The 72,089-nt window shown below is 37.7% G+C and overlaps 3 protein-coding genes and 2 long non-coding RNA genes across 5 annotated transcripts; 4 read left to right on the top strand and 1 right to left on the bottom strand.

Moving 5' to 3' along the window:
* Positions 1-1,541: 1,541 nt before the first annotated feature.
* On the top strand, positions 1,542-3,774 carry LOC107817673 (photosystem II 10 kDa polypeptide, chloroplastic-like). Its single transcript, XM_075219822.1, has 5 exons — positions 1,542-1,769; positions 2,538-2,595; positions 3,219-3,274; positions 3,377-3,429; positions 3,535-3,774. The coding sequence occupies exons 1-3, from the start codon at positions 1,607-1,609 to the stop codon at positions 3,241-3,243; spliced, it is 246 nt and encodes an 81-aa protein (XP_075075923.1). The 5' UTR covers positions 1,542-1,606; the 3' UTR covers positions 3,244-3,274; positions 3,377-3,429; positions 3,535-3,774.
* Positions 3,775-8,101: 4,327 nt separating this feature from the next.
* LOC107817674 (uncharacterized) lies at positions 8,102-12,057 on the top strand. Its single transcript, XR_001655256.2, has 4 exons — positions 8,102-9,032; positions 9,122-9,909; positions 9,984-11,553; positions 11,662-12,057. It is a non-coding gene; the product is annotated as an uncharacterized LOC107817674 (long non-coding RNA).
* Positions 12,058-17,553: 5,496 nt separating this feature from the next.
* LOC107817675 (uncharacterized) lies at positions 17,554-22,362 on the top strand. The gene is made up of 4 exons (XR_001655257.2): positions 17,554-17,925; positions 20,381-20,459; positions 21,647-21,746; positions 21,826-22,362. It is a non-coding gene; the product is annotated as an uncharacterized LOC107817675 (long non-coding RNA).
* A 7,609-nt stretch (positions 22,363-29,971) lies between these two features.
* On the bottom strand, positions 29,972-35,312 carry LOC142162844 (uncharacterized). Its single transcript, XM_075219821.1, has 2 exons — positions 30,331-35,312; positions 29,972-30,231 (listed from the first exon to the last, which is right to left on the bottom strand). The coding sequence occupies exon 1, from the start codon at positions 32,521-32,523 to the stop codon at positions 31,396-31,398; it is 1,128 nt and encodes a 375-aa protein (XP_075075922.1). The 5' UTR covers positions 32,524-35,312; the 3' UTR covers positions 29,972-30,231; positions 30,331-31,395.
* Positions 35,313-39,880: 4,568 nt separating this feature from the next.
* On the top strand, positions 39,881-44,158 carry LOC107830132 (porphobilinogen deaminase, chloroplastic). The gene is made up of 5 exons (XM_016657613.2): positions 39,881-40,168; positions 41,616-42,021; positions 42,568-42,774; positions 42,857-43,034; positions 43,852-44,158. Exons 1-5 carry the CDS (start codon positions 39,960-39,962, stop codon positions 43,962-43,964), a joined length of 1,113 nt encoding a protein of 370 aa, XP_016513099.1. The 5' UTR covers positions 39,881-39,959; the 3' UTR covers positions 43,965-44,158.
* The last annotated feature ends 27,931 nt before the right edge of the window (positions 44,159-72,089 follow it).

Consider the following 72,089-nt stretch of genomic DNA (forward strand, 5'->3'; position numbering starts at 1 on the left):
TGAGCATACGCCCAAGTCCAAAAGCACAATACGAACCTATCAGAGCCATCAAAACACTGTTCTGGAGTCGTTTTCACAAAAATCAAACCTCGGTTTATATTTCCAACTTAAGCTCCTAAAATGAGAATCACTCATCCAAATAAATTCCAAAACAATCAAAAATACACACAAGTCATAATACACAATATGAAGCCACTCAAGAACTCGAACCACTAAACAGAACGCTAAAGCTCACAACGACCGGTCGGATCGTTACAATTATAAATACTATATAACGAACTTACCTAAAGTCTTCGTCTTTGCATGCAGTAAGTTACTTTAAATTTAACTATTGCAGAATGTAGTAATATTGACTTTTCTATTTGAATGATTGTTGTATTTACTTCGACATCAATTGTTATTATACATAATTCATTTTTATTCTATATTCTATATACTTTTTTATTGATCGACGTAGAATTCACGTGCAATGCACGTACTCTTAAATTAGTTAAAAGAAAAGTGTGTGGCATGATAAATTAACTCCGAAAATTCTTAAACGTTTATTTATTATTTTTTTCAATTTGAGTGGACGAATAAAGCGATAATATAGGTCAATCACTTTCTCTACCCCGTTAAAGGGGAGTGCCTAAAGACAGCCAATGAGTTAGTTCCAAGTGGACTACTACTATAGGACGGGTAACTAGCTAGAAGTTTGTAGAAGAAGTTTGACTTTGTCGCTGGGATTCCGGGACCTACATCTCGAGACCATTTCGGCCTATTCATGGCTAATGTTGAATTGTACTTTCCACAACATATTTTCTCACATGGACAACTATATGTTGCACTTTCAAGGGGTATATCAATTTCATAAATAAAGGTTTATTGATTATGACAGAACAAATAACATACACCAAGAAACATTGTCTATAAAGAGATATTAGATATATGATACAACAACATAACATATTATTATTTATAAATATCCATAATTATAAATACTATATAACGAACTTACCTAAATTCTTCGTATTTGCATGCAATAAGTTCTTTTAAATTAACTATTGCATAATGTAGTAATATTGATTTTTCTATTTAATGAATGTTGTATTTACCTAGAAATCAATTGCTACTATACATAATTTATTTTTATTCTATATTCTATATATGTTCTTATTGATAGATGGAAAATTCACATGTAACGCACTACTCTAAAATTAGTAAAAAAAAGTGTAAGGTACAATAATTTAACTCTGAAAATTCTTAAACGTTTATTTTTAAAAATATTCAGTTTGAGTGGACGAAGAAAGAGATAATATAGGTCAATCACTTTCTCTACCCCATTAAAGGGAGGTGCCTAAAGGCAACCAATGAGTGAGTTCCAAGTGGACTACTACTTTAGGACGGGTAACTAGCTAGAAGTTTGTAGAAGATGTTAGAGAGTGCTATACAAATTGCAATTTTGATAATGTTGGTAATATGATATCGACAGGAGAAATGCGACGTGTAAAAGAAGACCAATTTGTGGGGCCTTTCACAAATATTATTAAAAGGATCATGCAGCAAATTGGATGAAACATTTAGTAGCTAAGAGTAGAAACAGCAGAAGAAGAGTAAGTAATTAGTGATGGCAGTTAGTGCGGTGAGGAGTTCATTTAGTCTCAAGCCCTCTCCCTTCACTGTGGAAAAGAGAGCAGCGCGTGGCCTGCCATCACTAGGAAGGTCTTCATCCTCCAGCTTCAGAGTTGAGGCCAGTGGTGGCAAGAAGATCAAGACCGACAAGCCTTATGGTCCGTCTGTCTAACTTCTAGTGTGTTCAGCACGAAAATCATTTTTTACGAAAAATATACTCTTTGTTCCAGTTATGTGAGCTACCTATTTTTTTTGTCTATTTTAAAAAGAATTATTCCTTTTTAAATTTGGTAATAATTTTATTTAAACTTACAATTTTACCCTAATAAGAAACTTTTATAATTACACAAATATTTTGGACCCTTTTTGATTTGTTTAGGATCACAAATTTCAAAAAAAATTCATTTTTTCTTAAATTTTGTGCCCAATCAAACAGGTTCACATAAATTAAAACAGAGATAATACTATTTTAGACGTTTTTGGAAAATATATTTGGTACTAAAATGTCTATATATACTAGTTGGAGTAATTAATGACATTTAGGAAAGTTATTTGCTCTCTTACTCTTACGAGGAAATTAAACACTCGAAAATGACTTTATTGCTGAATTTTCTTTCTTTTTTTATTTTTTATTTTTGCAAAATGAGCTTTGTCATACCAGATACATTCCCAATCAACTACAGTTTTGGTATATTTGGCCCTGCATGTTTCCATTTTCACTCTTCATTTTGTCCAGCGTTTTAGACTTTTAGATTAGGCTGTCCTTTTACAATATATAGATTCTTATTTTTTATTTTCCTTGGTAGAGTCTTTCAGTGTGGTTTTTCCTTTTGATTACTGTGAATACATCTGAAAGAGATACTTAGAATATTATGCAAAAAAATATTTTGCTGATTGATATGACAATTGGTGTGTAAATTAATTAGGAATTAATGGAGGCATGAACTTGGAAGATGGTGTTGATGCCTCGGCCGTAGGGCAAAGGTTTGTTCCTATACTTGACACTCTTTCTCTACATAACATCTCATGCACATTTTATCTTTTAAATTAATAAAAAATCGTGACCACATGGGAAAACGGAGCAAGAATGTTACCTCGGTCAATCCCAATAACTTTGTTTATTTATATTAAGAAACATTAAATATGCGAAAAAGATTTATATTCAAAACACAGTTACTAACCCTTAATGTTACTGCTACCCTAGAATTTAGAACCAATAAAGCATTTAGAACCAATAAAGCTCAAGTCGAGGCGTCTTTGAAAAAGATAGACACTGTTTCTTGGTGATTGCATTTGTTCGATGGCACCTCCCCCTCCCCCTTTTTTTGTTTTCCTCAGTTCCCGGTAGCATTGGCTGACACTTAAATCTAACATGATCATTAGGAAAATCATATCTGAATTTTCAAGAAGATTGTGTAGAAAACTAATTTGTTTATGTAAAGCAATTGTTAGGATTATGTAATTAAAGGAATGGTGTAGAAGTAGAAAAACTTTATGAGATCTTTACGTATTGATGAAAAAACTATTATGGAGTAATAAAGTTACTAAATATGGAGTAATAAAGTTACTATCACATGTAGTCATATTAAAATGGTGGCTATGTGCAGGGAAAGGGTGTTTATCAATTCGTGAACAAATATGGAGCTAATGTTGACGGATACAGGTTGGTGATTCTGATTATATTCCCAATAGTAGATAATGATACCCCATAGATTACTCTAAAAATGAAGCAATAATTCATATAAATACTTTGATTAAAATGCAGTCCTATCTATAACCCAGATGAATGGTCCCCGAGTGGCGATGTCTACGTTGGCGGTATGACTTCAATTATTATTATTAATATTTTTAATTCTAACAATAAAATAACCAAGCTTTCATTTCTTTCCTAAATAATGTAGTCAGTATAATTGAAAATTGCAGGTACCACTGGCTTAGCCATTTGGGCTGTCACGTTGGCTGGCATTCTTGCAGGAGGTGCACTACTTGTATACAACACAAGTGCTTTGGCACAGTAGATCATTATGCCTACATCAATTAAGTTGTGTCCCAGCTTGCATTGTCAAAATATTTTGTAACATAAAGCAATGATGAATGCAGGAATTTGGCTAAGAATATTCAAGATTTAATATATATGTATAAATAATATAGTAGTATTTAACTTGATCTTATCTTATTACTATAGTTTCTGCCTCGGTTACATCCAATATGCATGCATGTTGTTTTGTTTTGATTACTGGATGATGAGATTTAAACTTCTTTTCTTCAGATACTTCTAGTTGCGGAAAAACCAACGGGTCAATTAAATCCAAAATATAAAATAATAACACCATCTTTAACTTATTTGTGGTTGTAAGAATCTTTCCATAAGACCGTTCAGGTTAACTGTTCATACTTCTCATATATATAGGAGTATATAAGTATATCAAAATTTAGACATCAAATTCGCTATGTGCTTCTATCTTCATAAATAGGTAATGAATTACGATATGATCTGTCATAGCCAACAGTTTGACAAAATGTGTTAAGACACACAGGGCGGGGCTAGGATTTGAATATTATGGGTTCGGGACTATAATTCTTTTAAGTTATTGGGTTCTAAAGTAATAATTTATATATATTTATTGAATTTTTTAATAAAAATACAGAGTTTGAATAAAAGCTATTGAATTCGACCGAATCAACAACCAGTGGTTGTGTCCGTTGGTAGAACAAGATGTGCCAAACTCAAATAAATATCTGATCCGATAAATATCTAATGTTTAATTCAGCATTAAAATATTTATTGAAGTTAAAAAGATGAGCACCAAAATAATATAATACTATATATTTGGAAGACATGGAGAAAGGAATAGTAAGGGGAAGATTTTTAGTAAAAGAGAAGGTGGAGAATTTGTTTGGGAAAAAAATATGTAATAGGCTAATCTCACTATACTCTGTTTGACATGACATTTAAATTTGAGGGAGCAAAGAGCTTCTTTTTTAAAAAAAAATACAATTTTCCTAACGTACCCTAAAATTTTTTTACTGTACAAATAGTAACTTAAAAATATTTATGTGTAGTGGTAAATTTTTGTCCTACCCCTGAGGCCAAAAAAAAAAAAAAGAATGGGTTAATATAGCTCTGAGATTCTGATTCTTTGGTTGTTGAATTATTGGAGTAAGAGAGTGTAGCTTTCATATATGCAAAACACACCCCATTTGAAAGATGTCTTCTTGCTCTTTGGGGAGTGAAGGTTGAACATTGCCTTAAATGAGATTGTGATGGATATTTTTTTTTTTTTTGGTTTGTCTAATTATTCGATATTTGAACTTACTGGACCGACTGATACAAATTCATATTACGTAGGATTTAATAAAGGAGAAAATAATCCCTAGTAAGATTTTTTTCCATTCTATAAATTCGAACTCAGAATATTTGATTTAAATGAACAAATAAAAAAATATTTACCACTCTTTAGGCACGTCATGCCTACACTTTGCCTGCTTGTTCTGCATATTTCGCTTTGGTGTTTCTTCTTGTATTTTTCAGATTCTTGTGATTTTTGGTATTTTAAGGCTTTCAAATAGATGAAGAAAACATGTATAGAATACCCACTCTCACCAAAACTCTAATACCAAAAATTATAGACAGAAACACGACCTCCAGCAAAATTGAAGGAAAATCCGTAAGCCCTAAAGAACACCCCATGTAATTAGACTGAAAAGGATAAAGGGATATGTGGATTCTAACTAATAGTTGAAAAATAGCACATAGACAAGCATATGGGTTGTTCGGAAGGGGGTATGAGCCGCAAATAATGAAGGAATTTTTTAGAAGATTGAAATTTGTAAGATGAAGTTAAGGACTTAAAGGCTGCAAGCTCATTCTATTTCAAAAAAATATAATTTATAAACTAATATAGAAATAATTTGGGTGGGACTTATGTTATATCCACCAAAAGTGTAATGATTTTTTTACTCTGCCAATATAGGTTAACCTGCTATACCATCTGCTCTAGTCTTGAGTAGAATCAATGGCATTAAATAAAATTACATATAATTATGTTTAATTGACCTAATTATATAAATATATCTTACATCAATTTAGGAAGATGTCTTGAAAGAACTATAAGTTCTTGGAATTAATGCAGACTAATTAGCCAAATATAGGATACATTAAATTGGAAAAAAAATCCATTTAGATGATACCTATTAGTTAGGAATAGGTTCTAAAGTTAATAAAGAGCTTCTAATATTATTGTTAATTAGGTTTGAACAGATTTTTAAATCTGTTTCATAATAGAATCTGATCTTGTATTAATGGGCAGTAATAACATGAATTGAGCTTAAAAAGAGAAAAAAAAGATTCATACAACTGACTCAACTTGTTTGAACTAAAACATAATTATTGTTTACACCAATTTGGATATCACAAATGGAAATGGTCACATTTACTATTGCAATATTAAAAACAAGTCATAACTACCCTCTATTTTACTTTTTGAATATTTGAATCTCTACCATTATACTTTCAATCATATTTGTCCACACCTATTTAATAGCCCGATCTCAATTTTATAATGACACGTGGCTGGCCAAGGCTCAATTTTAAACAAAAAAATTTTACTGGGCGTCCTATTTGGTCACTTACATTAAACTTGTATCCACTTTTAAAAAAAAATTAACTAGTATCCAAAGTATAGACAACTTCATGTCTTTTCTACCTCCTTTTTCTTCTTCTTCTTCTTCTTCTTGGCTGTGAAAATAAAAGTGACGATGTATTTACATGGTATTTATGAGCAGGTTTTAGTGAGCTGTTGTGGCTCCTTTCTTTGCTATTGCTTAAGATTTCTTCTTTTTCTTCTTAATTGCAAAATAAATTTATTAGATTTATTGTTGTTTTGACAAATTGATGACTGAGGTTTGTTCTTTATTATATTTGGAGGTTATGTTTCAAATTTAAGCTTATCTGGAGTAGATTTAGGCGTTAAATCCTGTGTTGAATTGCTGAAATTTGAAGAACAAGTTTCTGTCTATGGGCAATTTGCACTTCAGACCTATTTGACTTCAAGTACATCTTAAATGTAATTTTTTTCACTTCAGACCTATTTGGCATTAAGTGTATGAAAATATTTGTTACAGTTAAAATCTATTGGGTCTTAAGTGCATCTTAAGTGTAATTTTTACACTTTAGACTTAATTGACCTTAAGTGCATTGCATTTCAGACTAAATTATTTTTTTCAACTTCAAACCCGATAAGTTTGAATTTTATCCTAAAGTAGGTTGACATGTAAATTTTTATGCAAAGTGAGTACAATAGTGATCCAAAAACTGAATATAGATGTAAATCCCCCTTTTAAACATCCTCCCCATTTAATCAAAACCTACCTGACCAATTATCTATGGTCTTCTCCACCACTTTCTTCCTACCCCCTCTCTCTCCCTCACACACACAGCATTACCACTTTTCTACTGCTACCTTCAATTCCAAACAAACCCTCCTCCTATAATAATTCAACTTCACAAAAATTCTCCAGCTCCATTGCCCCTAAAACACCTAGCAACTATTTCTCAAATTACAATAGAATTTTGAAAAATTGTTACACTTGTTTGACCCACAATCTGATTTTGGAAAAAACAATTAAATTTATATGTTTAGGCCTCTAGCAATCGATTTAATCCAAAATTCGAACTTGTAAAGCAACAATTGTAAATAACGAATGAAATAAAGTAAAGGAAAAGATTAAAAGAATTTCTTATTAGAAGCAAGCCTCGATTGGTTGTATCAGCTACAGTGCTAGCAATCTCTACGATGCTGAACAAAACTTGAGAACAAAGTTAAATAAAAAAGATCACTTATAACTTTCTAGTGAATGTTTTTTCTATTTTTCAATTCCACTCTCTCGAGGTGCCGGAGTGGTACTTCTAGTCGTAGGGGAGGCGTTGCCGCTCCGAGCTTTAAGCCAGCACGCCAGAGAATTGGGTAGTGGAGAATGAGATTACTGATAATGGTAACAACCTCAGTGTAATGTCCGATGGCCACAATTTCTAAGCGCGGTTGACAAGGTCTCCGGATATATACGTTCATCTTTTCGAATACTTGACCCTATGATACCAAAGCTTCTGGATCAAAGGGTTGTCGAACCTGGTAGCATCTCTTCATTTATCTCCATTTTCTAGTCTTATTTGCCGCATGGAATTTTCTTAGCATGCCATGTGGAAAAGGTAAATTTTACCAATATAGTCAATCCCCCCCCCCCCACCCACTTATCGGGTGACTCGACGAGAAGTGCTCCATAACTGGTAATCCTTTTATAGGATTCAATCTTGCTTAGAGTCCTTCTTTAACAAGGAATTTCAATTATAGCGTTGCTTTTATGATTGACGTAACTGGTGCACAGTCCATATATAAGGTTCCAGGACACGTGGCTGCCTTTTATTGGTTCTTTCATCTATTATAGATCCCTAGGCAATAATGACTACTTATGACAGAAACCTTTCTCGATTTTGGCGGTTATAAAACGAAGAGTTTCCGCCTATATATACCAAGATGTGGGCCTCCTCATTAGTTTAGAAGTCTTCCGTTTATCATCTTCATTCTTGCTTCAGTAATCCTCTCTTTGATTCTTTCCTTCGTTTCTCAGTTCCTCTTTCACTATCCTCTTGGATTCCCAAGATTTAAACCTTCCCTAGAAGGACAATCTCTCTCTACGCCTATAGCTAAATGTGTTCCTACATGTATGTGTTGCTTCTGTGGGGCGTTAACTTTGTTGCCCTTTCTAAGAGGAAGAAGAAGAAGAAAGCTTCCAAATCTCATAAAGGCGGGAAAGGGAAGCAAAGTTCCGAGCCCTCGGTCCTGGAGGTTCTCCCCAAACACTTGGATTTCGATAGAGACGTTGAAGCATGAGCGTCTGGACAATTTGGGAGTTCTAATGTTGATAAAATAGAGTATGTTGTTCATGAAGAACATCTCCCCTTAATTCTATGTGACTGACGCTGGGGTGACCGTATCACTGTTCACATCCCTCAAGCGAACGAAAAGAATTTTCAGCCACAAGCATGATTTTTCCTTAGTGTATGCTTATCCATTTACCTTTGGATTCGAACCCCCGATTGGTCCCGTGATCCTAGATTATTGTCACCATTTTTATATGTGCTTGGGTCAAGTTGGGCCGAATTTCTAGAGGCTCGTGACCGACTTTCGCTTTTTAGTGAGTGTGGCTGACGTCGACTTCTCTCTTTCGAAATTTTTACAACCTTTTCGCTCCAACTCCATTTAGAGGGAGCATCATCACGATGGTGAGTTGGGGCACATGAACTCTTGTGAACTCAGAGGATGACCATGACAGGGGTTGGTTCGTCCGATATATTGCAGTCCCTACTTGGTAGTTGATTCAACCCGAGGACGGGCTTATTTTGGAGACTTGGAATGACAAACGTAAGTCCTTCCTTTAGATTGGATTATAGTTTTCTTTTCTCTCCTTTTTTAAAGTCATTCTTTTGATTTTCCTTATACCTTCTTTTTAGCCACGCTGGTAGCTCGGAGAGCATCTCAGACATTAAGGAGTGGGTCAAAAATATCATGGCAGCCTCTCCGATAGTGGAGAGGTCACGGAGATTCATATCGCAAGCTTCAGGATGGAGGGATAAGGACCATGTTAAGCACGTTTTACTTTTACGTTCATAGGATTTCGTGCTTTGGCGTCATTTTTTCTTCTTCTTCTTTACGTATCCCTCTAAGGAAGGCTACTCTATAAGTGTTAATCTTTCTCTCCGCTTCCTTTGATTTTCTCAAGGAAAAGGGTCAAGCAGTTGTCTGCCTTAAAAAGAAGGTCAGACTCGCCAGCTCCCATTTTGGTAGGCCTCCTAAAAAAAGAACAAGGTCGGACTTTCATAAAAAGCCTGATGGTGTTCGAGGTATTCTCCGAGTTACCCTTCAAATTGAGCACCCCCAAGATACTACTCCCATAGTGATATAGGACGAGGGTATGGAGCCCCCTTGTTCTGAGCCAGTGAGAAGCGAGATTCTACACATAGATCGGGGGAAAGGAATCACTGAAGATGATCCCACCGGAAGACCGGCTTGCCTACACCTACTAGATCCTTCAGCTCCATGCCCTCTCCTTACCGGTTCTTCGACGAGTGCCGGTATCCGTATGATTTTTATTAAGTTACTGAAAAAGATCAATCTCTTGAACTGTTCTGGTGAAGGGACGATGAGGCTAGAAGGGTTAATAGTTCCCTTAGAAATGCATGAGATATCTTCCCAATCCATAACCATGTTGGCAAACTATGTGCTTCAGTGCACCCTTCAGGTAATGTTTTCAGCCTTGTCTTTTTTCTTCTTCTTTGCTTAACTTGTATGTAAGGTCAAATTGCTTTCGTGCAGACGAACTTGATATCGATTCGGATCAAGGATAGGTTCTCTTTTTATGAAAGAACCATAGAAGGATTGAGAAATAATGTTAAAGATTAGGAAGCTCGTTTTGTAGAGGCACTCTCGGACAAGGAAACCTACTAGCTATTAGCCCGTTTGACCAAGGATGATCTGAAGGAGCTGAAGAGGGAGATCGAGAAGACGGGAACAACACATAGTTGTAGGGTCGAGAATTTGGAGGCATCTATAGCTGAGAAAGAAGAGCAAGCAAACCAGTAAGTCGATGTTGATGCAACACTGACATAAAACCTAGCTCGAGCCAAGTTGCGTGCATTATATCTTGAGCAGACCCATGGGTCATGGAAGGACTCAAACGATACTCAACAGGTCGAGGTGAACAGGCTACCGGGAGAGAAGGATAGCATGGCCTGAGCTTGATAAGTTGAAGCTACAATCAGAGCTGGCGTAAAACATTGGAGGGCGCCCGTGCGGGGATCCTTGATTAGGAAAAAGAAATTAAAATCCAAGGCGAGCTATGGAGGAAGCCAAACTCACTCTTAATATGGACGCACCCGAGGGAGGACTTCCGAAGGATGTAGAATTTGCTGGCTTTTCAGTGGAAGACATCAAAGGAGTACCTCCTAGCTCGAGTCCTGGCCCTTCGAACTCTTGGGGTGGCCCATCATCTTCCTACCCTTCTTCAATTGGGACCGTACCTCAAGATCCACAGTCTCCCTTCCCTCCGGGTGGGGACCATTGATGGTGCCATTTCAATTAGGGCAGTTCAAAATCGAACCAAAACTGTTAACCGAATCGAATCAATGACTTATTGGCTTATTGGTATCGGATTATCGGGGTAATGAATGGTGAATGAATTGAAATTTTATACTTAACAGCTTAACAGTTTGATGACGGATTACTCAATTTTCTTATCAGGTAAACTGTTAACCCGTTAAAAAATTTATATTTACATTTTTACCCTTATTAGTAATTTTTGTATGTACTAGATTGGAAGACAGACTCTTCAAAAATACAATTAGATTAACAAGACAGAGTTTTGAATTTGAATCCGAAATTAGTATGAAAGCATCGACATGTCATCTTACTATGCTTAGAATTTAGACACTGGATGATATTGTTGCCAACATACTACCCGTTGAATTTGAACATTCTTTAAACGAAAACAGTCGTAAATGCGTGCAAAATTGTAACATAGAATAATAGAACTGCCTGATGTTTGTAGCTAATGCCTAACGGCAGTCATTTCTGGCTTTTCATGAATTATGAGTGGACATGAATTGAATTCCTCTCTGGGCCATAGTATTAACTTTGTAGATAACAATGCTGATGATCATCATTGTTCAAAAACTAACCGAGACAGTTTGAACTATGCATTTGGCTGTTTAAATTACAACACGAAAATAATTATCTTATTATCATCACATCTGCACCATAAAATCTCCATTTCCAAATTACAATAAAGGAAGAAGAAACATCTTTTAAATTTTAATATAATCACATCAAAATGTGCTAATATGCAGTAGCTTTTAGAATTACTGTCAAGCTAAAAGTGACAAGTCCCGTGTAACTCTCAACAGTGCTTTTCGAGGCTCCCCCCCTTAGACCGGTCTCCCCTCATTCATGCCTTCCTTCAAGGCCAAATCTACATGCTCTAGTGGATCTAAAGTAGGTTTAATATTTTAATTAAAAGTGTTGGGTGAGTTAATGCATGCTTATGTTAAAGGATTTGTTGATTGTTCAAAAAAAATTATTTGGTTTAGCCGATAAACCATCTGATAATCGTTAATCCGATACCAATCTGCCCATTATCTTATTAGATGGCTAACGGATTACTATATTTATAATTCGATAACCGATAAGCCGAACGGTTAAACGTAATTAAATACCCGATCCACCGATAAGCACCCCTAATTTCAATGGCCGCAGTGTAGAAGTTAAATGCATTTGCCTTTTTGTTTGTGCTATCCTGATTGCTTTTCTTGCCATTTTGTTTTTATCGTTCAAGGATATGCCTCGGTTTGTAATTACCCTTGCTAAGTTTGAATAAAAAGTACTTTGTATTCCTTTCTTTTATTCCTTTAGTAGCAAACTATGGCACATCGAATTTGAACTGGTCTTGATATGCCCCTTCGGACCTCGAAATTTTTTTTGCAATCCTCGAGAGAGCATTTTCGCGAAGAAAAAGACGGTGTTCAAATAGTATCACCATCGTATGGCCATAGGGTCGTGATATACCCTCGATCTACTAGAATAGTACGTGCCTGGGTTTTATTCCCTTCAAGTTAAATTCAATGCTCCTTGGGAAGGGTGAAGCAAAAAGACGTGACATCCCTGTCAGGCGTCCTTTCAAGTACTCGAGCTTGACATTGCTTCCGTTTAATGCAACTGACACGTGGCCACACCCGATTGTAATCGGCGCTTAGGGCTGCGTCGTTTGGACTGCTATAAAAAGAGGAGGAAGCCTTGTTTCTTGTCTTCTCACCCTTCTCAGGCATTTAAGTTTTAAACCTCTCTGAGTTTTAGTTATCTTCCTCACCCTTTTAAGAAAAGACCCTATTTCTCAAAAATCAAGCTTCATATTATCTAATGGATCCCCGGAACCAACACCTCCTAGAGAGGTCACCACCGGCCTCTCCTTAAGATATAGGAGGATGTTCGTACCGCCTGCCGCCGGCAAAAAGGAGAAGGACCACCAACAAGGTGGATTTGGCATCTCAGCCTTAGAGAACAATGTTAGATTACATATATGTGTTCGTAACACGCAGCGAAAGATAATAACAATCCTAGGCAGAACTTTTCGTGTTTAAATTTATTTATATGTCAAAGATCGGATCTAAGACGTACCTGGTGAAGAAAGTCTCGTTTCAAAAATTTTCTTCGATTGTGCGAAGACTCTATGCGTATCCACACCGAGATCGATTCTTTGCTATCAACTCTTTGATCAATTAAAACCTGCGAACAAATTGAATAAATTGTGTGCTGGAATTTTTCTCAAAACTTCCAGCCAACTTCTTGACAAAGAAAGTAATTACTTTGTCAAATATATCTCTTGTTGTCTCACTCCCGAAAAATTAAGTGTCTTAACACTTTATTTTGAATGATATTTATACATATAAGTTGCCAACTTTTTCCTATACGGTTTGGGCAAAAAAACAGACTTCTCTTAACAAGTACAGAATTTTTTTTTCTTTCATTACAATATAGTAGAGGTACAATCACATTCCATATATGCATGATGAGTATGAAAACCAATTTACATAATAATTGGACCTTTTCTTTCTTTACAATTTTGTCTTATATAGTAAAGGTATATGCATGATGAATGTGAAAACCAATTCACATAATAATTGGATCTTTTTCATTCTTTACAATTTTATTTTATATAGTAAAGGTATAAACACTTTCATATATGCATGATGAGTGTGAAAACCAATTCACAATATTAATAGGATTTTTGCCGTAGGATAAACTTCAATTCCAATCAAAAGAATTTTCGGCAGGCGTGGTTAGTCCTTATGGACTTTCAATTGTTAATCCAATTCATAATTGGATTATTATTTTCCTGTAGGAAAACTTAATCCTATTTCAAATGGGTTTCATGAAAGCCACACGTTATTTTCTAATCCAATTATAAATTAGATTATAGAACTAACTAATCATATTATATATGCAACTTAATATTAATATATATATATGATACCATTATTTATTTCAACCAAGATATATTATTTAATTTTCTATTCCAAATAGAAAACTTCAATTTGTTCACAATATTAATTATATCCTTTGTGCTAGCAAAGAATATAATAATATTTCATTTGGACTAATAACTAAATTTATTTGACTAATTAAATTCTTTAATTTAATTACCAAATAATAAAGCAATTAATCCTTTAGTAAAGATCAGAACTCTCGTTAGTGTGTGACCCCATAGGTTCATTACTAAACCGGTAGTAAATTGATCACATCAATATACTAATCAAGGGTGGCGTCTAGCAACACTCCTTAATGACCGGATAGTATGAAGTATACAATTTACTCTCAAGAACCAGTAGAAAAATAATGTAGTAATTCCTTCTGTCGTTATAGCTCTGGATCACCCTAGGATATGGTTCAACTGTCAAATCCAAATAGGCAACCAACTATGTGTTCATGTCAAATATAATCGGCCATTGAATGACCTAAGAAACTAATTTCTTCTTTCATTCAATTGCCCTGGCCAAGATCTTAGTTTGGTCGTTTATAATTCATGACAACATGAAGCTTAAACTCATTACCAAGAGTTGACAAATTCCATCTTGGATCAATCACTAATTCTACAAGTAGTTAACCGTACCCAATATCCTTTCAACTATCGCCCTAGGGCCATAGGTGTCTAGTATCAAAGCATAATAAATAACTTGTCAATTACTATGACGATCTCAGGTCAAAGGAAATTCTTACATCACATTCTTCAAGAGAATATCCTATTGACAGTTTATGGTAATTTAACCATTAGGAATTATCTAATGAGTCGGTTCAATGATCATATCTTTATATGCATCATCTATCTATGTGAATTAGTTAATGAGATCAACTAATCTTTATCCAATAAAGACGATCACATAAATATTGATCTTACCAGATTACCAATGTCCAAATTAATAATCTTACGATTAAGAAAAAATTTAGATTAAATTATAAGAAACTTGACTCTCATTATCATGATCTCCATCACAATGTCAAATCTCAATAATTTAATCAAGGACCTTATCAAGTTAATCAAATAATTAATAATAGCTATGATAAAAGAATATCAAATGTCATATATATTTTATATCAAATAAAAAATATGTTCAAATCATCAATGATATTGGATCTAGGGCATATATACTATATCCCTAACAATCTCCCACTTGCACTAGAGCCAATCGCTCTTGTACTTCATCCCCAATTTCCACTTGTGCTTGTCAAAATCCTTTGCACCAAGAGCTTTAGTGAATGGGTCTGCTGCATTTTCCTTTCCATCAACTTTTTGAATCTCCACGTCTCTACGTTCAATGATCTCTCTTATCAAGTGATACCTTCACAGAACGTGTTTGGACTTTTGGTGCGATCTTGGTTCTTTTGCTTGAGCAATGGCTCCAGTATTGTCACACAATAGTGGAACCGCACCTTCTATTAAAGGAACCACACCAAGTTCAGCTAAGAACTTTTTCATCCATACAGCTTCCTTAGCAGCCTCACTAGCTGCTATATATTCTGCTTCAGTTACTGAATCAGCTACTGTAGCTTGTTTGGAACTTTTCCAACTCACTGCACCACTATTTAAGGTAAATACATAACCAGAAATAGATTTGCTATCATCCCTATCTGAAGAGAAACTTGCATCAGTATAACCTTCAAGTTTCAACTCAGAATCTTCATAAATGAGGAATTGGTCTTTAGTCCTTCTTAAGTACTTAAGAATGGTTTTCACCACTTTCCAATGTTCCTCACCAGGATTTGCCTGATAACGGCTAGTCACTTCAAGTGCATAAGCCACATCAGGATGTGTACATGTCATGGTATACATGATAGCTCCCACTGCACTAGCGTATGGGATCATACTCATGCGTTCTCTCTCTTCAAGTGTTTTAGGACAATCCTCCCTACTGAGAGTAATTCCAGTGCCTATCGGTAGATAGCCTCTTTTGGAATTATCCATATTATACCTCTTTAAGATGGTATCAATGTACAAAGACTGGGAAAGTCCAAGCAGCTTCCTAGATCTATCTCTATAGATCTTTATTCCCAATATATAAGCTGTTTCTCCCAAGTCTTTCATGGAGAACTGTTTAGATAGCCAAATCTTGGTACTTTGCAATGCTGGTATGTCATTCCTTATGAGCAATATATCATCAACATATAACACTAAGAATATAATTGTGCTCTCACTAACCTTTTTGTACACACAAGGTTCTTCTTCGCTTTTAACAAAATTGAACTTTTCAATTGTCTTGTTAAAGCGAATATTCCAACTTTGAGAAGCTTGCTTTAGTCCATAAATGGATCTTTATAGCTTACAAATTTTATTATGATCAGTTGAAGATGTGAAACCTTCAGGTTGTGTCATGTACACATCCTCTTCTAGCTCACCATTAAGGAAAGCTGTTTTCACATCCATTTGTCATATTTCATAATTATAGTATGCTGCTATAGCAAGCAAAATCCGAATAGATTTGAGCATTGCCGCGGGAGAGAAAGTCTCGTCATAGTCGACTCCTTCTTTCTGACGATATCCCTTGGCAACAAGACGGGCTTTGTAGGTCTCCACCTTTCCGTCTGCTCCAATCTTTTTCTTAAAAACCCATTTACAGCCTATAGGTTTTATATCCTTTGAAGGTTCAACTAAAGTCCATACTTTATTTTCCTTCATGGATTCCATTTCAGATTCCATGGCCTTCTGCCACTTCTTATAATCGAAACTTTGTATAGCCTCTTCATATGTCTTAGGGTCATCATCATTATGATCAACCTCATTTGATACATCATCTTGTACCAATAAATTTAATCTAGTTGGTATATGACTTTCTCGTGTAGACCTTCTAAGAGGTATGTGTACAACCTTTTCACCTTGTGTTGGATTTGGTTATTGATCAATTTGGTTTGGAACTGGTTTATTAATTAACCTGTTCTTGAACTTCATTTAGTACTTGAACTTCAACCATTGAATATGACAACTTCAAAACATCCAATAAAGGTTCTTCAACTTGGGTCTCATGATCTTTATATTGTGTTATTCATTAGTTTTTTGAACTTCATCAAGTTCTATTTCTCCATTATAATTTTCTTCTAATAGAAATTCCCTTTCCAAAAAGGTTGCTCCTCTGTCCACAAACACTTTATGGTCAGAAGGGTGATAGAAATAATATCTCATTGTTTCCTTGGGGTACCCAATGAACCTACACTTATCAGATCTTGAGTCAAGTTTATCAGACTGCAATCTCTTAACATAAGCTGGACAACCCCAAACTTTAATATGTTTAAGGTTAGGCTTACATCCTTTCCATTTCTCATATGGTGTTGTAGAGACTGACTTAGTGTGAACTTTATTTAGTAAGTATGTTGCTGCTTCCAAAGCATATGCCCATAAATTTATTGGAAGATCAGTGAACCCCATCATAGATCTCACCATATCTAATAAGGTTCGATTTCTCCTTTCAGACACACCATTATGTTGTGGTGTTACTGGAGGTGTCCACTATGAGAGAATCCCATTCTCACTACAAAAAAAACAGCGTTTAGCGACGGAATTTAGCGACAAGAGATAATCCCTAGCTACATAATGACGGATTAGCAACGCATTTTGTATTTTGTCGCCAAATAAGCTATCAAAAGAATTTGTATCAAATATAGCGACGGATTCGCGACAAAACCTAATATTCATTGCTAAAATTGGCGCTAAATATTACCGCCTTATTTTACCTACAAAATTAACGACGAAAGTGTGGCGACAAAATTTATTACAATCTAGCGACGGCTTTAACGTCAAAAACTCCGTCGCTGCATTCATTTTATTTATCAAGACATTACAAAGGTGATTGCGACAAAATTTTCGTCGCTAGTTTCTTTAAGATAAAGCTTCATTTAGATAATATTAGCGACAAAATTCTGTTCCGTCGCTAGATCTGTTGCTAAAATCTAGTTCCGAAAATTTCATTAGTCATTTTGAGCGACAGAATTCGATCCATCGCTAATTCCGTCGGTAATGTTCTGTCTAAAGATAGGTAACTTGTTAAAAGACAGTCTTTCGAACAATTAGGGCAAACACCCCCTTTCTCTCCTCTCTATGAGACTCCTTCACTACTCTCTAATAATGTGAATTGTTTTCTTCAAATACAAAAAATTGGGCGTGAATCTAGGGTTATTCGAAGTCGTATGTTGCTGCTCCGCAAGATTCTCAGGCGAAAGGGTAAGCTTCTTTGTGATTTCATTCCTGTCTTGTGGATCTGGGCGAGAATCATTGTTCAACTTTTCTAAAACTGAAGTCAGTGAGAGGTTCAATTTTCTGTTAGTAGAAAGTGCTGAATGTTCTTTATTGTTCATTACTTTCTTACTTCTTAAAATTTTCTGAAATGTTGAGTTTGTGGGTTCTGTTGGTTAAATTGTTTGTTCATCTCTGTATTTTGAGCTGAAAATTCTAAATCGTGAGATAATTTTTTGTACCATGTGCCTCTTAACTGAGACTACTTTACTGAGAGTACTTGAAATCTGAAGTATTTTCTAGTGTTCTGATTGTTTATGTCATATTGCCTAAATGAGTGCTTCAATCTCAAATGTTGTCTTGTGACCTGGTATATTATCTTGTGTTGCCTATGTTTTTCTTGACTGAGTTCTTTGAATGTTATAATTTTTATATGATTTGAGGCATTATCTTGGACTCTCTGTGTTTTAAAAAGCTTGTGATAATTGGTTGAGTCTGTTTGGCCAGACTGTTTGGTTGAGTCTGTTTGGCCAGACTGTTTGGTTGAGTCTGTTTGTCTAGACTGTTTGGTTGAGCATTAAGTTGAATATTTTTGTTCAAACCTCTATGGAGGAACTAAGATCAATGGTCATTGACCTTTGCTGTGGATTCAACTTCACTACAAGGGGTACTGCTCGGGCCCTAGAGTGTTGTTGCATGCACCAACACAAGCTCTTGTAATTTCAGTAGTTTTCCTAGTTCTAATATGGGTGATGTTCATAGCATTACTGTTTTTTTATGTGTAGTTTTTCTCTTTACATCTTCTAGCTAGATCCCATGCCAATGAGTTGAGAATCATAGCAGATTCCATTTGCATCCAAATACCTGATCACCATCATGAGTACAAATATTACCAACACTTGTTCACCACCATGTATTGTAGCAAAGCATCTGTCTCCCAACTACCATCTGGTACAGAGTAGCCACTTTTTGTCTTATATGTATAATGTAATTTTCTGGCAAAGGGGGTCGTAAACCTCCTTCCGCCCCTGGCTGTGTTGTACATACACTTGGGACCTTTGCTATTTGAGGTCTAAAACTTACCTTTTTAGTCCTTGATTTTGTCTTGTAGAGGAGAATCAAGAATCTGAGACTGTACATATATGTGGATAATGAGTTCTTCCGATCCTATATATGTAAATGAAATAAAAGTTCAGCTATCAAGAAGGAATCTCTTGTACTTATTTAGAGTTTTGTTTATAAAAAAGCATATGTATAAAGTTTGTTGCTTATCTTATAAGAATCTTATGTTAACTGCATATTTGGTGTCTGGAATCAGTACTGAAGAAATGTGTTTTAAGCATCTTTTTTATTTTATGCTTTATAGATATGGATCTTGAAACAATTTTGACCTTATAATATGCAATTTGATGGAAGTTTGTATTAAAGCAGCTGGTTTAATTTAGTATATCATTTTTCTCTTCTTTTTTTGATATGAAATATCGGACAACTTTGAAATACGTTTCTTGAGTACTTTGGAATATTTACCTAAGACATTCATTGGAATTTTTAAGGAGGTATATTATTAGGCTATTAGCATATACTTTAGAATTTAGCTTTTTTTATTAAGCAGCAACTAAAGGTCCAGAAGACATGTTGATTTGGAACTTTACGAGTTGCAAATCAGCTACATACTCTTAATTAAAGAAAATAATTAGAGAACAAAGTTTTTATAGAATGGTTATTGTCTCTTTATACTTAATTCCTTTCCCTTGAAACAAGTTTGCCTGCCTAATCTCAACTTTTCTGTCCCGTGGGGATCTCTTTTCTTATTTAATATATTTAGACAACTTTTCTATGAAGCAAGAGAGTGCAGAAAAGTTTATAAATTACATTTTAGGGCATTCTAATTGGTATCATTTTTTACTTATGTAATCATCAATATATAGCATTTCATTTGTCTATTTAAGGTTCTTATTTTGGTCAAAGAAAGGAGCTGAGAATTACTAACACCCCAATCTTGGAATGAAAACAATTCTCAGCTTATTCTGATGTCAACTTGTTATTCATTTTAGAAAGCATTCTGATGTCTTATTAAACAAGGAAAGGCTTAGTCATTTAACTGAAGAAATCTTATGGTTAACTTTCTGTTATTTAGATTTCTGTATGTTCTTCATTTTGATTGTTTTTTTAATATTAGTAAAAAAGTGGACATCTGATTCTTTATTTTTCTTAATGTTTGTACATCTGATAGTGCCATTACTAGCATTAAAATAGTCATCCTCAATTAAAGTTATTCTGTTTTATTCTAATAAATTTATGCTGTTAATAGTTGAACTTGTTTGTTCTTGCTTCTGTTAATGGTTCATTTGTTTCCATGTACTTAGTTATTCTGTTGTTCTTATAAGAGCTCATAAACATATTTTCATACAAGAGATTCTCACTTTATTTTTATACTGCTCAGGTTAAGTTGGAGCAGCCCATTGCAGGCCAAGAAAAGGAGCAATTGGAAGAGATTCTCACTTTATTTTTATACTACTCAGGTTATTTTTATAGTGCTCTTACTAGCATTAAAATAGTCTCTTTGTATCAATTTATAGTGTCTCTTTGCATTGTTTCATATCCTTCTTTTATTTATTTATTTTATAGATATGCCTCGAGGTAGAGGTCGAGGTAGCGCAGCCATCCTCACCTTTCTTAAGTCTGCCTCTTCCTCACCACTGTTGTAAATGACATCAAAATAAAATCCTTTGTTGGTCTGCTGTATATAACAACTGTGTGTGAAATAGAGAAAAAGCTGGCATAAAAGGGACTTTACGGCTCAAATAGACATAGATTGTTGTTGTACCTATATGGAACCTGCAATGCAGTCTGGAAACCAGATTTCTCATACAAAGCTCCATATGTTTCCAGGTCTTCCTTAGAGAACCGTTTTTGCATGTTGTGACCTGGAAATAATTTATGTGACCAATGTGACTTTGTTGTATGTTTCTGCCTTCTGTTGATTTCGAAAGCTTTGCCGTCTTTGCATGCTACTACTTTGTATTCACCCATATTTGCAAGTATTAGTTTCTCTCCATTGATGACTATTGCTGAAGCTGAACCCATGTTCCAGGTCTTCTCTAGTTGTTCTGTTTTCCTTACTTTAGCTTTAGCATGCATATGTGCCTTTTTCAATGTTTCCTTGCTTCTCTTCTTCATCTGTGACTGAAATAAATAGGCACAAAAGATTAGCTAAACCTCTTAAATACATTTTTCATATTCTGTGCCTCTTGGCTATAATAATCAGCATACATAATCCCCTTGTTCTACTAAATACATCATAGGAACAAAGTTATTTACCCAACTCTTTTCTTTTTTAATGGTCTTAGCCTAGTTATACAACAATGTTTTGCAACTCTATCAGCATAGGTTCAGTCTAATAGCTACATCATTTTGGCCTTTCTAGTGTTTTGGAATTTTGCCTGCTTTCTGGATATCTCTCAATGAATTACTGATACTTATTTTGGCAATTCCTCAATGGGGTCATTTGATGGTCAGTTTCATTGGTTGCTTGTCCTACCAGGAATAATTTCATTGGTTAATTGTCGTCCATGTAGTTCCACATATAGTTGCAATCCCTAACTAGAATATGGATTGTTCCTAGAGTATTATTGTTGCTATTAGTTCCTAATTGCCCAACTATACCCTTTAGTTGCTCTATCTTCTTAATTGAATAACTTTTGTGTAGGCTATTAAAAAGGGTCGAGATCCAACACCAAGTGTGTTGCATTTGCACGTCCATACACATGGTAATGATGGAACATCTTTTGTTGCCCTGAATCGTACATGTAAGATAACTTTTTAATTGACTTTACTTTCATATAGTTTTTTCATTTTGATTGAATGTTCTTATTAACTCTTATACAGGAAAAATATCAGGAGAAATTACAACAACAAACACAAACTCAATCTGGTATTGATCAGTGTAAAGTATATTATCAAGTCGTGGGAGGAGAAAAGAAAAGAAGAGTATATGGTCTTGGATCGCAAGCAAAATGCTACTACGGGCCAAATCTTCATGGCTCTTTTGGATCTGATGCTACATCGTCAACAACACCTCCAAATTCTCAATCAACACCGACAGGGTATCTGGATGAGTTAGTGATGCGATTGATTCCTACACTGATAGATCATATAGTTCCTGTAATCGTTGAGCGGGTACGCGAATTAGTTTCCTTACCCTCGCATAAGCCAAATACTGATCTGGCACCTACAGTTCCAACATCTTCTACTGCTGCTAACATTGATGAGGTTCATGCATTGGGTTCTGATGATGACCGTAACTCTCCAGCCTAGCATAGTTAGCTTACTTTGTTTGGACATTATTGTTGGTCCTTGTGGATTTTTTGTACTTAATGATACTGTTATATGCATTATGCTATATATTTTGGATCTTGTTGAATATATTGTTAATTTATATTAATATCAGTGACTTTTTATTAAGTGTATTTAATAGCTTTTATGTAATATGCTTGAACAGAGTGTATTTAAAATAATAAATAAAAAGAATTTTAAAAATCAGCAATATAGTAAAAATAAATTAGCGACGGATACGTTCCGTAGCTAAAATTATCACGTAAAATTAAATTTTGCGACGAATTGGCGACAAAAGGTTTTGTTGCAAAAAGCAGGGACAATTAGCTATAACATGGCTAGCGACGGACAATTTCGTCGCTATAAGAACAAATGACGAATTTTATTATGTATTGCAGCAACGAAAGGCGTCAAAATAGCGACAGAAACAAGCTATATAGCGACAGATAGTTCCCTCGCTAAACTTTGCTACAGAAACATGTCGTCGCTAATCCATCGCTAGTTCTGCGACGGATTGGTGTTTTCCGTCGCTATAAGCCTAGAAACGAGCATTTTAGGGACCAACTTGAATCTATCGCTATTCCGTCGCTAAACAACTTTAGCGACGGAATACATTGATTTAGCGACGGAATGCGGCCGTCGCTAAACGCTATTTTTTGTAGTGTCTCTTTGAGATACTTAGTAAAATCTTCACTAAGATATTCTCCACCTCTATCAGACCTTAGTACCTTGATACTTTTACCCGTCTGTTTTTCAACTTCACTACGGAACCTTTTGAACATTTCAAAAGATTCAGATTTGTGTTTCATAAGATACACAAATCCATATCTTGACATATCATCAGTGAAAGTGATGAAGTAAGAATATTCACCTCTAGCTTGAATTTTCATGGGCCCACAAACATCTGTATGAATTAGTCCCAATAATTCAGTAGTTCTTTCTCCACTTCCAGTAAATGAAGATTTGGTCATTTTTCCTTTGAGACAAGATTCACAAGTCAGATATGATTCAAAATCATATTTGTCAAGGTACCCTTCCTTGTACAACTTGTTAATTATTTTCTCTCTAATGTGACCAAGCCTACAATGCCAAAGGTATGTATGATTTACTTGATCATCTCTTTTTCTCTTAAGACTTGAAACATGCATAATTGAATTAGAATTCACATTAGGTAAGACATAAACATCATGTTGGAGATAGCCACTCACATATAAATTATCACCATAAGAAATAGAGCAAATACCATTGCCTATATTTATGTGAAAACCACATTTATCTAACATAGAAGCTGAAATTATGTTCGAAACAAATTTAGGAACGTAATAACAATCATCCAACATAAGTACTTTGCTCGTAGGCATTATTAAAGAAATTAACCCTACAGCTATGGCCACAACTTTTGCACCATTTCCAACTTGTAGATTAATTTCTCCTTTCTTCAACCTTCTACTTATTTGGAACCCCTTGTTTCTTATCATTTAGAGTTGTAAGATACTCCAGGCAATTTCTCTTCCAATGTCCTATCTTCTTACAGTAGAAACATTCAGCGTCAGATTGGTCAGCTTTGCCTCTTTTTCCTTTGGGTTTGGTCACACCACCCTTAGGCGCAATAGGTTTCTTCTTGGGTTTAATTTTACTCTTACCCTTCTTCTTAGAAGAGCTTCCAACAAACATGACAATTCTTTTCTTCTTCTCAGATGCAAGTTGATTCTCATAATCAATCAACTTGTTGAGCATCTAAGATCACAATCCATTTTATTCATATTGAAATTAATAACAAATTGTGAAAAGGATTCTGATAGTGACTGTAAGATCAAATCTTGAGAAAGCTCTTTACCCAGTTTGCACCCCAATTTCTCAAGTTCTTCAATAAGATCAATCATACAATTGACATAGGGTCCAACTGGAAAGTTTCCAGTTAATTTGGATCCAAATAAAGCCTTAGATAGCTGGTATCTAGCTGTCCTGCTTTGTGTACCAAACATCTTCTTAAGATGTTCAATGATTGCAGTTGGATCCATATCCTGATGTTTCCTCTGTAGTTCAGAATTCATAGAAGCGAGAATGATGCATTTGGTAGTAAGACATTCTTCCAAGTATTTCTGATAAATCTTGGTGGCATCATCATCATTCTCATCTGGGACTTCCTTGGCAGGCTTATCGATCACATGAATAAGCTTTTTCATGCATGAGAACAATTCTCAAATTTCTGTACCAATCATCAAAGTTTGGTCCTACCAACTTGTTGGTCTCAAGTATTCCACGTAGTGATATAGTAGACATATTGAGAAATCTAAAATATAGAAAAGAAAAGGCAATAATATAAGAACATATTTGCATATATCATAAAGACATGGACTTTTATCTATATGATATTTCCACTAATTATTTTAAACTATTTGCCCTCATTATAGTTTACGAAATCTTTATTTCTGTTAGTGGAGTAAAGAAATTTAACAATATGTATGAGCCCCTTGGATGTCAAGTCATTTCTCACATATATTTTAAAGGTAGGTACTCTTACCAATTGTATCTCTATACAACTTTCTTAAATAGCTCTATGTCAAATAGTCCCCTGATAGTCAGGTCGATCCTATTGGTATAGTTGAGTTCAACCATCATGACAACAAAGAACTTATTAAATTTTATACTTCCCCGGGTAGTCCAGGCGTCTAGTGTAAAATTGAATAATTCTTTCAATCCATACATCTAATGCAATAAATAATTTTAACATATTCTCGAACTATAAGTCTCCTGGTAGTCAGGCCGCTCCTTATAAACAAGAAATAAATAAAATTATTTACCTTGATGGATAGCTCTATAATAAAATATCTTATATTTTATTATTTAAGAACTCAAATTTTAGTAAGAGGGAATTGTTACTAAAACAATTTTTAATAACATGGAGATCAAATCTTTTATAGTATGTGAATTTAGTTCAGGTTGTCTACATGCTTAGTCCTAAATTAATTTATATCACATGTAATAAATAATTCAAAATTATGTAATGAACAAGCACATGACATAAAAACGAAATTCAACATCCTCTAACATGTTTATCTTATATATCACATAAAAAGAATTCTTGCTAGAATATTATTATTAATTAACATCTCATGAACTAATAACAATTAAAAATTAACAATAGAATCATGTAACCTATTATAGATTCTCATTGTATCTAATACAAAATTTTAAATTCAAGTTATGAACTATCTCAATAATTATATGACTGCATTTTTTATCCACAATAAAATAATATCAACATTCAAACGATTTGACTATTGCACAAGACACATGTATTATGGTTTGAACTCTTCAAATATAATATTAAAATATTTCGTAAATAAATTTTAGATACAATAAACCTTGCTCTGATACCACTTGTAGATTGCATATATGTGTTCGTAACACGCAGCGAAAGATAATAACAATCCTAGACAGAACTTTTCGTGTTTAAATTTATTTATATGTCAAAGATCGGATCTAAGACGTACCGGGTGAAGAAAGTCTCGTTTTAAAATTTTTCTTCGATTGTGCGAAGACTCTATGCGTATCCACACCGAGATCGATTCTTTGCTATCAACTCTTTGATCAATTAAAACCCGCGAACAAATTGAATAAATTGTGTGCTGGAATTTTTCTCAAAACTTCCAACCAACTTCTTGACAAAGAAAGTAATTACTTTGTCAAATATATCTCTTTTTGTCTCACTCCCCAAAAATTAAGTGTCTTAACACTTTATTTTGAATGATATTTATACATATAAGTTGCCAACTTTTTCCTATACGGTTTGGGCAAAAAGACAGACTTGTCTTAACAAGTACGGAATTTTTTTTTCTTTCATTACAATATAGTAGAGGTACAATCACATTCCATATATGCATGATGAGTATGAAAACCAATTCACATAATAATTAGACCTTTTCTTTCTTTACAATTTTGCCTTATATAGTAAAGGTATATGCATGATGAGTGTGAAAACCAATTCACATAATAATTGGACCTTTTTCATTCTTTACAATTTTGTTTTATATAGTAAAGGTACAAACACTTTCATATATGCATGATGAGTGTGAAAACCAATTCACAATATTAATAGGATTTCTGTCGTAGAATAAACTTCAATTCCAATTAAAAGAATTTTCGGCAGGCGTGGTTAGTCCTTATGGACTTTCAATTGTTAATCCAATTCATAATTGGATTATTATTTTCCTGTAGGAAAACTTAATCCCATTTCAAATGGGTTTCATGAAAGCCACACGTTATTTTCTAATCCAATTCTAAATTAGATTATAGAACTAACTAATCATATTATATATGCAACTTAATATTAATACATATATACATATATACATACATACATACATACATACATACATACATATATATATATATATATATATATATATATATATATATATATATATATATATATATATATATATATATATATATATGATACCATTATTTATTTCAACCAAGATATATTATTTAATTTTCTATTCCAAATAGAAAACTTTAATTTGTTCACAATATTAATTATATCCTCTGTGCTAGCAAAGAATATAATAATATTTCATTTGGACTAATAACTAAATTTATTTGACTAATTAAATTCTTTAATTTAATTACTAAATAATAAAGCAATTAATCCTTTAGCAAAGATCAGAACCCTCGTTAGTGTGTGACCCCATAGGTTCATTACTAAATCGGTAGTAAATTGATCACATCAATATACTAATCAAGGGTGGCGTCTAGCAACACTCCTTAATGACCGGATAACATGAAGTATACAATTTACTCTCAAGAACCAGTAGAAGAATAATGTAGTAATTCCTTATGTCCTTATAGCTCTGGATCACCCTAGGATATGGTTCAACTGTCAAATCCAATAGGCAACTAACTATGTGTTCATGTCAAATAAAATCGACCATTGAATGACCTAAGAAACTCATTTCTTCTTTCATTCAATTGCCCTGGTCAAGGTCTTAGTTTGGTCATTTATAATTTATGACAACATGAAGCTTAAACTCATTACCAAGAGTTGACAGATTCCATCTTGGATCAATCACTAATTCTACAAGTAGTTAACCGTACCCAATATCCTTTCAACTATCGCCCTAGGGTCATAGGTGTCTAGTATCAAAGCACAATAAATAACTTGTCAATTACTATGACGATCTCAGGTCAAAGGAAATTCTTACATCACATTCTTCAAGAGAATATCCTATTGACAGTTTATGGTAATTCTAACCATTAGGAATTATCCAATGAGTCGGTTCAATGATCATATCTTTATATGCATCATCTATCTATGCGAATTAGTTAATGAGATCAACTAATCTTTATCCTATAAAGACGATCACATAAATATTGATCTTACCAGATTACCAATGTCCAAATTAATAATCCTACGATCAAGAACAAATTTAGATTAAATTATAAGAAACTTGACTCTCATTATCATGATCTCCATCACAATGTCAAATCTCAATAATTTAATCAAGGACCTTATCAAGTTAATCAAATAATTAATAATAACTATGATAAAAGAATATCAAATGCCATATATATTTTATATCAAATAAAAAATATGTTCAAATCATCAAATATGATATTGGATCTAGGGCATATATATTATATCCCTAACAAACAATCCCTGATATCGTGCCCATGGAGTTAAAGAAGAAAAATGACTTTAATGTCAAAGAGAACTTGATAGGGGATCGAAATGCTCCCATATTCATCTATTCAATGCTTATTACTAGTGACATCCTACCCCAGGTTCGAACGTATTGTGGATATGAGAGTCGGACAGAAGGACATACCATCATCGTCCTAGACACTCATTCATATTCATGTATCCGTTTACTATAGGGTTCCCTCTCCCCATTGATAACGTGGCTGCCGAATTCTGTGTCTAGTCTCTGCCACCTGGCAGAAAAGGCCGGCGTTGATTTTTCCTTTCAACATATTCTTCATCTTTACTCCCCCAAGATCAAACGAGAGGGTGAAATCAACATGGCGCAACGAGGTTCAAAGGCTCTGATATCTGACAACAGAGATGACTTCGACCTTTAATGGTTTGACAGATACTTGGTAGCTCCAACCAACTTTATTTATGCAACTACAAGGTCCATTTCCTAGAAAAGTGGAATCATAATCGTGAGTATTCGAGTCACTCTATCTTAGTATTATGCCTCAGATTATTTTTGACCTTTGATGTTTTGAAGCCATCGCAGTGCCTTTCTAAAGAGCGTTGGACACTGAAGAATGGGTATCCAAGATCTTGCGAGTTTCGGTCAACTGATGAAGTCCATATTCACTATTAAAAAGTAAATGGACACGATCACATGCAATATAATTTACCCAACTAAAAGTCGAGGTCGAATCCCACAGAGAATAATATGTAGGCGATTAGGAATATAAGAGAATTATAACTTATTATGTAATGCCAAACACTTAGAATTGAGTTGAGAAAATATTTATACCTAAATGAGGAAATGTTAACTAACCTAGAAAGCAAGTAAAATGATCAATCAAGTATGGATGCATCGGGAATTACACTCAAGTAATGATCCAATGTATTTCCCGATATTACAAATATGAGCGAGTTTATGTTAATTAGTCTCGGGTAATAATTCTATATTATCTTCTTTCGAAGACTAACAAGACTTCCTAATTGAATTATCCCTAAAACAATTAAGAGATTAAGCACACCCGATTATGGCTACAAGTAGTTCAATCCTATCCCTATGTAGAATCTATAAAATGAGGGTTAAAGCCTCAAGTTCTTGTTAATTAATCTTTCCCAACCCCAATAATCTTTCCGAAAATTAATTCGGAGTTAATGGGTGAGTCCTAGGGTTAGCTAAACCCTTTGGAAACATTAAAGAACAAGAATAATTAAAGTAACAATAACTCACTTCATAAAAGGATAAAAATCATTCATTACATAAACACAACAAGGTATTTAATCGACACTTTAAATATGATTATTTTTATAAACAAGATTCAAGTGTTGAAGACAATACTACACACTTAGATATTCAATACAAAGCAAGGAAATGAAGAAATGAGTACAAAGGAGTAAGAAATTCTTAACCACAATCTTCAAATTTTCAAAATCTAGGTATAAGTGTATAAACCCTAGCTTTCAACCTTGTTCTCTCTAGTCCTAAGGCTGAAATAAGCCAAAAGATATCCCAAAGATCTGCTAGGTCGTGTATTAAAAGGTTTTGGGGATTAAAAACGTAAAATTTCATTTTTGCCCAGAACTGCCTAGAAAATATTCTATGCGTTCGCATAGCTCAGTTGACCAGTCGCTGACCAGGCTTTCTTCTTTACGTTCGCACTGGTTAACACACGTTTGCGTAGTTTTGCCATCGTTGACTTCTGCGATCGCGTGCAGTTTCTTGCGATCGCATAGGGTAATCATTGGTAATGGTCCATTTTTCCTTTTTAGCACTTTTTGACTTATTTTCTTCTATATCTTCTCCAAATCATATGATACCTGAAATATGCCAATAAACCTCAAAAAATATCTTAATTTCTCATCAAAATCATACAAAAGCCGAAGTATTAAGAAGAGATAAGTTGGTAAAATACCAACTTACCGAAACCCCAAACTTAAACTATTGCTTGTCCCCAAGCAATTCAAAAACTAAGAACATCCTTCACTAAAATCATCGATTAAGCTCAATGGCATACCAAGCATCATTTCAAGTCAAAAAGGTACAAATTAAACACAATCTAATGACTTTGGTTGGTACCAACAACTAATCCAAAGCATATGAATCACCAACTTCTCGCAAATTTTATTTCAATTCAAGTGCTCAAACACTACATTAATCAAAGTGGCAACCAAGTCATGACGCTAAAGCTTCAAAATTTGCCTCATTATCACGAACAATTTTGACTTGTTTTCTTCTATATCTTCTCCAAATCATATGATACCTGAAATATGCCAATAAACCTCAGAAAATGTCTAAATTTCTCATCAAAATCATACAAAAGCCTAAGTATTAAGAAGAGATAAGTTGGTAAAATATCAACTTTTCGTCAACTGCTCAAGGACTTGGAAGTTCATTGCTGGTGAGCTCGGTGGCATTCGAGTGGTGTACCATGGTAACTGTCACAGGAGTGATTTGTGCCACTCGAAATCAGTCCGAGGTTCACCTCCGTGCGGCAGTCAAGCCCAGCCTTGACTTCAGCCTTTCCAACACTTAGTTTTATTTTTAGGGACGTTTGAACTTGAAATGAAAATAGGCAGCAAAATCTGTAAATAAAGGCACACGATATACAGGAATTTCTTCCCAACTTGTATTAATGAGTGAATACAAGAACACAAAAGCCAACCCTATGGCCAAGACAAAGAATTCCCTAATTCCCTGCCCCAAAATAGTTTTCCCACCCTTAGGAAAATACTTAGACGATTTTTGGCTAACAATGTCTTCGACTAAGTTTCTGCCCCGTTTTGGACAGCCTAGGCAAATATTTAAAGGCTACAAATCAGTTGACAAAGCCCCAACTGATGGGCAACAAGTTAAGACAAAGTACAAAAACGTGGGCACACTTTTAGGCCATGATCAGCATGTCTTAGAAGAGGTTGCAACCGCCAACTGCTTCCCATGTGCTTGGCACATGTTTTTCCAACTGCTGCTTGTGCACAGCTTGGTCCGATTTCGCCCAGCTGCTTTGTGCCAAGGCTGGCATTGCGCCCAACCTTGTCTTTGACACTGCTCCACGCCAATGTCATTGTCACAGCTCGCCATCCACTGACTTAGCCGCACACGTTCATTGTCAAAGCTGCCCGCCCATGTCAAGTCGCCCCCAACTTGATCAAATCTGTCCGTATCATTTGCCATTGCTTGTCCCGCCTTGCCTTGCCTTGCCTTGCCATGTCTTTGCCCCTGCTTGACATGGCATTGCCTTGCTATTGTTTTGCCAACCCGCACGTCTAAGTAGAATGCCCTTTGCTTCCGTTCAAGGTGCGTTTGTCCAACCCCGCATTGTCCGTCATGCCGAGCAGCCCTTCATGATGTTGCCCCATTTTTCAGGTTGTGTGCCAAGGCCATCATGAAAATCCTTGCCACAACCCACACCTGCCGAGGACCTTTGTCAGGGGGTTAACAAACCACCCCCACCAGAAGAATTCGTTGTCCTCGACGAAGTAGCTTCCGCATTTTTCAGCACCACCATAGGTCCCAAATATGCTGTTGCTTGAACATGATCTTCTTCGTTTTGTTCATCTTCACTCTTTTCTTCTTCAAACAACGCTGAAAGCTTTTCAATTCTCGGACAATCCCTCGCCATGTGTGGTCCTTTGCAAATAAAACAGCCATCAAACTTGCTGTTTTGTCCCTTGTTTGTCGAAGATCCAGCACATTGCTTTCCCTTCTCATTGCCATTGCCCTCAATAGCATTTCCCTTGTCATTTTTGTTTTTCCTCCATTCTTTTCCCTTGTCCTTGTTCCCGTTTTTGGACTTTAAAGTAGTAGAGAAATCAGAACCATGTTGTCCCAACCGGAAATCACCCAACGCATCCGCAGTAGCAATGACACTAGGAAGATCTTTCACATTTTGCCTTCGGAGTTCCATTTGCGCCCACGACTGCAACCCGTAAAGGAAATTATGCAGCTTGTCCTCCTCAGACATGTTGCTAATATCCAGCATCAAAGAACTAAAATCCTTGACGTAATCCCTGACCGTTCCAGTTTGTTTCAACTTCTTCAAACGATCTCTAGCAATCCAGCCCGCATTGCTAGGAAAGAATTGATCCTTCAACTCTTTCTTCAGCCCTTCCCAAGAGTCAATCTTCGGCCTACCAGCACTTACATCATCTGCCACGCGCGTACGCCACCATAGCTTCGCATCATCCACCAAGTACATAGTCGTAATGGGGACTTTGTCTTCATCTTGCACTTTGGCAGCATGGAAGTACTGTTCCATATCCCACAGGAAGTTTTCAAGTTTCTTGGCACTCCTTGCGCCATTGAACTCTTTAGGCTCCGGAATTCTGACCTTGGTACGATCTGCCCCACGCTGTGCTTCATCATTGCCAACAGCACGACGCAGCAACCCATTTTCCGTTTTCAGATCTGTGCACTCCTGGCTCAGTCTGTTCATTTCGGCCTCAAGATAGGCGAGACGAGTTAAGATAGTCAGAAATTGATCCCCATCAACAGTTCCGACAAGTGCCTCTAATGCAGCAACCTTTTCCCTTAGTTCTGCGTTGCCACCAGCCATTCTTCACAAAATTCAACCAATGAACGTTGTGTCTTCGCCCCGATCCAGCCATGCTCTGATACCAGTTGTCACAGGGGTGATTTGTGCCACTCGAAATCAGTCCGAGGTTCACCTTCGTGCGGCAGTCAAGCCCAGCCTTGACTTCAGCCTTTCCAACACTTAGTTTTATTTTTAGGGACGTTTGAACTTGAAATGAAAATAGGCAGCAAAATCTGTAAATAAAGGCACACGATATACAGGAATTTCTTCCCAACTTGTATTAATGAGTGAATACAAGAACACAAAAGCCAACCCTATGGCCAAGACAAAGAATTCCCTAATTCCCTGCCCCAAAATAGTTTTCCCACCCTTAGGAAAATACTTAGACGATTTTTGGCTAACAATGCCTTCGACTAAGTTTCTGCCCCGTTTTGGACAGCCTAGGCAAATATTTAAAGGCTACAAATCAGTTGACAAAGCCCCAACTGATGAGCAACAAGTTAAGACAAAGTACAAAAACGTGGGCACACTTTTAGGCCATGATCAGCATGTCTTAGAAGAGGTTGCAACCGCCAACTGCTTCCCATGTGCTTGGCACATGTTTTTCCAACTGCTGCTTGTGCACAGCTTGGTCCGATTTCGCCCAGCTGCTTTGTGCCAAGGCTGGCATTGCGCCCAACCTTGTCTTTGACACTGCTCCGCGCCAATGTCATTGTCACAGCTCGCCATCCACTGACTTAGCCGCACACGTTCATTGTCAAAGCTGCCCGCCCATGTCAAGTCGCCCCCGACTTGATCAAATCTGTCCGTATCATTTGCCATTGCTTGTCCCGCCTTGCCTTGCCTTGCCTTGCCATGTCTTTGCCCCTGCTTGACATGGCATTGCCTTGCTATTGTTTTGCCAACCCGCACGTCTAAGTAGAATGCCCCTTGCTTCCGTTCAAGGTGCGTTTGTCCAACCCCGCATTGTCCGTCATGCCGAGCAGCCCTTCATGATGTTGCCCCATTTTTCAGGTTGTGTGCCAAGGCCATCATGAAAATCCTTGCCACAACCCACACCTGCCGAGGACCTTTGTCAGGGGGTTAACAGTAACCTTTCTATCCTTCTTTGGGTATTTTTAAATTTACGTTATTTGCTTCTCCCATTATTGACTCAAACATGATTCTTGCAAGGATGGGGATCGAGAAGAGAGCCCCTTTTCGAATCCAAGCCCTAGCCAGCTTTCCTTTTGTGTCCGATGCCTCCAGGTTTAGGGAACTGCTTCTTGAAGTGCCACGGGAAGATGATTCCAGACCTTCCACAACATTTTCCCTTCCTATTGCTACCCGAATAAGGTGGATTTCCGGGAGGAGAGCGACGCACCCTAGGGCTGAAGGGGAGATTCCCAAGTGCAGTCCCCAAGATACTCAAAAAGAAAATTCGAAAAGGCCAGTCCAGTCCCAGCCCATCACAATCGACTCCGATGAGGAGATCCCTCATCCTGGGGTTTTGAGAGGCGACAGAATTAATCCCGGAATAGGGATTAATTGCTAGGAAACCCGGCCAAATCGAGGTGGGGAGGGACGCAATGCTTTCCCAAAGTTCAGAGGCTCGACTATCCCCCGTCGAATTATTTGCAGAAGAAGTCCCTTCAAGGGATAATCCTAAAGAGTTGGTTTGGGCTTCGGATAGTTCGGCTCGCCCTACAACCAATGATCAGCGAGTTGTTATCTTTTCTCTGCCCGGCGGGGTAGATATCTTCAGGAATACCAGGCTTGTGGCTGTCCAACTTCCCGAGCTACTAGGCCAATACGAGTGGATTCAAGTTGATTCTATGACTGCCAAGGCCCTGGTGACTCAGATAACTTATGAAACCACTGAGGTAAACTATACTATGGTACCTCTAGCGTGCTTGTTCTATCAAAAATATCTTATTTACTTACTCTCTTTTTAAAAAAAAAAACAACAACACAACTTGTTGCTCTATTCTCGTATGCCTTAAAAAGAGTTTGAGGAGATATGGCATTGGCCAAGGAGGTTGTGAGATACGACCGGATCCTGAAGATCGAGAATGAAAACCTCCAAAAAGAGATCGAGGAGCTCAAGGCTGAGAAGGATGCCCTCCGAATGCGGACGGAAGCCGCAAATAGGAGCGCTGAACAAAAAATGCAAGAATTTTGGCGAGGGAAGCTGCCATACACGTTGAGCAACACAGGGCTTCCAAGAAGATTTCAGCTCTAGAAGGATAGTTGGTTGCGAAGACTATTGCATAGGTGTGGCTAAGGGAAGATTGTTCTTGGTTGGAGGTTGAGTTCTAAGGCCTAAGGTCCGAGAGCAGTCGCGTGAAGGGATTTAATAATACTGATCGAGTATCTGCTCAAGAGGCCTTCGAGAACTTACTGAAAAGGATAACTTTGGATCACGCCTGGGTGGTTGTGGAAACTCGACTCCTTATCCTTCACGAGGCGCATGTTGGTGAGCTGGACATACCCCTCATGATTTCTCACCTTGAGGCCGAGGAGAAGGAGCTATGGGAATTGCTTGACCTTGTTTGACTCGAAATCTAATTTTGGAAGAAACAATTAAATATATATTTTAAGGCCTCTAGCAAGATCCAAAAATTGATTGGGGGAAGCAATAATTGTAAATAACGAATGAAATAAAGTAAAGGTAAAGATAAAGAGAATCTTATTAGAAGTTAGCCTCAATAGGCTGTATCGGCTATTGTGCTAACAATCTCTATGATGATTGAACAATACTAAAGAACAAAATTAAATAAAGAAGATCATTGATAACTTTCCGTTGAATGCTTTTTTCTTTGTTTTTCGATGTCCCTCTCTCGAGACGCAAGGGTGGTACTTATAGTCATAAGAGAGGCACTGCCGCTCTGAGCTTTAAGCCAGCACGCTAGAGAAATGGGTAGTAAAAAATACGATTCTTAATAATAGCAACAACCTCAATGTATCGTTCGATGACCACGATTTCATAGGCGCGATTTACTGGATCTCTGAATATATACGTTCGTCATTTTAGATAAATTGACCCTTCGATAACCACTACTTTCGGAATAAAAGAGTTGTGGAACCTAGCATCAGATCCCTTCATTTATCTCCATTTATGAGTCTTACTTACCATATGGAATTTTCTTAGCATGCCACATCGAAAAGGTAAAATTTATCAATACAATACTCCCAATTCTTAGCACACCTCGTGGTTCCTTTAGCATATTTAATATTGATGGTGACTTACAAGACTCAATCTCATCTCCATTTACACAATAAAATCGAATTTGTAATTAGCTACAAACTCAAAATCCTCATTTTGACGATCCCATCAATAAAAGAAAAACATAATCAAGAAATATCGAGATAAAAAATAACTACTACACAAGAATAAAAGAGAATTGCAGGAAAATTTAAAAATAAATACAATATAGGGAAGTAAAAAAAATAACTTACAATAATCAAGGATTGATTTTTGAGAAGTGGGTATGATTCAAATTTTTATTATTTTTTGTGGGTTTTCGGTCTGTTTGGGAGAATTAAATGGGTCGGCTGGGTTTGATCATATGGACAATGTTTAAACTTGAGCCCTCGCCAGCCCACATGTCATTTTAAAGCTAACATCAGGCTATTTAACGGGTAGGGACAAATATGACCAAAAATATGAAGGTAGAAATTTAAATACACATTCCTATATAATAATATCTCACTATAAAAATCAAGTTTTTTCGAAACTAATTTTTATATTATGTTATAATATATATTCTCTATAACAGCATTTTGTTGTAACATTCAAAAATATTAGGAACAATCGAAACTGTTACAAGGAGGTTTGATTGTATTTCGAATGTAAAACAAAGATAAATATGACTTATTTCTAATCGGGCCAGAGTTAAATATGACCATTTTCCGCAAAATTCATCAATACTTGCATTTGGTTTCTTTGTTGTTGGAATAGGGAAATTTGCGTTCCTATAACATATAGGAAACTATATTACCAAATATGTTCATAGTTTGCATATTACCCGTCATGCTAATAGTATTTTTACAAAATATAGACAATTCATTAAATAAGGAATCATTGTAGCTGTAGGCTTCCTTATTTAGGGGCGCTAATATTGGAGAATTAAATATTCTTCCAGATATTTTACAACCACCTCACTCACGTATCAAACCACACCCCACGATTTCCTCTTCAATCACCCACGATTTCCTCTTCTAAAACAAGGGAAAATCTGTAACCCCTCCACCATTGACAACCATTAAAAGGCTTTGAAGCTTTGAATTCGAATTTGGGTTTTCAAAAGATATTTGTTTGTTTGGATTGGATGTTGTTGCAAAGAATTGAGAATTCTCTCTACGTCTCTCTGTATCTCTCAATTCTAAATTTCAGTAATACAAAGCAAAGGAAAAAATAGCAGCAATTCCACCATTAACAACCATTAAAAAACTTTGAAGCTTTGAATTCAAATTTGGGTTTTCAAAAATCGTTATTTGTTTGGATTGGGTGTTGTTGAAAATAATTGGGAATATGGTTTGAAGTTTATATCTCAATTTTGAGGGGTTTTGGTGAAGATTAGACTTGGTTTTGGCTGAATTTCAGACTGAAACTCGAAGAAGAAGAAGACATGACATACATTATATTGTAGAAAAATTGTAGACTGTTGTTTATTTATTTTTCTTTTATTCATTTACTTATTGTATGAAAGTTGAATAACATTGTATAAAAATTGTATTTAAGTGGTATTATATTGTAGTTGTATATAACTTAGTAGAAATAATGTACGAAATTTATAGATAAGTTGTAGATAAGTTGTATAATATATAATTAGTTGTATGAAATTTGTTTTTACTATGTATAAATCAGATACAATATATACAAAAGACATATTGTATAAATTTTGTATGTAAGTTTTATGTTATTGTAGTTGTATTTAACTGGGTGAAAATAATGTATGAAAGTTGTAAAAATTTGTAGATAAGTTGTATTCCTCTATAACGAGAGATGTTGGCATATCAAGTAACTTTAGTGTTCTAGATGAACATGCATGAAAATAAAGATAAATTCTGTTATGAACAATTTGTAGAAATTTTGTAGAAACATTGAAATTCTGTAGTTTCATATTAATTTTTAAAATGATATGTAGTTTTATTGTAGAATAAATATAGAAATTTTATAGATATTGTGAAAATCCATACTGATATACGCCATAGTTAAATGAACAAAAGAATACAATTTTATGGTAGTAAATTGTACATCCGCACCACATGCTCAGTTCTGCAAAGTCAAGAAGACATTTTGTGCATCCGCACTCAACTCACGTAACTTTACAAATCCACAAGCAACTAGAAAATTGGTCATGTGCCTCACTTTACTTTACAATCCTCAAGCAACTAATAGCATGTTTGGCCAAGCTTCTCAAGATAAAAAAATACTTTTTTTCCCAAAAACACTTTTTTCCCCTAATTTGAGGTGTTTGGCCAAGCTTATTTGAAGAAAAAAAAGTGTTTTTGGGAAGAAACAGAAGCAGTTTCAGAGAAGCAGAAAAAAGTAGCTTCTTTCCAAAAGCAGAAGCAGAAGCAGTTTTGGCTTTTCTTCTTACCTAAAATACCCTTAACAAAATATAGTATATACCAAAATAACCCTTAAACTTAATACTTAGGATATTAATTTATAAATATTTCTTCTTATTTTCAGGAAACTTTCTAATATATAGTGACTTTAGGGGTGAATGCTTTTATATTTGTTGAAGGAATTTTAATATATTTAACTTATATTAAAAGAATTAAGTACTTTTTAATTTTATTTTCATATTTTACTTAAATAAAATGATTTTTTTTTAATTATTGCATGTAATAACAAAAAATTGATATTATTTATTTACTTATAATATTAGTTATTAAGTAAATCTATTCATGCCCTTATTCGTAATTTGACACTTAAAAACACTTTCTAAAAAGCTTGGCCAAACACAAATTATTTCTCACAAATGTTTTTCAGACTGATTAGCCAAACACAAACTGATTCTCTCCAAAAATACTTTTTTCAAAAGCATTTTTTTTTCAAAAGCACTTCTCAAAATAAGCTGATTTCTCCAGCTTGGCCAAACAAGCTATAAATATATGGTCATGTGCATGGCTTTTGACTATAGCAACTTGATCAATAGATGAAACACAACCTAATTTCAATTCCTCAATTCTGTGTCCCCGAAAACAAGCCATTGTGAGTCTTATTTGACTCATTCCTCACATTCAACCTATTCTACAAATTCACGTCTCTTTAAATACAATACAACCATACTTTCTTGAATTTAAAGGTATAGCAATATTTATATAACTTAAAAAATATCTTCTCCTCTGCACAAGTTAGCTCCAAAACAAACGAAGTGCTCCCATCAAACTTTTAACACAAAAGCACAAAGCTCAAAAATAAATAAACAACAGAATACAATTTTTCTACAATTTCTGCAATATAATGTTTGTCATGTCGTCTTCTTCTTCTTCTTCTTCTTCTTCTTCTTCTTCTTCTTCTTCTTCTTCTTCTTCTTCTTCTTCTTATTATTATTATTATTATTATTATTATTCTTCTGATTCTGAAATTCAGCCAAAACCAAGTCTAATCTTCACCAAAACCCCTCAAAATTGAGATATAAACTCCAAACCATATTCCCAATAATTTGCAACAACAACCAATCCAAACAAATAATGGTTTTTGAAAACCCAAATTCGAATTCAAAGCTTCAAAACTTTTTAATGACTGTCAATGGTGGAATTGTTGCTCTCTTTTCCCTTCTTCATATATTACTGAAATTTGAGATTGAGAGATAGAGAGAGACGTAGAGAGAATTTTCAATTCTTTGCAACAATATCCAATCCAAACAAACAATGTCTTTTAAAAACCCAAATTCGAATTCAAAGTTTCAAAGCTTTTTAATGGTTGTCAATGGTGGAGGGTTACAGATTTTCGCTAGTTTTATAAGAGGAAATTGTGGGTGATTGAAGAGGAAATTGTGAGGATTTGGAGAGAGAAACTTGGGGGAGTAAGAATATATGATTGAGTAAAATTAGGAGACTAATTAATACCATTAAAATTCTAAAATAGTACATAAATAATAATTAGGTATATAGAAGGTAATTATATTAATAGTTAAGTACGGAGGGTAATATAGTTTACTATATAACGTAGGAATGTAAAAATTCCGTTGCATAAAGCAGACTTATTTTCCTTCTTACAAACAAACAATAATCAATCATTGATTCATGAATTTGGCTGAGATGTAAGGTGAGAAATGAGATGGCGGCATCGAATTGGCTGAATAGATGGTAAGCGGGGTCCATTGACCACTTTTAGGATTTTTAAACTGCTGATGGAGCAGGATGAGCTGGAGGATAAGTAGAACCAAAATCAAGAAACCAAAAATGAAAAGGCCCCTTTTCCCTAGATTCCCTCTGTTCCTCCCAATTTCTACTCCAAAATGGAGAAAATCGCTGTTTCTACTCATTTGTGCCCGAGCCTTAAGCCTTTCAATTCTAATTTAAGTTCAGATGTAGTGTTTTCCTTGCCCTGCCTCACTTCTGTATTCCCAAATCAACGCAGAAGGATATTGGTCACAAGTGCTTCCATTGCTGTAGAACAGGAGACCCAAACTAAGCTTGCTCTCATAAGAATAGGCACACGGGGAAGGTACTATCTAATTCTTTATAAAAAATTTGACTTTCGTCAATGTGTTGTATTTTGTTTATTGCTGATAAAGGCTGTGGCTTTTATTATTGATGTATAAACTATGGAAAATATTTATTAGTAGCTTATATGTTTTATTTAGTATGGGGCGTGGTAGTATTTGCTAAGAAGTAAGCTTATCATTAGCTCCAACAGTTTTGATCTTTTTGCTGGCTTTATCGATGTTACTATGAATTTGGCTGAGGAAAAAAAGGAAATCTCGAGATTTTATGGATATGGAGAGGAATATTGGAAGGGAACTGAAGCATTTCTAAAATTGAATTTATTGAATTGGCTAGTAGTTTTTAAAACCTTTAGGTATAAAATCGCTATATTAAGGAAGTGAGTTCTGCTCTATTTACATTTTTATTTAGTTAGAAAGGGGAATGTTGTCAGGATTTTTGTTTAGAGTTTAAGTTATATGCACTGATAGCGTAAAGATTTTTTATACTATCAGCGTATTTTCACCTATTATGGAAGATTGCTTTCCGTTTTAAGGTTACCTATTAATTATTACCAGTAGTTGTCTTTTTATGTGCCCTGATGGTATAAATCCTTTTACACCATAAGTGCAGAGAGCTTATACTTTTTAATTTATCACTGGCCAAGTCTTAGGCTCGGACTTCTTTTTTTATTACGAAGCCTAACACTTGGATTTTGAGCTCCATATTCTTTCCACCTTGTTAGCTCAATATTTTCTGTGTTTTCTAAAAAGAGAGTTGTGGGTTAAAGAGCCTGTGAGCTAATTGCTCTGTAGAATTCAATGCGTAGATGGTTAATTCAATGCGTAGATGATTATATTTCGTGTTCTTCTGCTCTAACATTCCATATCAGCTTATGCTTATGTTAAGCATCTTCGAATTAAGTTCTGATTAGTACCAGTATGTAGACAACTAGACATTATACAATTTCTTCGTCAAGTAGTTAGTATGTGGCCATTAAGTGAGACAAGATGGTCACAATATTAGATACAATTCTTAATGCATGATTATAGATTTTTTACCCTTCTTCTTTTACAGGTATGCATTATTTTATTTGTATGTTTCTATAACAATTCTTATTAATTTTATTGTAGTTTCACACCTCTTATCTTTCTTTTACTTTCCTTGCTTTTGCCTGACATATTAGTCGCTTGTCTTATAAAGCTAACTGGATGTTTCCTGTGATGGAGCAAAGACTATTTTTGTGTTCATTACTTATTCCGTAAATTTATTAGGAACAATGGGAATGTATGAGGCATAAAAGCCCCTTTATATCTCAAGATTTTGCTATGTATTTTTTTCTTCATCTCTTTCCATTTTGGTTGTTTAGGGTGGGAGGGGGGAAGGGAAGGTGGATTACTTTATCTCTGAAGTGTTGTTGAGAAACTCTTCTCTTATGAATTACGTAATGCATTCCTTGTGTAGGACAGTCCCCTAGCCCTTGCCCAAGCTTATGAGACTCGAGAGAAGCTGATAGCCTCAGATCCTGGCCTTGCTGAAGAGGGAGCCATTGAAATTGTAATAATAAAAACCACAGGTGATAAAATATTAAGTCAGCCTCTTGCAGACATTGGTGGGAAAGGCTTATTCACAAAAGAGATAGATGAAGCCCTCATCAATGGGGAAATTGATATTGCTGTCCACTCGATGAAAGATGTGCCTACATATCTACCAGACAAAACAATTTTGCCCTGCAATCTTCCACGTGAAGATGTACGGGATGTATTTATTTCTTTGACTGCTGGTTCACTGGCACAACTTCCATCTGGAAGCACAGTGGGTACTGCATCACTAAGGAGAAAGTCACAGATTCTTCACCGGTATCCATCACTCAATGTAAGTCCAGCACATTGTTTTGATAGTCCAAATAACTTCTCAGAATATTTTTTGAAAAGAAAGTCTAGAAGCTTTCATGTTGGTTGTCGAGATACAATCATAACTTATGCTGGCACACTCCATCTTGATTTTGTTGATGACGTCTGTCTTGCATGAAGATCAAGAGAGAAAGATGACTAGGAATGTGTTAGATTTAGTTGGAATTGTTTTAAACAATGGTTAGGGGTATGTGAAATGGGGTAATTTGTTGAAATCACATCAATATATTATAAAAGAGTGCGTTTTAGTACTTTTCAAAAAAATACGTTTTGATACTGATGGCATTTGTCTTGCTTGAAAGATCAAGTGAATAAGACGACTAGGGTTGTGTTGGAATTAGCTGGCGATATTTTAAAACAACAGTTAGGGATGTGTGAAATGGAGTAACATATTGTAAAATTAATATCCTGTATAATATTTGGCTTAGTTCTGATCATTTCTTATGATTTTTCACCTTTTAATTTGTTTGAGCTACTTTAATTTTGTGAAAACCTATTTTGTCTATAGGTGCTGGAGAATTTCAGAGGCAATGTTCAGACAAGGTTAAGAAAGCTGAATGAGGGGGTAGTCCAAGCTACATTATTGGCACTGGCAGGGCTAAAACGCCTAGATATGACAGAAAATGTCACTTCCATTCTTCCTATAGAGGATATGCTACCGGCAGTTGCTCAGGGAGCCATTGGTATTGCATGCAGAAGTGATGATGAGACAATGGTATTCACATCGTTTCTTCCATAAATATAGATGCTTCTATTGCAGTTCTCTATTATTCTTTAATGATAAACTTCAATTACAGGCCAATTACATCGCGTTACTAAATCATGAGGAAACCAGATTAGCAGTTGCATGTGAGAGAGCTTTTCTGAAGACCTTGGATGGGTCTTGCCGCACCCCAATTGCTGGATATGCCTGTCGAGGCGAAGATGGAGACTGTATTTTCAAAGGATTGGTTGCCTCCCCTGATGGAACTCGAGGTACGAGCAATTTTTTTTATTTAAACCCGCGAAATGTGTGATTGGCTTGCAGTCGGTGGCGGAACTAAGTAGTCATAAAAAATTACAATGTGCAAATAGGGTATAAATTATTTTATCGGAAAAGGGCTAAATATACCCCTGTACTATGAGAAAAGATTTAAATATACCCCTCGTTATACTTTGGGTCCAAATATACCCCTCGTTGTACTTTGGGTCCAAAGTATATTTGGACCCAAGGTATAACGAGGGTATATTTAAACCATTCCTCATAGTACAAGGGTATATTTGGCCCTTTACAGTTATTTTCTTTGGTTATATGTGAGTTGCTGAATCCCCCCGACATGAAGCTCTCGTTTGGCCATAGATTTTGGCTACTTTTTTTCTATTTTTATTTTTTGAAAACAGTGGTTATTCATGAAATATGATAGTTTTTAGTTCAAAACTGGTGTAGGGCCATATTTGGATGATTTTTTCTTCCACTCACAAAACTTCGATTTTTTCCCCAAATAAAATGCATGTCCAAACACAAACTTCAACTTCCAAAAATTATTTTTTAACACAATTTCAAAAACATTTTTTCAAGTTTCAACCAAATCTAAGTCCAAAGGCTGCGAAGAAAAAAGTTCAAGTATGGTAGTGAAGGGGGTTGAAAAGTTGCTTTAGGTCATATATTTTTAATTTTTTTTTGAATCCCTTATATAAATTTCTGGTGGGGTTCCGCCTCTGCTTGCGGTTACGGAAGCTTTCTTTTTCTTGGTTGCTGCTGCTTCTTAATACTTACCTGTTGCATTTTCTCTCTATTCTCTCTTGATTTCAGTTCTTGAAACCTCAAGAAAAGGCCCATATACTTTTGAAGACATGACACTGATGGGTGAGGATGCTGGCAAGGAACTACTCTCACGGGCTGGTCCGGGATTTTTTGGCAACTAAGTAGTTTGGGCATGGGCAATAACTGATTACACTACGGGCAGAGAGATCAGAGTTTGTATTCCACTCCTAGTTTAGGATTATGAGTTCATTTATTGTTCTGTAACTGTAGCGGGAAGTAGAATTGGAATAGTTTGTATACTAGTGTATCATTTTCACATCATTTTGTAAGTGCTTATAAGAATTCATCATTCTTCAAGGATATCCAATATTCCAAGTGAATGGTTTGCGATTGATGAATTGAGTGAGTGTGCTTAAGATGCACAATTTTTGTTGAGAACTTTTGACAATAGAAAGAGGAGATGTGAAGATGGTGAGGAGGTAAAATTGAATGGTTAGGGCCTTTTCCATTTCCACCAAAAATGCCATATTTGCTTCCCGTGTTGTATGAACATCCAGATGACAGTGCAGAAACCGAAAACCTACACATCAAGTTCGTATTACAAACAAATGAAAGCCACTAGAAAGGACAAAATTAACCATAAAAAATACGTTTAGAAAGAAATTTTACATGGGTTGTCTGCTAGGAACGACGGAATCTAGTGGCAGCTCATCCATCCGTTATACGCTAAGGGGTCGTTTGGTAGGGTGCATAAGAATAATGCTGAATAGGGTGTATTAGTAATACTGGTATTAGTTATGCTTGCATTAGTTATGCTGGTATTAGTTATGCTGACATATTTCTTATTTTGGTTTGATGTATTAAAGCATTGCATAAAAGAATTGTTTGTTTACAAAAATGCCCTCAAAACTGGTCCACACTCTAACTTTTTAAAAGAAACATATGTTGAGAAATATTTTTATATGAAAAAGTTTTAAAAAAATTATTTTATTTGTCTACCGATATTTAAAATAAAATTAAATATTTATTTATAAAAAAGGAAATATGTTAAGTATTTATTTATTTACTAGGGATATAATTTTATTTCTCACTATTTGGATTATTTGAACTTGCATTAATATACTAACTAGCATATTTTAATCAAGCATAAATTTTGAAGGACAATTTTGTCTTTAACTAAGCTAATGCATGCATTAAAACCCATTGCATTGCTAATACCATTGTTTTCTATGCATTAGTTATGCATAGGATAATACCAAATAAGATGTATAACTAATGCTTGCATAACTAATGCATATGTTCAAAATGTCTACCAAACAATATATTATTAATATACAAAGCTAATGCATGCATTAGCTTATCCAATGCATCCTACCAAATGACCCCTAAGAGGTCGTTTGGTAGCTGGTTAGGAGAAAAGTTATCCATGTATTTGGGGCAACATAACTTATACAATGTTTGGTAGCCATTAGTTATTTTTACAAAATTCAACATAACTAATGCCATGTTTGGTTGTCATTTTACAATCTACATAAATAATACATGTATAAGTTATGAGTCAATCTGTGTATTATTTTATGCGAGGTAGAATATGGAATAACTCATACATATATTAGTAATACTTGAATAAAATAATGAAATGACAAATTTACCCCTATCACTTTACACATAAAGGCTTTCTTCGATAGATTGATCTATATCAAACATTTTGGAGAGCAAGCATGGAGATACTGATGTCTCACTGCTAGGCTCTTCCTCTTCTCAATTTATTAGAGACAATTCAGTAAATAAGTATTTTATAAAATTTATATAATATATACCAGTTTCTAATACAACAAACAAATATTCAAAAAATTAACCCATGCGTAACTAACTCATGTATAACTAATACCTGCCTAACTAATACCTGCATAACTCTAACCGGCAACCAAACGACCCCTAAGGGGTGGTTTGATAGGGCATTAGATAAAATAATGCAAGCATTAGCTTTGTGTATTAATAATACTTTGTTTGATACACCTTTTGAACCTATGCGTTAGTTATATACCCTATTTGGTAATATCCTATGCATAAGAAACCATGTCATTAACAATGCAATGGGTTTTAATGCATGTATTAGTTTAGTTAAAGATAAAAAATTTCTTCAAAATTTATGCTTGATTAAAATATGTTATTATGTAAATTCAATTTTAAAATAATCCACGGAAGTGGAAAATAAAATTATATCCCTAGTAAATAAATATATACTTAGCATATTTTTTTTATAAATAAATGTTTAGTTCTATACTAGAATATAGGTAGACAAATCAAATAATTTTTTAAACCCTTTTTCATATAAAAACATTCCTCAACATATATATTTTAAAAAAAGAAGATAAAGTGATAGATTGGTTATGAGGATATTTTTGTAAATAAATAATTCTTTTAGAAATTAAGCAATGCTTTAATACATCAAACCAAACAATGGATAAGAAATATGCCAGCATAACTAATGCCAACATAACTAATGCCATCATACCTAATACCAGCATTACTAATACACCTTATTCAGCTTTATCCTTATGCATCCTAAGGGCCGTTTGGTAGGAGGTAAACAATGCAAGCATTAGCTTTGTACATTACTAATTACTTATTTGGTATAATTTTTTCATCCGTGTATTAGTTATACATCCTATTTGGTATTATCCTATGTTTAACTAATACATACCAAATGATGATATTAGCTATCACGACCCAAAATCCAACTAGTCGTGATGACAACTAACCCAACCCGATAGGTGAGCCAATTAACAACTATCCAATTTAATGAGATTTCTTAAGAGAAGAAATGATAATACAACTGCTTTTATACAAGAATTTCCAATGGATTAGTAGTACAAATCGTGAGCGTCTAAAATTTAAATTTCTTTACAAAACTGAATTGAAATAACTACAACAATTGTTTGATTGTAATTGAATAGAATTCGAATCTAATGCTACTAAGGACTAGTGATAGCCATAACTGGAACGTAGGTACATCTTCCGATCCAGCTCCCGCCGTACGCAGCAACATCAACATCCAATATCTACACGCAAGGTGCAGAAGTGTAGTATGAGTACAACCGACCCCATTTACTCAATAATAACAAGCCTAACCTTAGGCAGAAAGTAGTGACGAGATGGGACAAGGGTCGGTGTCCAACTCCAATGACCAGCAACAGTTCATAACAGTATAATAAGGATGGTACAAGAAATAACTCAGCTCGTTCACATACGGAAAATATGCATACTTTTCAAGTATAACAGTAGATCCCAAATATTTCACCGAAAATACCAAAAATATATGAGTAAGTTTGAAAATTGTGATTTTTACTAAAAACCTTTCAACAATAAATAAGATGTTTCATTTTCAGATAGCATGAGAAAAATACATCTTTATGCCTACATGTCAATATACAGGTGAAATCATGAACGTCACCATAACCGGGTAGCAAAACGAAATGCACCTCTCTGCATGTATCTCAAGTACGCATGCCAAATATAATGTATCTCAGCAATGAACTCATGTACTCACACTCTCACAGTACTCAATCTCTCTGTCTCGTATTCTCACTCACCATGCTCAACACTCAGCCACTCAGTATTGTACAGGGCAGATCCAGCCCAGGACATATCTAGCTCGAACATGATAGGTCCATAGCAGATCCAACCCAATACAAATGAACTAGGACAGATCCAGCCCCAAATACAAATATACCAGGGCAGATCCAGCCCAAATGTAAATAACTGCTAGCAGTTGCGCCCATTATGGATGTGCAGACACCGAAGGGGTCGATCAAGCCCAAGCGCTATAATAATAAGCCAAATCCTGTTATGAATCAATAAAGCCTGCTGCGGCGTGTAACCCGATCTCATAAATATCACTTACAACAGGCCCTCGGCCTCACTCAGTCATCAATCTCTCCATTCTCTCGGGCTCACCACACTCATGCTAAGCAGCCCTAAATCAATGATATGAGATGTGATGATATACAATAACAGAGACTGAGATATGATATTTAACGCTGAATGCAACTTGTATACAGTAAAATTGGAAGGTCTAATTTTCCATCATCACAATGTCTCGTAAGCACGTTTTCAAAGGCTCGAGGCTATGATCGAGATTCATCCCCGAATGGCTATCGGCGCCCAACCTTGAGGCAGTATAGATCGGTGGGTATGGTGAAAAAGTGGGAAGTTTCCAAGACGCGTAGCTAGGGTTGACGAGGTCTGCTAGGCTAGTCTGAGCCCGCATAAGGGCACTAATTGGTTGTACTAGCTCCATATCTTTGTAATAAAGGCATTTGTACTATGTGGGGATTCCCTCCATATAAAAAGGGGATCCTTGCCATTTTGTAAAGGGATATGATACTCAACATTAATACACAAGAACATTCTCTCTTCTCTCTAACATATTCTCTTGATCTCATTACTTCTATTTATTGCTTATCATTGATCATAAAGAGCCATCATTTTAGCTCTCATAACTGTTAGTCCCCCCTCTATTGCCCTAAGCCGACCTCCAGACTCGACCCCAATGCCTCTTATATGGCAACTCGAGGCCTTGACCTCCAGTCATTTGGTTTGATTATCACATCGTCTCTAAGCTATAATCTTGTTCTTTAATCTTTTACTTAGCATCCATTGCCTAACAACTACCATAAAAATAGATCATATTTTATTTTAACCACAAAATCAAAATTAATTGTTATTACCATTTTCACGGTATACAGTTTGGCGCCCACCGTGGGGCTAAAGATAATAGTGATTATTTTCTTGTTGGTTTAACTACATAATGCAAGTTATCTTCCACACTTTTTCTTGTCCAAGATCTTTGATTTCAGGTCAAAATGTCTAACTCAGTAAATGCATGCGAAAACAACAATCTTGAAGACCACGGAGAGAATGGTGTGGATGTTCCAGGTGTTGGTGTACCACCACGAAACCTTGAGAAGGCATCAGAACCAATTCCCGTGGACGTAGTTTCACGCGATGCCCAACACGTCGATATAAGCTCCCACACTAACAAGAGCGTGCATCAAGGAGATCAAAAGAAGTCCAAAAACCCCCGACTCGGGAGGAACATGGGGTTAGCCTTCACGTTATTTTTGAGATGTTGCAGGCAACAGCTGGCAATCGCTCAGCTGCAGAGTCACCAAAAAACCCCAAGTATAACGGCCTCGGGAACAGCCCCTCGAACTGAACAGGCACTAGAAAGATCAAGCAACAACGGGTCAGCAGCCGACCCCGCTATCATAAAGATGCTCGAGGACCTCACAAAAAGGATCGAGTCGGGCAAAAAGAAGATAGAAGCTAACAACAAAAAGGTTGATACCTACAATTCCAGGGTCGACCACATTCCGGGCGCACCCCTGATCTTGAAAGGTGTGGATTCAAAGAAGTTCACATAGAGGCCGTTCCCAGAGGAAGCGGCTCCAAAACCCATTCCAAAGAAGTTCAAAATGCTAGAACTTCCAAAATACAATGGAACCTCAAACCTCAATGAGCACGTTACTTCTTACGCTTGTGCAGTGAAGGGTAATGACTAAAAGGATGACGAGATCGAGTCCGTCCTACTGAAGAAGTTCAGAGAAACACTTTCTACAGGGGCAATGATGTGGTATCATAACCTGGCCCCATGCTCAATAGATTCATTTTCCATGCTGGTAGATTCTTTCATAAAGGCACATGCTGGTGCCATCAAAGTAGCTACAAGGAAACCCGACGTCTTCAAAATCAAGCAAAGGGAGAACAAGATGTTGCAAGAGTTCGTATCTCGCTTTCAAATGGAACGGATGGAACTACCACCAGTCTCCGAAGATTGGGTAGTGCAGGCCTTCAGCTAAGGTTTAAATGAACGAAGCTCGGTGGCTTCAAAACAGCTGAAGCAGAATCTGGTTGAATACCCAGTCATGACTTGGTCGGATGTTCACAACCGATAGCAATCAAAGATCAGGGTTGAAGACGACCAACTAGGATCCCCCTCGGGCTCGGTATATCCCAGCAGGCTCCCAACGAAGGAGTCAAAGCCGAATAAAGAAAGATACCAACTATATCCTAAAGATAGAAGAAACGCCACGAGGCGCAACATACCCCGCAATGACCGAAGAATGGATCGAGGGAAGAATCCTCGAGGACTTGCCAACAAATCCAGGTTCAATAGGCACATAGTGCCGACGGAGGCACCCCGCTTGTCGGAATACAATTTCAACATCGATATTTCAGATATCGTGTTCGCCATCAGTAAAATCACAAACACCAGGTGGCCAAGGCCTGTACAATCAAATCCTTCGCAAAGGAACCATAACTTAGTGTGTGAATTTCACAACACACACGGTCACAGGACCGAAGATTTCCGGCAGCTCCGAGAAAAGATAGCTAGACTACTCAACAAAGGTCACCTACGGGAATTCCTCAGTGACCGAGCCAAAAACCAGTTCCTCGACCAAAAAGAACAAAGCAGACGAGCCGCAACATGTCATCCATACAATCTTTTGATGAGTCGATGCCCTGCAGGAACCCACGGTTAGGAAAACGAAAATATCCCTCACCAGGGAAAAGCGAACTCGAAACTCTATCTGAGCCCCATACCGACACACTGGTAACTTTTTTTCTTGTGAATACATTTCAAATTAAACATGTACTTGTGGATTCAGGTAGCTCGGCCAACATTATCAGGTCGAGCGTGACAGAGCTGCTCGGACTGCTTGACCAAATTATGCCCACCTCTCGAGCCCTCAACGAGTTCAACACGGCGGGCGAAACAACAAAATGGGAAACCACCCTACTAGACAATATGGCTGGCACAACCAAAAACACCAATATCTCCACCATCAAAGGAGCTGAAGGATAAACAAGCAGTGAATTAGCAACCACGAGACATGTTCTCGGCTAGACCAGACCGTGTCCTCAAACCAAATGCTGAAGGCCTACCGAGGCTCAAAGAGCCATCGACACTAAGGTATAACCATCTCCCTTTTTATTTACGCTTCACACTAACCTTTATGTAGGTGTCCGACTGGGACAATCAAAGCATTATCCAGCTCGAAGGCCTTAAGGTTTCAAAGCATACGTTGCACTCTTTTCCTTCGACTGGGTTTTTATCCCGAAAAGGGTTTTACCAGCAAGGTTTTTAACGAGGCAACTTCTACATGCTACCTAAGGAAGACTCAACAAGTATTCAAGGCTTCTTTTGCAATCAACCTCGAATATTGGGGGGCATCTCCCCGGAAGATCACCTACTCGGAAAAGCCAAGATGCACTAAATGGGGTTTCGATAGGAAAATAATGTACCGAGCTAAACGGTCGAAGGAACCGTGTCCGTATAGAACAACCGAGCCCGTTATAGCAAAAATGTGTATACTTGTGCCAAGTAATCAAATAACACTTTCCCCTTCATCAAAGCATTTTGTGTTTCAAGGAAGCTTGATATTTTTCGCAAAAACGGCCCAAAGACAAAAACGTCCAGAACACTCGGGGACTGGCGTCAAGAACTCAAGGCCACATGACCTTAGGGTCGGAAATTCCGAAATCGTAAGCCCTCAATGAGGCAATACCAAGTTCACAAGTAATGGCTCCCGAGCCAAGAAACTTTCGATGACTCGGGAACCGTCGCCAATCGCCACCTCCATCGACTTATCAAAACCCGAGGCCGTAAGACCACTTGCAGGTAGCCTCGGTCTCGTAAGACCTATATAAGGCAACAACAATATCTGTAAGACCTCAAGCAAGGCATGAAACACACTTGCACCAAGTGAGCAACAACAATATCTGTAATACCTCAAGAAAGGTATGAACCATACTTGTACCAAGTAAACAAAACTGTAAGACCTCAAATGCATGTAAAATTTGTAAGACCTTACTAAAGGCATAATCCCGATCTTAAAGTTAAGGCTATATATCAAACTTGTAAGACCCCTAAAAGGCATACCCTTGATATAGATGCCGAAACTACTTCACTCGGGGACTGAAAGGCTCCAACCAAACATAATAACTCCGGTCACAAGGCTGTACCATCCAAACTAACGCAACTCGGGGACACCCGACCATCGCTATAAATTCACAGGCCTTCAAATACGTTGAATATACTTTGAAAAGAACCGGTTAAATAGGCTACCCTCGATATAGGCAAAAGAGCTTCGGCCATGTCAGCTCCAAAATATAGGCTTCGAGATACTCAACCATCGAGCCAAACCTCCCGAGGTGCTCGATCATCGCTATATAATGACTCGCAATCGAGGTTTTAATCGAACCGTCGAAGAGTCTGGCAGACACAGTTTCAAAAAGTCCTTAACGAGGGAAAAATAAAGCCCATATAAAAGGTCATACCGACCCAATGCGTAAGAGCCACTGTCGCCAGCCCATAAAAGGTCGTACTGACCCAATGCGTAAGAGCCACTGTCGCTAGCCCATATAAAAGGTCGTACCGACCCATTGTGTAAGAGCTACTGTCGCCAGCCCATACAAGAGGTCGTACTGACCCAACACATAAGAGCCTAAGGGCCAACTTGAAATTCGAAAACTTGAGGGTCAAATGAGCTCGAGTTGATACCCAACTCGAAGACTGAACCCAAAACAGTTGATTAAATATGCTTAAGAGCAAAAACATAAGAGCTCAAACGTCAGCTTATACTAAAAGGTTGTACTAACCAAGCGCGTAAGAGCCTGCGGGCCAGCCAAATGAGCCCCAAGGTCATAACATGAATTTGAGCATTCCTTTTAACTAAAAGACCAGTTCATCTAGCTAAAATCAAAGCAAAGAGAAATGCATGAAAAGTAAAACGCGAGGTTTCCTGTTATACATATATGCGAAAAAATACAAGCTCTATTTACAAGCATTCTTTGAAAGCACTATACACATAATCAGAAAGGGAAGGCCTAATCTACGTCCCCCTCGGGGACTATGGCCCATCGGTCTCTTTCTCACTATCTTCGGCATCATACAAAAGGGACCTCGCATCATATTCATCCGCCTTTGCCGGCTTCACCTCTTATGAGAGGTCAAACCCTCTAGCATGGATCTCCTCGAGGGTTTCCCGTCGAGATTTGCACCGAGCATATTCCTTGCTTCCGCTCTCACGGCCAAGAGCCTTTCTCAGCTCAGCTTGAGCATCGGCAACACCCTTCAAATAGACCGCCACTTTCTTATCAGCCTTAGTGCGGCTCATTACGGGCCGAGGCCCGGGGATCTACAACTTCGGCCTTCACCTTCAAAAGCTTGGACTCGAGCCTTGTAATTATATTCGCTTGGATAGAATCATTTGTGCAAGCATTCCAGAGTTGCACCTCGAGGGAGAAAGCCTTAGTCAAAGCATCCTTCTTGGTTGCAACTTGGGCATCTGCCTGAGCCTCTAGCTCGTTACACTCACGTTTAACCCGGCCAACTTTGCCCCAAAGTTGCTCCAGCTCCTCCGTTTTGTTCTTCAACTGGAATATCAGAATATTAATCTCCGAAAGCGGAAGGGGGAGCATACATCGATACAAAGTGTAGATTACTTGTCTTTCGAGATGACTTTCGTAGTTCCGACTTCGATTCGCCTCATACCGTAGGTGTACTAGCTCGTCTTCCTTTATCGTGCAAAGAAGCCTAAGGGATTTTTTGTCACGACCCAAACCGATGGGGTATGATGAGTGCCCGAGTTCTACATATTGAACACCCCTAAGCATACATCTAAGATATAAACATGAAATAAGTGTAGGTCATGCATAACGTCTGGTAATAAAATACTGAATCATGTGAATAACATACACAAAAAAACATGCCCAAAAGACATATATACATATATATATATGGAATACGGTAGGGCGAGACGACAAGGACACATGCTATCTACCTAAACATGACTGTCTACAGACCTCTAACAGAGTGTACACTATATAAAGGATGGGACTAGGGCCCGTCATACCCATATGTATACAAATGTATCGTACTAAAACTCAATAGCAACTCCGGATCAAATGGAGCACACCAACTCTTGCTGAGCAAGGATCCTACGAAGGGGGACCGTCAGCCTGTCTACCTGTACCTGCGGGCATGAAATGCAGGCCCCCAGGCAATAGGGGCATCAGTACGAATAATGTACCGAGTATGTAAGGCATAGAAATCAGTATATAAAAGACATAAAAGAAACATGGAGTAAAGGACTCAACCTGTATGTCTGAATAGATCTATGAATCATTAAACATTTATAATGTCATGCATACACGTATAAATGTCATGCCATGCATAGGTATATACGTAGATAATATCATCAAGCCTCTGAGGGCATCCCGTCATATCATCTCAGCCTCTGTGGGCGAAATCATAAACGTATACCAACGGATCATGTGGTGGTGCGTATATAACGCCATAATCTTTTTCCATACCCTATATACATATACTATACGTGTATATAATGCCATCTGGTCATGGGTCAATATACATGTATAAATGAATGCAATGCATAATAAAGTAAGTCAATAAGATCTCTCAAAATGTCATGATACCCATGAACAGACGATATGATAGGAGGACATATGGGGAATCCAGAATATAGGCAACCCTAGTAATTCTAAGAATAAAATCATTTGTGAAAGTTGCATGCTTGCTTGTTTCGTTGTATCATATAGATCACGCCAAAAGGAAAAGAGGGATAGCCTTCACATACCTCAAGTCATCAATGAAACTCCACAACAATCTTATGATAACTAGTGTGCCAACCCTATAACAAAGAAATTCATGTACGACTTAGATGACGCTAGTATATTACGTATCTCAAACGATAACTCGATTCTAAAATAAAACGGGCAGCATCTTCCCTGATTTTATTGCTCCCTCAAGCCTACTATAGGCGAGATACAAACATAATACAATCCGCAACTCAAAACCAACCTAATGACAATTCGGGACCTTCAATACAACAAAAACCCCAAATACACCATAGTACACCCAATCAACAACTAATCAATTAGCCTGAAAATGCAACGACGAGCGATTAACCTACTACCCTACCACATGTGGTGTTTCTCCATGCCTTTTTATCCTTCCAATCTCCATAAATCAGCAGCAAAATAGGCCAACACAAATGGACTACAAAACAGTCCACTAAAAGTGGAACAAAATTGAACTCACGACTTCCAATCACCGTCCCGTGAGTTTTAACTATTAGGAACCAAATTATCAACCTTCCTTGATATTTAAACACTTAATTACAGAAATTAGATGTTTATTAACAATGAAGTACCTAGCGAAAATCGAACTACAAAGAGAAAAGAGAGGCGGTATAATGATACTTACGTCGTAGGGATGGTTCAGATGTTATCGCTTCTCGATTTCGTACCCTGGATGTTAGTATTCTTTGAAACCCTTTGGAGAGATTAAGGAAAGGTTTTTATGGTGTTCTATGGTCTGGCTATATGTAAAAGTGAAGATAGATACGAGCTAAAACCTAGATATAAACTTTTGAAAAGTCAAAGAGGTGCTAGCTTGGCACCCTCACATTGGCCCATCTTCCGACGCTTATATCTTTTTATATGTATGTCATATAGATGAACGGTTAAGTGCGTTGGAAACTAAATTCCAAGACCTTAAATTTGATATATAATATGTACCAAAAAGGCATCATATATCACACAAAATTTATTTCTCAAAAAGCTCCGATACAAGGCAAATCCCTAGTCGATTTTTCCGCAACTTAAATCTGATTTTTTCCAAAATTTAGATTTTCTATCCAAACATCATATATAGTCATATTATGAATTTAAATTATGATTAACAAGTCTCATATTCATTATACGTCGCCTTGGGACGCACAAGGTGTAACATTTTTCCCCATCCAAAGCTTTCCGCAGCCTGGCCTCATGGCGAAGCAGCTCAGACTTAAGCTTGTTAAGGGCCTGAAAAAGAAAGCTCAATAAGAAAGACGCAAAACTGAAAGAAGACTATACCAGCTACCAAAATTTACCATGGAGCTAAGCCACTGAGCCTCGCCAAAGGTCGAGCATACATCCGACGGCTTAGTTTTCCCCGGAGTACCTTTGGTAGGAGAAGAGGGAGGCGCTGGATGACCCTTGCCCCTTGAAGTACCTTCGACGGGAACGGGAAATGTTTTTTCGAAAACAGAGGCCTCCGAAGCCGAAAGATCGGCCGACTCGTCTCTTTTGAACCTCTGAGAAGGAATCACCCCGCCGCGGGTATCCTCACACCTCGAAAACTCTTTCCGTTTATTATCAATCCTCAACTTCGAGGTCGGCAATCTCTCCTCCTCCCCTAGGGGACACAACCTCATCTCGAAAAAACCTCCAACACCTGCGGCGACAGAGTTAGTGCGCTAAAAAGAAAGTACCTTTCTGAGGAAACAAGCTGCTAAATACCTAGCATGATGCTTTGCCTCCCATCTCCCCTTAGACAGGTCTCGCCATTTGCGCTTATCATAATCCGAGCAAGCTTACAGCTTACGAGACCATTCAGCCAGGTCAGGAATGTCGTACTGCAACCAAGGAATCGCTAAAGAGAATGAAATGAAAAAACATCTTTATGGAGCCCGCCTCCACTATGGACAAAGCGATAAAAATACAAGTACACTACTTACGTGTGAAATTCCATTTCTCAGGAAATGGCAAAACTCTCCAGGGATGATATCGACTGTCCGTACTCGAACAAACCAGCTCATCCACCCTCGATCCTCATCCTCTTCGTCGTTAACGCTAGGGGACCGGGTGGATTGGCTTCGTAGAGTAATCAAGCCCCGGTAATGAAGAGGCCGATATAACCTAACGAGATGGATAAGGGTGAATTTGAGCCTGGCCTTATCTGCAAAGTACCTTATCATCAGTACTATCTTCCAAAAGGATGGTTGAGCCTACGCCAGGGTAGCCTGATACCTCCTACAGAACTCGAGCACGACCCTGTCAGGGGAACCCAATGTAAAGGGATACATATACATACTCAAAAACCCCTCGACATGGGTTATGATGTTCTCCTCCGGGGAAGGTACCTACAGTACCACTCCTTCTCCCCATCCGCAATCTTTCCTAATCATCTCGATATGTTCATCCTCTATTGAGGAGATGAACCTCGATGCATGCTCCCGATGACCTTGAATGTTGGGAGGTCTCTCCAACGTAAAGTCTCTCCTTGAGACAAAGTACCTCGAGGTCAGCTCACCAGATACCGGCGGTGTATCACCGACCGAACGCGGAACAGAGGTAGAACTCTCCTCCCCTTGATGAACGGATTTCGATGTAACAGCCATGCCTACGGTAAAATAGGAAGAGGAGGATGAAGACTTGGGCGAAGGCTTTGAGTTGAAATGACGAAAGAGCTAGCACAAAGAACAAAAGTTCTATGAGAGGGATAATTGCCCAGAATAGCAGAATCCCCAATTAAGAAATGAGCGAATGCATATATAGAGGCAAGCGACGACTGTTCGCCTATCCAGGAGACCAATTAGGTCTGACCATGACAGCACCACTTTGTGGGGAAATGTACTGGTGGGACCACTCGGGGGCCCCACTACCGTGTCGCATGAATAATTCTATCACACAGTGCTCGGGAAATATTGAGACCCTGAGGATTTCTGCTATTACAAGCATCTGCTCCAAAGAAGCTATCGACCTAAGCTCGAGATGGTGCCCGATCTCGAGGGCCCCGATTACTCCAAGTATGGGCTTTGAAGAGCCAACATCAAATTTCGAAGGTTAACTCCGCATAAACGCCGAAATATAAAGAGTTCAAAGACTTGAAGCAGAAAATTTTTCTTGCATTGCCAAAAAATATATTTACAAGGGGTATCTTTACAAGACCCGTTTCCCCGGGAATACATACAAAAAAAAAGAGAGAAGGAAAAGTGATGCAAGCCTACTCTTCATTGCCACTTCCCTCTGAACCATCTCCGTGACCTTCATCCAAAACAACCAAGAGCGCCAAAAGGCAATGCAAGCCTACTCTTCATTGCCACTGCCCTCTGAACCATCTCCGTGACCTTCATTCACAGCAACCAAGAGCGCCAATTCTACCTCCAACTCTCAGGCCTCCTTGATCTCAGTTGAGAGATCGGTATCTTTAGAACTGGCTTCCTCTAAGGCTTGCCTCTTCGCCTTTGCACTAGCGTGGGTGACAGTCCGAGTTAGCTTTTGCTCGGTCTCCACTAATATATCTCGGGCTATTGATTTGTGGTGGCGGCGTCTCTCAGATAAGTAGCGACATTTTCTTTGACCTTAGACTTGGCCACAAATAGCGCAACAATATCTTCTCGAGCGTTTTGGAGAAGACCCTGGGTCGATGCCAATTCCGAGGTCACAAACTTATTTTGCCCCTCAACTCGAGGATCTCCACGTTCTTCTGCCCGATCTGAAAAGAAAAAGATAAGTTAGTAAACATCGACTTATGAGAATGATGAATGAATTTATGAACAACAAGTTACCCGCTCAGCAAGATCAGCCTTTTCTCGGAGTTCTCCCTCCAAATTCGCCCGAAGCCCGCTTAACTCCTCCTCCTTTCGGGCAGAGAACGCCTCCGACTCCTACAGTCCCCAGATGAGCTTCTCGAGCTCCTTTCCATGGCATGAAAGCTCATCTTTGAGCTTAGAGAAGGCGTGATCATACATCTTCTTAGCCTACAACAAAATAGAAGAATTAGGAAAACGAGGAAAGATACTTGAGGTTTGAAAAGTGTACATGAAAAGTTATCACCTTCTGCTGGAACTTCTCCGCTTCCTCGATAGCGTTGGGAGCGTCAAGAACAATGTCCTCACTGACATAATCAAAGCCATCAAGGAATTTGTCCAGCTCGTCTCCCCCTTCGAGAGGACCCAAATTAAGGCCACTTAGGGCGTCAATATCGCCAAGGGGCAAACTCCGTCCCCGAAAAGCTCCAGGCCCTTTGGAACCAGCAGTAATGGTCTCCTCGGCAGGGGCTATACCACGTCCGGCTAGAGGCTTAGGGATAGTATCCGCACCCTCCTAGAGGTCATCCGAAGCATGGGCTCGAGCCGAACCAGCCGTTCCCGACTCGGCGACCCTCGGCACAGACATTTGGGGGGAATCTGTGCCCAACCTCTTCCTTTGTACCAAAGGGTTATCATCGCCATCATCATCCTTATCCCTATCATCGGAACCCGTTCTGAAAGCTGACGATGAGACCTCGGCCTCGGCTCGAGGCCTGCGAGACCTGGGTTTCTTTGATTCAGGGGATTCGGCAGCCCTCGCCTCTTTCCTTTTCTTAACTTTATCGGGCTTAGAGGATTCCCCCTCTACGTCAGGAGGTGGTCTCATCTTCACTCCCTCGCCAAGTCCTGCACAAACATAGTAATCAAATTTTATTAGCACAGAGGGTATGGGGAAGAAATATGAAAACATGATAGAGGCGGCAAAGAGAATTTTACCATGATTCTTCGCCACCCACCGTGTTTTAGCCAACTTAGGCCAAGAACGCTCAGGATAGGGGAACGAAGTATTTAATTTCTCTAATCCACTCGAACAGGTCTGGAGCAGATTCGGGATACCAAAAGGCGGTTGCGTGAGCGAAGAGAAAGTTAGCTTTTTGAAGAAAGTAAGAAGATGATAAAGCATACTTAAAGAAGAGGCACTTACGCTTCATGTTCCACTCCTTCGGGAATAGCATCCACCCAGTCGGAAGAATGTCCGAGGTCCTTACTCGGACAAACCGACTCATCCATCCCCGATCCTTGTGCTCGTCGATACTTGAGAAAAAGTGTTTCAAAGATCGAGGGTGAAGCTTTATCAAGCCTCGAAGAAGACGGGGGCTGTATAGCCTGATCAGATGATCAAGGGTAAAAGTCGTACCTTTGGCCTTACTGGAAAAGTAGTGAAGCAATTAAAATATTCTCCAGAAAGAGGGGTATATTTGGCTAAGTGTCACCTTGTATTTACAATAGAAGTCGAGGATGACCGGGTCGATAGCCGGAGAAGAAGGGTCCGAGGAGTTGACAGGGCCCAAGGTGAAGGGGTATGTGTACACATAAAGAAAACCGGCCTTGTGGTCCGTTATGCTTTCCTTAGGGCTAGGGATCTCAATGAACATTTTTTCACCCATTGGCAGTCTGACCGCACTTTGTCTATATCTTTCACAATGCTGATGAACCGGGACACGTGTTCACATCAACCTGGCGTAGATGAAGGTCTCTCGATGGAAAAATCCTTCACGATATTGAACCTGGTGTGTGTACACTATTTGACGGTAGGAGCCACTTTGGGCTTACCCTTGGATTTATTCTTGGATGTTCGAGATAAAGAGGCAGCCTCATCTTTGCGAGGCACTTTCTTGGAGGTTCTGGCCATGGCAATCAAAGTTTTCTTTTTCTCGAGAAGGAAGGCAGGAAACCAAGAAAAAAAGAAAGAAGGGCGTAGAGGAAGATGGATTTGGCTCTGAAAGTTTGAAGAAATTACCAAAGTGTGAGTTATTAAGCAATTGGGGCATTTATATAAGCCGAATGGGTAGCAGAGAAACCAAACCAGAAATGGTTCATGGGCTTCTCGATAGTCGTGTTGACGACAACCCTTGCGCGACTTTTGGGTTAATGCAGATATGCTCTGATAAGCTGACATCATGGTGATAGTGCCTAAGGAGTAAGAGTTCAAAACCATTTGCTATCATTTTATTCTAGGAAACGCGGGGACTATCTGTATACGATAAATTTGGAAGGTCTAGTTTTCCATCATCATGATTTCTTATAAACACGTTTTCAAAGGCTCGAGGCTACGATCGAGATTCACCCCCGAATGGCTATCGACGCTCGACCTCGAGGCATTATAGATCGGCGGGTATGGTGAAAAAGTGGGAAGTTCCCAAGACGCGTAGCTAGGGCTGACAAGGTCTGCTAGGCTAGTCTGAGCCCACATCAGGGCATTAATTAGTTGTACTAGCTCCATATCTTTGTAATAAAGGAATTTGTACTATGTGAGGATTCCCCCTCATATAAAAAGGGGATCCTTGCCATTTGGTAATGGGATATGATACTCAACATTAATACACACGAACATTCTCTCTTCTCTCTAATATATTCTCTTGATCTCATTACTTCCATTTATTGCTTACATTTATTGTGTTCTATTTATTGTTCTTCATTTATTGCTTATCATTGATCATAAAGAGCCATCATTTTAGCTCTCATAACTGTTAGTCCCCCCTCGATTGCCCTAAGACGACCTCCATACTCAACCCTGAGGCCTCTTATACGGCAACTCAAGGCCCCGACCTCCAGCCATTTGGTTTGATTATCACATCGTCTCTAAGCTATAATCTTGTTCTTTAATCTTTTACTTAGTATCCATTGCCTAACAACTAGCATAAAAATAGATCACGTATTTTTTGAACCACAAAATTAAAATTAGTTGTTATTACCATTTTCAGGGTAAACACAACTGAGTACATAACTATAATTAAGTAAATAACTCAACAGCTAAAGATAACCACTATGGGTCCAAATAGCACCGACATATAGCCTAAACATGATTTCTAGCATAAATCACAGCTTAAGTGCTCTAATATATAGAATACAGTAAAATGTTAAGATAACTGCACAGTTCCATGGAATCGACTAAATTACAATTATCACGGTGCACACCCACACGCCCGTCACCTAGCATGCGCGTCACCTCAACATCAATCACATAGCACATAATTCGGGGTTTCATTCCCTTAGCACCAAGTTTAGAAGTGTTACTTACCTCGATCAAGCCAAATCCAATACCGAGCAAGCCAAACGATACTCCAAAAATGCCATCTCGCGTCTCTAGACGACCAACCAAAAGCAACTCGAATACATCAAATAATGCCAAAGGAAACAAACACAATCGATAAAGGCCGAACCTTTAATCAAAAGCTCAAAATCAACCCAAAAGTCAAACCCGGGCCTGCACCTTGGGACCCGACAAAACTTACAAAATCCGACAACACATTCAATTATGAGTCCATCCATACTAGTTTCATTCAAATCCGACTCCAAATTAGCATTCAAAACTCAAGAATTCGCTTTATGAAACTTTAGTAAAAACCCCCAACTTTCTCTTTTGAAATCATATTCATGAAATATAAATAAAATCGAGTATAGAACACTTACTCCAATCCTTGTGATGAAATTTCCTCCAAAATCGCTCAACTCCGAGCTCCTGATAAGTGGGGATTTTGACTACTTATTAGCGCTTTTTTACTTTCATTTTAGTCCAAAAGTGATTAATTATATTCCCAAAAACTGATGAAATGTGCTTAAATGCAGGAGCATTAGGAAATGAGCCAAAAATATGAAATCCAACTCAAAAATGAGTAAAATAAACTCAAGGACAAAAAGTAGGCAAAAGGCTAAATGTGTGGACCACAGAATTCCTTCTGCAGTCGCAAAATACAAAGAGAATCCAACAGAGGTCTAATGCAATGTGCGGACCGCACAATTATTACGCTGCCGCAGAAAACATCAAAGAGTTCAAGTTTAGAGAAGTCCCAGTTCAAGCTTCAAGGATATGCGGACCACACAATTATTGTGCGATCGCAGAATCAAGCCATGCGGCCGCACACAGATTTATGCGTTCCGTAGAAAAGGGAAGTGTGGTCGCACTCACTATTGTGCGGACCGCAGAACAAGCAACATGCGGCCGCAATCCAGAATTATGCGACCGCAGACCAAGCTCCAGCCAAGACTAATGAAGAAGTGTAGACCACACATGGAATTGTGATGCCACAGAACCTCCGAAAGGGCGTTTTTGTTCGAAATTTCCAACTGTCTATAAATAGTCTTTTTTGAAGATTTTAGGTTAAGTTGAATATCCAAACATCTGTAGCTATTTTTCTTTACTTGTTTTAGTGATTTTAGCTTACTTTATGATTAAAATTTAGATTTTTGTCTTTTAATCTTGCAATATGAGTTTAATTATCATTTCTTCTTTAATTTCTTCATTTTCATCTATGAGTAGCTAAATGTTTAGCTAGGGTTGTGACCCAACCCTAGTGTGGGTACCTAATGGGTGTTTGATTTAGGGCTTGTTTATGGTTGGGTGTGTAATATTTAGCCTAGTTCTTGCTTTAATTATAGAATTAATGGTTGCAAATATTGATTCAAGCCTATTTGACTTAGTCTCTACTTGAGAAAGAGAGACTGAGTCTAGGAAAACTTGGTTAACAAGAAATTGGGATGAACTCGAGAAATTGATAGTCCCAATTAAAGGGTTGAATCTAGAGATAGTAAAACCCGACTTGAGCATCTATCAACTGTTTTGTGAATTATCCATTTGGACTTAAGAAAGACAAATTGGGCAAAACCACTCTATTACTGAGAGGTATTGAGTGGGTAATTGTGTGTTGATTGCTATAATACACCCCGACCAACAAAACCCGCTCTAAAGCCCACAACCCGTTAGGCAACCACCTAGGTGGAAGTCACAACCCTAGATCTTTTACAAACTTGAAAAACAACACCAAAAATATCATTCTCTAGTTTTATATTTGCAAACAATAGCTTAATTTAGAAGTAGGCAAAAACAACAAGTATGTGGAAATGCATTTTGGACACATTATACGCTTAGTCCGAGTATATACCTAATCTCATCTATGCTCCCTGTGGATTCGATCCCGACTCCTAGTTGGGTAATTATAATTGCATCGACCGCTTCACAACCTTAGTTTGAGGTGTGAACTTGGGCGACATCAATATTTGGCGCCGTTGCTGGGGAGCTAAAAACGGATTTAGCTATATATTTGGTTTTGTGTGTGATTTGTCTTCCTTTCCTCCCGGGTTATTAATCTTTTTGTGAAACAATTGTAGGTGATACAATGGCTCTCAACAACAATGATCCTCCCCAGGAAACATGCCATTGGGGGATGATGGGGATGATGACCAAGTTAATGAGGTTCCTCTTGAACCTCAAGCAAATAGACGAGGTCGGCCACCTTAAGACAACGTTTCTGTTCCACCCCCACCTCATCCAAGAGTGGCGGTACGCCGAGTATTGCCAAATAAAGGATTCGCAAGTGCCATAGTCCCGCCCCGCATTAGGACGGGAAATTTTCAAATTACAAATGTTATGCTTATGTTGTTAGAACAACATGGATTCTTTACCGGGGCTCCGAATCAAAATGCGTACAAGCACTTGAAAGGGTTTGTTGACACTTGCTGGGGGAGTAAACAGACAAACATCCCTAAGGATGCTTTATGGTTGAGGCTATTCCCTTTCTCTCTACAGGGGAAGGCCTTGGATTGGTTAGAGAGGTTGCCAAATCATTCTATCCATACATGGGATGAATTGGCCGAGAAATTCATTTCCAAGTTCTTTTCTCCCGGGTATATGGAAACTCTTAGGGATGAGATTCTAGCTTTCAAACAAGAACCCAACGAGTCTTTGCATGAGATATGGGAGAGATACCGAACAATGGTCAAAGAGTACCCCAATAATGACATGACGGAGGCAATGATTAAACAAACTTTCTATAGAGAGATCAATACTACCAATCAATGCGTGGTCAACCAACTTGCCGGTGAAAATTTCATGAAAACGCCGTATGCAGAAGCTTGTGAGATTCTAGATGAAATGGCAGATACTTCATCGTCATGGCAAAGTAGAGCAAACGTCCCTCAAGGCGATCCAAATATGATTCACTTGCATAAAGAATTACATGATCATGGGCAAGAAATTGCCGAATTGACCACCACAATGAATCAACTAGCCAAAGCTCAACTTTAACAAATGTAAGGCCCCAAGCAAGTAAAAGCAATAGTGGGAGTTATTATGATGGTAAACAAGAGAAGGCAAAAGGATCCTCAAGTGCAAAATCGAGTTGAAAATTATGTGCAAGATGATAGTGGATTTGATCAAAATGGACAATACAATGAACAAGAGGAGGAAGTACAATATGTGAACAACTTCCAAGGTCAAAGTAACAATAATCAAGGCCCGAATCAACAACAATGACGAACGCAAGGAAATCAAGGGAATTGGAATTCAAAACAACCAAGGTAATTGGAATGGTGGTAATAGTCAAGGGAATTAGAACAATCAAAACAATCAAGGAAATTGGAGCAATCACAATAACCAAAGCAATTGGATTGGCAATAATCAAGGCTATTGGGGAGGCAACAACCAATGAGGGTACAACAATAACAACAACCGGGGGTCGGGTTTTCAAAGGCCGCAGATGTTTCAAAAACCGAGCAACCCGCCTCCTTATCCTTCTCAAGGTCCGAGCTCTCCTAACAATGAGATGGGATGAATTGGGAACATGTTTAAACAAATGATGGAGAAGAATGCCAACTCCGATGCTCAACTAGCCTCTCACAATACTTTAATTTACAATTTGGAAGTTCAATTGGGCCAAATCTCGCAAGCTTTGAACACTCGTCCTAAGGGGGAACTACCAAGTGATATGGTGGTGAACCCAAAGGGTGGGAACAACACGGGATATGCCATGGCCGGGACTACAAGGAGTGTAAAAGGTGGGGATGCAACCACCTCAAGCAAAAAGAAAATTATGGATGATGAACAATTGGTACAAGAAGATGAGATGCCAAGCAATGAAGTGCAAGCAAATGATGAGGTGAGAATTGATATTGAATACAATGTGGAGGAGACTCAAGAAGAAGTGAACCCGTCTAGGGAGCACATAGTTGACATACCGGAACCGGTAGTGCAAAAGGCTAAGGCACCAATACCAAGGCCTCCTCCTCCATATCCTCAAAGGCCTGCCAAGAAAAATGGCGAGAACCAATTCAAAAATTTCATTGACATGATGAAGAGTTTGTCTATTAACGTGCCATTGGTTGAGGCCTTGGAACAAATGCCAGGATATGCAAAGTTCATGGAGCACTTGGTGAAAAAGAAAAGGTCGATGAATTGTGAAACTATAAAGATGACACATGTAATTGTGCACTCAATGGCTCCTAAATTGGAAGATCTGGGCACTTTCACAATTCCTTGTACAATAGGAAGCGCCAACTTTGCCAAAGCTATTTGTGATCTTGGGGCAAGTATCAACTTGATGCCCTATTCAGTGTTCAAAACTTTGGGAATTGGGAAACCAAGACCCACATCCATGAGGTTACAAATGGCTGATCGTACAACAAAGAGACCTTTGGGTATTATTGATGATGTGTTGGTTCATGTTGATAAGTTCATCCTCTTGGCCGACTTTGTGATTCTTGATTGTGAAGTGGACTATGATGTGCCTATTATTTTGGGCAGACCTTTCCTTGCTATGGGGAAGGCTCTTGTTAATGTGAAAGCCGGTTATCTCACCTTCCGGGTGGGTGATAAAAAGTTGGTATTCCATGTGTGCAAATCTATGAGGCAACCGAATAACAATGAAGTTTGTTCGTTCGTGGACTTGGTGATCGATATGATTATTGATGATGCTAGTGCCATAATGAATATTGAGGATACTTTGGAAGCCATTTTGCTCAACCTTGATGATGATTAGGAGAAAGAAGGCTATGTGAAATGTGTGAATTCATTGCAAGGAATGGGGTCATACACTTATGAACCCTACAAGTTATACTTGGATCTTTAAAATCTGAAGACTCCTCCAACAAAACCTTCAATCGAGGAGCCTCCCACTTTGTCCGCATATCAGGTATGAATTCCCTAGCCCTTGTTCTACTTTACCGGTTATTCTTTCCTCTTGTTTGACTCACGTGTAGGTAGACTCTACATTGGCGGTACTACAAAAAGGGAAGAAAGCTATAGGATGGACATTGGTGGATATTTGAGGCATAAGCCCCGCCTTTTGCATGTACAAAATTATTTTGGAGGAGGGTGCCAAACCCTCCGTAGAACATCAAAGGAGGCTCAATGAAGCAATAGAAGAGGTGGTCAAAGAGGAGATCATAAAGTGGTTGGATGCCGGGTTTGTTTACCCCATTTCCGATAGTTTGTGGCCTTCTCTAATGCAATGTATCCCAAAGAAAGGGGGCATGACTGTAGTTACCAATGACAAGAACGAGTTGATTCCTACAAGAACAGTGACCGGGTGGGGAGTGTGTATGGACTATCGCAAGCTCAACAAAGTCACAAGGAAAGATCATTTCCCACTTCCCTTCCTTGATCAAATACTTGATAGGTTGGCCGGCCGTGCTTTCTATTGTTTCCTCGACGGGTATTCCGGGTACAATCAAATTTTTATTGCTTAGGAGGATCAAGAAAAGACTACTTTCACATTTCCCTATGGTACTTTCGCATTCTTGTGGATGACATTTGGGTTATGTAATGCACCGATAACTTTTCAACAGTGTATGATGGCTATCTTCACCGACATGGTGGAGGATTTTCTTGAGGTCTTCATGGACGAATTTTCCATGGTCGGAAATTCTTTTGATGATTGCTTGAACAATTTGGATAAGGTCTTGGCAATATGTGAAGAGACGAATGTTGTATTGAATTAGGAGAAATGTCACTTCATGGTCGAGGAAGGCATTGTCCTTGGCCATAAAATTTCAAAGAATGGTATTGAGGTCGACAAGGCCAAAATAGACGTCATTTCTAAACTTCCGTCCCTACATCAGAGAAAGGAGTGAGGATTTTCTTGGGTCATGCTGGGTTCTATCGCCGTTTCATCAAGGATTTTTCCACAGTGGTGAACCCCTTGTGTAAGATTTTGTAGAAGGATGCCAATTCCATTTCAATGAGGATTGCATGAAGGCATTTGAATTACTCAAGTTCAAATTGACAACTACTCCTATTATCACCGCACCGGATTGTAGCTTGCCTTTTGAGCTCATGTGTGACACAAGTGATATGGTAGTTGGAGCAGTTTTGGGGCAATGTATCAACAAAATCTTTCATCCGGTCTACTATGCTACTAAGACCATGAATAATGCCCAAGTAGCTCCTTACTATTGTCTTTGCTATGGAGAAGTTCCGCCCATACTTGATAGGTACAAAGGTGATTTTCCACACCGATCATGCGGCGCTTTGGTACTTAATGAGCAAGAAGGATACAAAGTCGAGGTTAATGTGGCGGGTTCTTTTATTGCAAGAATTCGATCTAGAAATCCAAGACCACAAAGGTAGAAAAAATCAAGTGGCAAACCACTTATCTCAATTGGAGGAGGAGGGGAGGACACATGATGGCCTTGAGATCAATGATTCCTTTCCCGACGAGCCACTTTTAGCCATTTCAATAACCGAGATTCCATGGTTCACCGATTTAGCAAATTATCTTGTGAGCGGCATTGTACCAAATGAGGTCTCTTCAAACCAAAGGAAGAAACTCAAATGGGATTGCCTTGACTATTATTGGGATGAACCGTACCTCTTCTGGATTTGTACCTATTGTGTGACTCGAACATGTGTGTCAGAGGAGGAACAAGTGGGAACTCTTGAGGCTTTCCACTCTTCACCATATGGTGGTCACCATGGTGGAGCTAGAACGGCGGCAAAAGTGTTGAGTTGTGGATTCTATTGACCTATTCTCTACAAGGATGCTAGTGAGCTTGTCAAGCATTGTGATGAATTCCAAAGGGCCGATGGAATCTTAAAGAAAAACGAAATACCTCTCACCACCATTGTTGGCCCAAGAACAGGTGAAGTGTTAAATAATGACAAATGAACTCAGTCATGGACCAGGTCCATCTTGTGCAGCACTATCATGATCACCTACACATGTGAAATGCACATGAAGGAGATAAGTCCTACTGATCAAGCAACAATATCTCCTGATCTGATTGAAAAGGTTGCATATTGGAAAAGGGGAGAAAGTCTCCTTATATGAAGAGAACACAATCTGGATAAAGAGAGTGTTAGAGTTTGATATCTTCAAGGATTCAACTACGATAGAAGATCAGAAATTGAGTCCCAATCAAACTATGACTTCTAACCTATTAAATGACAGTGATTGTTCTCTTTTACAGGTATTGCATAAACTCAGAAGTTAAACAAAATTGAAAGCAAAAGAGCAAGGCGATTTTACAAGCAATTTGTGTGAAATTTGAGTGTGCACTCTTGAAGCTACTTGAACGAGATAGAAAAACCAGTTTTATTGTGTTTTTTCTTATTCTAGTTCAATTGTAGTATGTGGTTTAAAGTTGTACCTTTCTGCTTTCATAGAAGCAATTGTATTAGGTACTTTGAGTGTTCAAGTTATAAGCTAACTTGAAGTTGTCGCAACAGTTAAAGGCTGGTTGCTACAATGGGATTAGAGGTAATCCTTAGGTTTACAAAGAGTTTTGTAAATGCTGTTTTGGCTCAGTGATTTTAGTAGAAGTTTGGGAAAATCCTACTGAGTAGTAGGTTGTGGTTTTCTCACCTTTTGAGCCAGGTGTTTTCCACGTAAAAATCTCTGTGTTCTTTATTTTATGTACTTTTTATTCTGCAAACAGTGGTAGTTAGAACACCTAGAAGAACTAGGTTCTTCTAGAGTGAAAATTAGGTACTACACAAATCACCCCCTCTTGTGTGGTATTGACGTTTAGAACATCAATTGGTATCAGAGCAGGTTATCCTTGAAGAGGCTAACACCTTAGGAAAAGATCAACATGAGTGCACCACCTGGGAATTGGGAAGGGCAATCCACTGCTAGGCCTCCACTCTTCAATCGTCAGTACTATTCATGGTGGAAGAACATGATGAGGGATCACATCATAGGAGAAGACTATGAACTCTGGGATATAGTCACTGATGGTCCTCTAGCCACTACTAAGAAGAATGCTAAAAGAGTGGATGTGCCAAAGACAAGAGCTGACTGCACTGCTGAAGACCTGAAGAAGTGGGAGAAGAATTCCAAGGCCAAGAAATGGCTTGTGTGTGGACTAGGTCGAGATGAGTACAGTCGAATTCAAAGTTGTGCCACTACTAAAGAAATCCGGGACACTTTGCAGGTGGCTTATGAAGGAACACCTCAGGTGAAGAGGTCCAGAGGAACACTGCTGTATTCTCAGTATGAGAATTTCACCATAAAGGAAGGAGAAACCATCCAAGAGATGTATACAAGGTTCACCACACTGACAAATGAACTTAAGTCTCTTGGAAGGATTATTCTTGAAGAATACAAAGTTGAGAAGATTTTGACAAGGTTTTGCCAGTCTCTTGGGAAAGCAAAATCACTGCTATTTAAGAATCAAAGAACATTGCTACCCTCAAGCTGGATGAACTAATTGGAAACCTTACTAGCTATGAATTGAGAAGGCAAACCATGAAAATGGATGCACCAAAGAAGGAAAGAAGTCTGGCTCTCAGAATTGCTGAAGGTTCAGATCTGGAGGATGATGAAATGGCTATGATGACAAGAGACTTCAAAAAGTACCTGATGAGAGGAAAGGGTTCTTCAAAAGGTACAACCTTCAACAAACCAAGGGCTCCTGAGAAATAGACCAATGAGGGTTGCTACAGGTGTGGTAAGACTGATCACATGATCAATAATTGCCCTCAATGGGAAATTGAGTGGAAGAAGGAAAGGGCTGAACGAAGGAACATGAAGAAGGAACAGGTTCAACCAAAAAGGAACAAAGGATCAACAAAGGCTATGGTTGCTGCCTGGGGAGAAACATCAGATGAGGACTCGGAAGATGAAGCTGGAGATGAACAAGCACTTATGGCCATCAGAGAATCAGATGATGAACAAGAGGTAAGTATTCTTCATCTCAAAGACAAGATTAAATTCCTGTCTAAAGAAAGGTTGTCTGAGCTACTGCTAGACTTCATTGATGAGTCTGAGATAATTAACAATGAGAAGGAAGAGCTGTCTAGGGAATGCATGATCCTAAAAGCCAAGTGCAAAAATCTAGAGTCTAGATCTAATGAGAGTGAAAGTGAAAATACTGAGTTGAAGAACCAGGTTATTGTACTTGACACCAGTGTCCTAAAACTTAGGTCTGAGAACTTAAAACTGAAGCTATGAATAGGAAAGAAGAAAGCTGATCACACACATCTCACCCTAGAAGAAAACTTAGGAAGAATGAAGGATGAGTTGTACAGGAAAGATGAGCAGATAAGAGTATTAAAAGAAGATCTGGGGAAGGTAAAACATGAACTAGACAGAACTTGCAAATGGAACAAGGCTTCTGATGCACTCTCCTGGCTACAAGAACATCACAGTAGCAACAAAAGAGGACATGGTTATAGGACTCAAACACCTAAGTGGGATCCTAAAAGCAAGTACGTCACCCTTCTTGAGAACAAAATTTGCACACACTGTGGCAAGACTGGCCATTACAAAAATGAATGTAATGCAAAAGAAAAGGCCAGTCAAAAGCAAAACTTTTGTTCAAGAAAAAATAGGCTGCTTGGGTGGGCTAGAAGGAATCTGATTTATCCCTTTGACCATAGAAAGGGACCCAAACTAGTTTGGGTTCTTAAGACTAACCCCTGATTTCTTTTTACAGGTCCAAGTGAAGGGAAGCAACCAAATATGGTACATCGATAGTGGCTGCTCAAAACATATGACTGGAATCAAGAACCAGTTCCTTTCACTTGAGGACTTAAGGGGAGGCAATGTCTCCTTTGGAAATGGGAAGAAAGGTGAGATCATTGGGGTTGGAAAGGTGGGTAAGACAGACTCTCACTCCATTGAGAATGTCTACTTGATAGATGGCTTGAAATACAGCCTGATCAGTGTGTCACAACTATGTGATAGAGGTAACCTTGTAGCATTCACCTCTACTAAATGCTTTGTGATTAACCTTACTACTGACAAGATTGTTTTGTAGGGAAAAAGAGTTAACAATATTTACATTATAGATTTGTCTACTCTCTTAGAAAATGAACTAACCTGCCTAAGTGTGCTTGATAATTATCCCCTCCTGTGGCATAAAAGACTTGATCATGCCAGTCTGAATTAGTTAAACAAACTGGTTTCTAAGGGCTTGGTGATAGGGTTACCCAATATCAAGTTCAAAGAAGACAAAGTTTGTAAGTCCTGTGCAAGGGGGAAGCATGTAAGATCATCTTTCAAAAGCAAGAAAATGGTAAGCACAACCAAGTCGTTAGAACTGGTCCATATGGATCTCTGTGGTCCAATAAGAACCATGAGTAGAGGAGGAAAGAAATAAGTATTGGTACTTGTTGATGATTATTCTAGATTTACCTGGGTACTATTTCTAACATCTAACAATGAAGCATTTGACATGTTCACTGCCTTTGTTAGAAAAACTCAGAAAAATTAGGAAATCAACTTGCATCAATCAGGTCTGATCATGGAACTGAATTTGAAAATGCTAAGTTTGCTGAATTTTGTGATGAAAATGGTATAGTTCATAACTTCTTTGCCCCTAGGACTCCTCAACAAAATGGAGTAGTTGAAAGAAAGAACATGACTCTTGAAGACATGGCTAGGACCATGCTTCTTTCTAGTAAAT

The sequence above is a fragment of the Nicotiana tabacum genome, chromosome 8, assembly GCF_000715075.1.
Source record: "Nicotiana tabacum cultivar K326 chromosome 8, ASM71507v2, whole genome shotgun sequence".
NCBI classification, from domain to species: domain Eukaryota; kingdom Viridiplantae; phylum Streptophyta; class Magnoliopsida; order Solanales; family Solanaceae; genus Nicotiana; species Nicotiana tabacum.

What these genes read in the sequence shown, in the direction of transcription:
- LOC142162844 (XM_075219821.1), bottom strand. Translation starts at nt 32,523, where the DNA reads ATGGCTGGTGGCAACGCAGAACTAAGGGAAAAGGTTGCTGCATTAGAG.
- LOC107830132 (XM_016657613.2), top strand. Translation starts at nt 39,960, where the DNA reads ATGGAGAAAATCGCTGTTTCTACTCATTTGTGCCCGAGCCTTAAGCCT. An exon ending in AGAATAGGCACACGGGGAAG is followed by an intron (nt 40,169 to 41,615) that starts GTACTATCTAAT and finishes TGTGTAGGACAG; the next exon opens with TCCCCTAGCCCTTGCCCAAG. An exon ending in CTCCCCTGATGGAACTCGAG is followed by an intron (nt 43,035 to 43,851) that starts GTACGAGCAATT and finishes TCTTGATTTCAG; the next exon opens with TTCTTGAAACCTCAAGAAAA.
- LOC107817673 (XM_075219822.1), top strand. Translation starts at nt 1,607, where the DNA reads ATGGCAGTTAGTGCGGTGAGGAGTTCATTTAGTCTCAAGCCCTCTCCC. An exon ending in CAAGACCGACAAGCCTTATG is followed by an intron (nt 1,770 to 2,537) that starts GTCCGTCTGTCT and finishes TAAATTAATTAG; the next exon opens with GAATTAATGGAGGCATGAAC. An exon ending in GCCTCGGCCGTAGGGCAAAG is followed by an intron (nt 2,596 to 3,218) that starts GTTTGTTCCTAT and finishes GGCTATGTGCAG; the next exon opens with GGAAAGGGTGTTTATCAATT.